At 38.7% G+C, this 72,089-nt stretch overlaps 1 protein-coding gene across 1 annotated transcript; it reads right to left on the bottom strand.

The window, feature by feature from the left end:
- Positions 1-23,526: 23,526 nt before the first annotated feature.
- Positions 23,527-56,762, bottom strand: LOC127639234 (protein kinase C theta type-like). Its single transcript, XM_052121145.1, has 19 exons — positions 56,680-56,762; positions 53,604-53,624; positions 45,881-46,394; positions 41,530-41,729; positions 40,888-40,948; positions 39,769-39,949; positions 37,103-37,134; positions 36,892-36,977; positions 36,062-36,191; positions 34,560-34,669; positions 33,892-34,027; positions 29,667-29,827; positions 28,893-29,066; positions 28,719-28,810; positions 28,535-28,597; positions 28,291-28,429; positions 26,000-26,188; positions 25,727-25,855; positions 23,527-25,605 (listed from the first exon to the last, which is right to left on the bottom strand). The coding sequence occupies exons 3-19, from the start codon at positions 45,996-45,998 to the stop codon at positions 25,447-25,449; spliced, it is 2,160 nt and encodes a 719-aa protein (XP_051977105.1). The 5' UTR covers positions 45,999-46,394; positions 53,604-53,624; positions 56,680-56,762; the 3' UTR covers positions 23,527-25,446.
- Positions 56,763-72,089: the final 15,327 nt, after the last annotated feature.

The following is a 72,089-nucleotide window of genomic DNA, read 5'->3' as shown; positions in this document are numbered from 1 at the left end:
AACACCTAGAAGACCTCTCATATTGACCAGTCTGATTTGTGAATTTTTACACAGCAGTTTGTTTTCATGTCAACTCTTTTAAGGCCATGTGTCAGGAAGGTGAAAAATAAGCGTTCTTGACTTTTAGCGGCTATTTCCAGTAAACACGCAGTCTGGGTTCATGCAAATTCACTTGGATTAGGTAGAGCCTGATTTGTGAAAACTTTCACAATCACATTTGGTTGCGTTTGATTGTGTCTTACTGCTCTACCCCCATTGCCCTTATGTAATAATAACAATATAGGCTGTGTCAATGGATAAAGCCATCAGAGAAATCAGAGTATAATACTAAAAACTGAGCCCATATTAGGCTCAAATAGACCTTCATGATTTGGGATTTTGGCTCTTAACCCTTTTTTGAGATCTGTAGTCAATGGTTTACCTGAAAAATCAGTATTATGTCACATTCTACAAACACATGATAATTAGAAAAACATTAGTTTCATACAAAACTGGATTTGTGAAAACATAGACTGAATTTACTCAGTTTGATGCTTACATATTGAAATTGTGAAGTACTTCATTTCTGAGCCATAAAACCAATAAACATCTTATAATACTAAAAACTGAGCACCTAGTTGTGTCATATTAGGCTCTAATTAAGACCTTCATGATTTGTGATATTTTTTCACAGATAATATTTTGTCATTTAACCCTTTTTTGAGTTTCTGAGTCAACAGTTTACCTGAGTGTAGAGCGGAGGAGGGCGGGGCCGGGCTGGAACAATGCACGCCTGGTCCCTCTATGAATGACATAGAGCTGCTCTGTGTTTATGTTTGTGTGTTTTTCATTCAGTTTATTATTAAAACTATTATTTATATTGCCAAGCCGGTTCTCGCCTCCTCCTTGCCCATTAACCGCTTTACACTGAGAAATCTGTGTAATAGGCTTAGTTTCATAATTGCTCTGTGTTTTAGTTTTTCCCATTCATTTCCTATGGTGGTTCAAAAATGACCCTGAACACCACGAGTGTTCTTTTTTTGTCACGGGGCTAAGCTCATCAAATCCAGTCCAATTTTGTTGTTGTTGTTGTTGAGTTCAGATGGCAAATAAAAGAAAATTAACCAACCCTTGGCCCACTGAGATGAATACATCCATTTTTATTAAAGAAAACAAACCAAAATGGGTTAAAGGGTTAAATAAAATGACAAGCTAGAATATAAATAAATACTAAGAGCAGATAAAAAAAAATAACAAGCATGAATCAAAAATATTTAAACACATTTAAAATATGCTGCAAAAAAAAAAAAAAAAAAAAGACAAATTAATGCAAAGACAATGCAAACTAAATCATGTTTTCCTTGGTTATATTACTGTTTTTTGTGCTCTCTGAAAATTATTTTTTTTGCTTTTGTTTCCAAGTTTTGTGCTTGGATTTCCAAAACTTGTGAGTAGAGTTTCATGTAAATCAGGGGGCATTTTCTGCATCCCTATTGGTCCACTAGCTCTTGATCGACAGATCCTCTAGCCTATCATTCGAAGAGGGGAAATGGTGTCACACCAATGCGACTCTGACGGCTGCTGCTCAATCACAGGATGGTAGATGAAGATGGATAACTGTCAGTAGACAAATCCTGGACAATCTCAGGCAATTGAAAATAACTATATTATTTGTGGTTGATAGATATGCTACTTGAGTATTTTCTGTCAGCTCTAGGAAATAATGTGTTGTCCGAGTAGGCCATTATCATGGTCCGTTAACACTTGTTTCAAGTCAGCTGAATTTAGTCAGCAGAGTCTTTAGTTTAGGCATTTAAGTATTTAAGACTTCCTTGTTTGTAGGTTACTGGTTGCATATCTAAAAAAAAAAACAAGGCTGGGTTGATGTGGATGTTTGATGCATGTTTTTACTAGCTGTACCAATGTAGTTGCGAGTTCAGAACCCAACTTGATCCGCTTTTTCCATGTTTGCTGAATGTGCCATTATGTACTGTTCCTACATTGGCATCGTTGGCTACAGTAGACTGTAAAATGGTGTTCATGACTGAATGTGTCAGTTCTGATGTGGTTAGCATGCTCCATTCAGGGCCCACACATGTAGGTTTCACAGCTTGGGCTGGGGATACCAGATTGTGACTTTCGCCTGAGGGAGGAGAGTTCCTTTCTCAGCGGTATTTCCCATGATGAGCTGTAAAGCATCTCTATCATTTCTGGAACTATGGCTGGTTGGGCCACTTTGGCTCAACCAATAGAATAATTTCCTTGTCCTCTCGGACTTTGCATATAACACAGTGAATCAGGCACACTGGGGGAAATGCATATTTGCGTTTTGTCAGCCATTTGTGGGTCATTGTGTCCGCTCCCAGTGGAGCTTGAGACTTCAAGTACCAGAGGGGGCAGTGGGGATTTCCCACTGAGGCAAATAGATCGATTTCTTCTTTGCTAAATATTTTCCAAATCCTCAATACAGTTTGAGGATTCAGTCTCCATTCGCCCAGTATCACCCCTTGGCGTGACAATAGGACACAAACATAAACACACACGGCAGCTGCGTGTGGCTCTCTCTCTCTGTCAAACTGCCGCATCCGGCTTGGCCTAATCCCTCTCCTCGGCTGATTATCCCGATCGTCACAATCTTGACTCAGGCCGGCATGACGCACACCCCAGACCTAGGAGGGAGACAAGTGGAGGGAAAAGAGGAGAGGGAAAGGGCAAGGTGGAGCGACAGTGAGAGAGACAGGAGAGAGAGAGAAAAGCAATTGGTCGCCGGTCCACCCTCGTGTGGACGACAGAAACTCCTCCCCAGGCAGACCAGAGCGAGTCCTCTGACCCTTGGTGGATGGAACGCCCCTATACATTCTGGCGGCCGGTAGTGAGCCCCTCTGCCACTGGCAGCGGCTCCACCACTCCAGGTGGTCAGCAGCGAGCCCCTCCTCCCCTCACAGACGGCATCCATTTCCCTGACTCCTCCGAGTTCTGATAACCGGTAACGAGCCCCTCCGCCCCTGGCAGCGGCTCTACCACTGCAGGCGGCCAGCAGCGAGCCCCTCCTCCCCTCGCAGATGTCGGCCATTCCTCCATGTCCAGTTGTCCATAAGCGAATCCTCTGTCCCTCGGTGGATGGCCTCGGCTGTTCCTTTGGGCAGATGGCAGTGGGGAGGACAGTGCATCCCTCCTCCTTCCCGGGTTTCAGAACCAATGTAACAGGGTTTAAAATGGGCAAGGAGGAGGCGGGAACCAGCTGACAGTCAAAGTAATATTTAATGAAACAAAATGACACAAATGGCAGCTGCATGTGCTCACTCTCTCTCGAACTGCCGCATATGGCTCGGCCTTATCTGATTAGTCCAATTGGGGGCCGGTCGTGCGCACTCACGGTCGCCGAGCGACACCTCGCTGGTAAAAAACAGGAGCTCTCCAAGGTGTTAAAGCAGCTATACAGCAGCGGGATATAGTGATGCGCATGTCGTGGGACACGTGCTTCAGCTAGCACTGAAGAGCTCTCATGCGTAAGAGACCTAATGGAATGACAGCAGATGATTTAATGCGTCGCTCACCATAAGGAAGCGGTTGTGCATAATGTGTGTCCCTTGAAGTGGAAAAGGGCACTTTATTGAGAATGTATAAGAATGTATTCTTTATAAAAAATGTATTGCATTTATTTGAGTGCAAGACACAGAAACAACATTTTGCATAATACAGTGAACAACAATATTCCTTTCCCGACAAACAGCAGTGGGGACATGGAGAACAGTGTTCTGTGTCTCCAATCAAGCCTTTTCAGAGCAGACCCAGAGGGAACCACAGGCTCTGATTTCTGATTCAAAAGATTGAGCCCGTCTGGAGTGCTTCCGCTGCACGGGAGTGCTCCTCCCATTGGCGTGGGTAGTGTGCTGATATGGCTGCTTCCATTTCCCATTGATGCTTTAATGGCCAGATGTCGCCAACTGAACGTGAACTTTCAGTTCAGTTTGCGGCACCTGGCTATTAAAGAACCACGTGACCACAGTCCATAACCATAGCAACAGCTCCAGTACCCACACAGGCACAAGCGTTTTCCCATTTAAGCTTACAAAACCTTATGAAAAAATATTTTATATTATATATTTATACATTATATCTAATATTTATACCACATGCAAATAAAGCATTTCACAGTTTTAACTGTGGATTCTAAATTCTTACAGTTAAATTAACCGTATAATCAAGCCATCTCTAATTCAATGCATACAATATTTATATGCTGTATCATATCCAACATTCAGAAATAACACTGAGGTTAATGTTTCATAAAAATTGTACCCTTTCAGAATGATCTGCTCAACTGAAATGCCTGTCTGCTTTACTCACCATGAAAAACAACTGATCATTTTATGGATGCCCTTAACATCTTCACTGACTCCACATATCACTCATGTGATGTATTTCTGTTATCTAAATGACGTTTTGTTTGGGTTACAGACCTACAGACAGATATTGCATGTTGTCAGCCACTGATTGTGTCTTGTGAGTTTTATTACTACAGGGGGCGCTTGATGCTTGAAAACTGGATCCTACGTTCATCCGCATTTAAATCGAAGAATGCTTTATATCCATTTGGAGACATTTTACACTGAAGTAATAAGTAACTTTTAATTTAATTTAGTTACTTTTTAAGGAGTAACGCAATATTCTAAACAAGTTACTTTTAAAAGTAAAGCTGCCCAACACTAAACAAGAAGAATGTGGAATTGAAAGTGAAAGTAGAGACTAACAGTAAAAAATTACGTAAACATTGATCTGCTTTTCACCTACACCTATCATATCTCTTCAGAATACATTGATTTAACGACTGGAATTGTATGGATAACTTTTATGATTTTTGACAATTCGAAGTTCTGGCCACCATTCACTTGCATTGCAAATATTCTTCTAAAAATCTTTGTGTTCAGCAAAAGAGAGAAAGTCATACACATCTGGAATGGTGGTGAGTAAATGAGACGAGAATTTTCTTTTTTGGGTAAACTATCCCTTTAAATGCTCCATTAGTCCTTTGCAAGGCTGTTACCACATATTAAGAAGCAGGGGTAATAGTTTAACAATATGCTACTGAAAAACCCATTTGCTGACCACAAATCTTAATATTGGTAGGAATGCATTCCCTTATGCTGGTAAATAATGTAAACAAGCCACACAATAATGGTGTAGTGTATGTGACAGTGATTCGGCATGCCATCATGAGCTTAAGTGGTTATTTATAACTCTATGTTGAGTCTGAGCTCTGGGCCAAAGAGATGCAGAACACACATTGGCACACTGCAATCAGATCAGTATAAAGCCAATCAGGTCATCAAGATGAACCCAATGCAATCAATTAATCAACCCAGGATGGAAATATTCTGCCAGCTGTTTCCTTTTGTTTTGGAAATGTCTACAACATCTGTAGGAGTGATTGTGGAACATGGCACACATTTAAAATGAAAGCGGTGTGTTATAATTGAGGATTAGACTGACTCAAGCTTACCAAACAGTATTTAATAGGACTCATATTTTCTTGTTTCCTCATAACTAGTAGCTGTGCAATGAGCGAAGGAAGTTGGCTCATGATCGTGACAATATAAATGAAACCACACACTGCCTCATGTGGGAAGAACTGACATAAATGTGCAATGGGCAAGAAACTCGACCTGTTGTCAGGAAACAAAGACTTCTTTGGCAACTTTAGCTTGTTAAATCTTCTCCTAATTTCTGCTAATGGCACCACATTTTTCCAAATCTGCTTAGAGAGATGCTATGAAGTTTGAGTTCCTGTGTGGTGGTTGTTTAGGATATTTTGGTCTACGTCTACATGGACTCTGGAAAACATTCATAAACTGTAATATTTAGTACGCCAGTGGTGGAATGTGAGAGAAAGGGAATAGATGGAAACAGCTCAAGTGAAAACATACTTCTTCTTTCTGGATCATTCAAAGAGCAATGGTGCTTTATAAAGGTTGTTGAAAGCGTGGGTCATCCATCTGTGAAAATGTGTGTATGTGGTCTTGTTTGTATTTCTTTGTGTCCAGCAGGAGAAAAGCAGCTTCATAAAGGCAATAAAAGCGGTGGGGGAACAATTAATGCAATAAGCCAAAGGAGGATGTGCATCTCTATATAAAATAAACATTAACAACAAATTTGGACATAGATCAGTTTTGGCATTAAGAGCGTTGCCATAAGAACAACTTATTTCAGAGTCAACAGATGTACCAACATGATCAGACGTGAAGTCGGCATGTTGTTTCCGAGTGTTCTGGTACCCTAGGCCACATAATGTCGACTCACCAACAAGCCCCATCACTTATCAGACATTTTAGCATTGGCTCTGTTATGTTTATATTCCCATGCAGCACAACTGGAGGTGTTTTGCTTCAGCAATGTGGAAGACTCGTGTTCAAATCCTCCATTGAATCCAAGAAGGAATTGTGTTTGCATAATCAGCGACATCTGCAAATTTAGAGGTTGTATTTTTCCCTCTAGAATAAAATTATTACTCCCCCGATGATGTTTAGGTTTTGGGTTTGAGTCTTAGGGTTCAGTTTATAAAATAATATGCAATCCTCTTCACTGTATTACAGCCTGAACAACTGAAAACAACTCGCTTCACAACTCGCTTTTGGCGCCCCTTTGTGGACACACAGAAAATGGAGCTCACTCAAGCCCATATATGCCCAACAACACATAGTGCTTTGGCCACTGGGGGCAGTGTTTCAAACTTCAGTAAACACAGACCGATTTTAGCTAAAGAAAAGTCGACCTTCTGTTTGATTTCTCTGTGAGATCAGTCTGTGGTCAAAGGTGGCTATATATTATTTATTTAACATTGCCTTTGAATGACTTATTCCATCAGAATTTGGAATTGGAACCACAGTAATTTTTCATAAATAGATCTAAACTGATTAGATAAGAGGTTCACACCATGATATAAAACATGCATTTGTGTGTTTGAGACATGAAATTGTGTCTCCTCTCATTGCATTTTGAATTTCTGAACTATATAAGAAGAAACTTTTCAGTCAGTCTCTTTTTGAATGTAACTTCCTTATAGTGTTGTATTTGATCACATTATGTTTGTAAAGCATGCACAGCTTCCTGTAAATGTGCAAAATGAGCTTAGAGAAAAGACACACCACTGGCTAACGGAGTGCATACAGTTATGACGGCTTCACACATGTGTCATTGTCAACATTAGTCTCTAAGCCCTTAAAAAACTCTTTCTGTCTGGTGCAGCTGAAATAAAAATGTAGTTGTTCCAATGGTTGATTTGATATGATCCAGCTAAGCTCTCTGTGTCTTTAAATAGAGCCATAATTATCTCACAGCAGATTAATTCACTTAGCAAGGCTGGCGAACAACACGCTTGCAAAATACCTGTGGAGCCGTTCCCACGGTATTCCATTCGGCACTGCAAAGCTTAATCCCATTAATTAGCAACAGTCATAAAATGGACAGTTCCGGTCCTAAATGCTGATTGGTCAATACAACGATCCAGAAGTACTAAAATACACATTATAGAAACAGCTAATCACCTGTTCATCTCGCTACTGTAAATCTTACAGCAAAGCATCCATACAGGCAAATATAACCCTTAGCTCAAAATAACCCAAAAGTATGGATGGGGCAAGGTATGAAAATCAAATCAAAACATAAAAAAAGTAAAATTGATGAAGGCAATGAAAAAAAAAAAAAAATGTTTCTAGACTGTTTAAATGTGACCTTACACTGTTCATTTAATTTTAATCCTAAAATAATTTTTTTTAACTAATTTAATTTTCAAAGGCTGCCTATTTAATGCAATTTCATTTTAATTTGATTTATTTTTCTTATTTAATTTTTTATTTTTTTATATATATTCAAAGGCTGGATACATTTTTTTTCCTGGATATTTTTTTGTAATATTCAAGAATATTTTTTTTATATGACTGACTACATTAGGTTATGTCAAGTCATTTGTAATAGTTAGATCAGGTAACAAATGGATAATTAAGGTTAAAAATGCATGTTAACACTTTTTACAGTGTGTAAATAAAAGTTCAAATACTGCAGTTTTAATAAAAATCAACCCCATGTAAAAACAAGTGACTGTAGTTGAATAAATACCAATTTAAAAACAAGTACGAATATGTTTTATACACTAAATGAAATGTAAAAAAATCATTGTTTTTCCCTCAGACTGTAAGGATGAATAGATAATTGGGTTCATGGATATTAAGATAGTCAGAGATGGCAAACGGCACAACTGTCCTCACGCGGCTCTCTTTCACGTTCCCCATTCTTTTTTTCTCTTTATCCCTCATTCACGGCTGAATAATTAATCCCAGTGTATGCTCTGTTCATACTCACTCTCTGTCTGTGCACCCCACTGCAAACCCACTTTAACACACGCACACTACCAATGAAAACACACAAATGAAACAGAAAGGTTTAGTCAGCATCCATTTTTATTCACAAGAAACTACATGGTCTTTTATATAGTCCTGGCACCTTTTAAAATAATCTGAATTCATCCATCTATCCATCTGTATATTTCAAACTTTCAAACAAAAGTTATTGTCAGGTCAACATAAAAGTCTTGACAAACTTTCCTTTTGTCGTTTTTTCTTTTTCTTTATTTCTTTATAATGCACAAGAAAAACAAAACAAGATGATGTCTTGGTCTCATGAGCTCCAAAACTTTACCAATTCTCTCTCAAAGATGATTTGCACAGTGGAGGAAGAAAAAGCCGCCTGGAGAGATAGTGAGGGATGGAGATGAGAGTGGAGAACAAACATTCAGGTGGACATGATACATCTCACATTCACTAGATGAGGCTTGGTTAAGTTCCTCCTTTTTTTAACCTCACATGTAGCCTCAAAGTAGTGACTGTGTGCATCAATAAATGTATACCAGTCTCTGAATGTCATCCTACAACTGTCCCTGGAGTCCTGAGCTGACTGAGTTACAAAACTTCACTGTCTTTCACAAACATTTGAGGATGCACAGATACAAGTACACACAAATACAGTGATCGGCATAAACTATTAAAAAAGGATGTTACAGTTACTTACACACTTTTGTAACAGTAAAATTGCAAATAGTGGCATTTCCAAAGAGTAACTGTGTGCAAGTAGTGCCATGGCCAAAAGTATTGGCAGTAACATAAATTTTGTTTCGCAAAGTTTTCTGCTTCAGATGTTGTGGTGTTGATTCACATTGTTTCTAGATTATTGTGCTGAGTGATCAGATGCATTTTAAATAATTGCAAAACCCAAATTTCACTGTTTCATATCAGCAGCACCTGGGAAAGTGTGAATGAGTACTAGTCAGGTGAAATCAATCTATCATTCTGATTGGATTATAAGAGCAGACTGATTGCTATAAAAGGAGGAAAGAAGTGGCTTCCAGTCATTGTGTTATTGTTAGCAATGGTTACCTCTAAAGAAAGACGTGCAGCCATCATGGCTTTGAATCTAAATGGCCTCACATGCAAGGAAATTGCTGCAAAGAATATTGCACCTGAAAGAACCATTTACCGGATCATCAAGAACTTCAAGGAGAGAGGTTCAACTGCAGTGAAGAATGCTTCAGGATATCCCAGAGTGTCCAGCAAGTCCAGGACCGTCTCCTCAGAGTCAGCTACGGAATCATGTCACCACCAGTGCAGAGCTTGCTCAATATTTCTGCAGGTTGGTGTGAGTGCATCTGCACGCACAGTGAGGCAAAGACTTCTGGACAATGGCCTGGTGTCAAGATGGGCAGCAAAGAAGCCACTTCTCTCCAAAAAAATAACCAACAACATGGATAGACTGAAATTCTGCAGGAAGTACAAGGATTAGACAGAAGAAGACTGGTGCAAAGTTATTTTCTCTGATGAAGTCTCCTTCCGACTGTTTAGGACATCTGGAAAATCAACAGTCTGGAGAATAAAAGGTGAACACTACCATGAGTCCTGTGTCGTGCCAACAATGAAGCATCCTGAGACCATCCATGTGTAGGGTTGCTTTTCATCCAAGCGAGTGGGCTCTCTCACAATTCTGCCCAAAAACACTGCCATGAATAAAGAATGATATCAAAACATCCTGCAAGAGCAACTTCTCCCAACGATCCAGGAGCAATTTGGTGATGATCCGTAAATTTTCCAGCTTGATGGAGCACCATGTCTCAAGGCAAGAGTGATAATGAAGTGGCTCAGAGATCAATTCATTGAAATTCTGGATCTGTGGCCAGGCAACTCCCCGGATATTAATCCCATAGAGAACCTGTGGTCAATCCTCAAAAGACGAGTGGACAAGCACAAACCCCCAAATTGTGATCAACTCTGAGCACAAATAAAGCAAGAATGGATCATCAGTCAGGATTTGGTCCAGAAGCTGATATCCAGAATGTCAGAGCGAGTTGCAGAGGTTATGAAGAACAAGGGTCAACACTGTGAATATTGACTCTTTGCATATAATGAATGTTTTTGCCAATAAAAGCCTTTAAAACTCATGAAATGCTTATCATTGTTTTTCAGTATACCACGGAAACATGTGAAAAAATTATCTACAAATACTGAAGCAGAAAACTTTGCAAAACACAAAATGTATGTCACTGCCAATATTTATGGCCACGGCTGTATAGCCTAGACATCTAACAATGACCACAAAAGCTTCATTGTGCTTCAAAAGTTATAGGAAGTATACGGTCAAGAGCCAGTTCAGCGTATGAGATTGTACTCATTTTATTTTACTTGATTTTAGGGGGGAAAAGGCTAGACAATGTCTTGAATTTATTTAATTTTTGTTGTTTTTATTTTATTTTCAAAGCCTGGATAATTTGTTGAATGGATTTTATTTTATGTTTAAAATCTTGATACTATCTTGAATCTTTTTATTTCAAAATCTGGATAATTTCCTGAATTTACTTTTATTTTATTTTTAAAGCCTGAATAATTTTTTTTAATTTATTTTAAAGATTCAATTCTTTATTTCATTTTCTAAGGTAATTCCTTCTGTATAACAGAGAACAGAAGCAACATTGATGTAAATAGAGTCTGTTGTGAACTCATTAGACGGCTCAGTAAATTTCCTTTGCCCTCTTTTGCGATGATGTCATTGGACTGGACAGATATCCAAAGGAGGAAAATAAACAAATGCTGCATTTGCTAGACTATTACATCACAGTCACAAGGTCACTGGCATTGTTATGCCAGATATGGTTTGGCAGTATTTCTGACTTACAAACTGGAGGTTGTGAGGAGGGAAAATTATGAGAATTAAAGTGATTTAAACTTTATTACAGCAAGTAGATATTCAGGTTTGGCAATATTATTGTTCAGAAACAAATTATGATTTTTTCATCATTTACTCACCCTCATGTTGAGTCAGAAATTATATTTTTGGGTGAACTATACCTTTTAAGATTTACTTAGTGTTAATGTCACTGTTTCAATGCTACTGTGACTGTGTTTCTGAGCAAATGTCGAGCATTAAGTAAACATATATTCTTAAGTATGAGCAATAAATCTGTGATTAAATAAATACGTCAAATCAAATATAAAGCAAGAGATGAAAGTTAGAGGTCACATCATGAGTTTGTGATCTCTTTCAATATTACCAAAGCATTTTTGGAAACTCCAATGTGTTAATCCAATGTTCCAGTATATTTATTTCTAAAGCTGCTGTGATTGATGTGTGTGTGTGTGTGTGTGTGTGTGTGTCCAGAGCTGCTAGATTGACAAACTTGAGGCAGATGTTTGACAGTTTCGTATAGGCCTACATCTCATCAACAGCCTGTTACAACAAGATGAAAGCACATTGTGTGTGGGAACAACCCTCTGAACTTCCTGTTGCTCACTTTTGTCTCACTTTCTCAAGGCATCACATTCTCACATTCCCTTTTGAACCATCAATGAACGTCGAGTTTCAACAGTGACCCTAAATGGCTTTCTGGCAATGTGAGTGTGTTAAGTAGGGCTGGGGGAAATATTGATTTTCTGATTAATTGCGATCTTCATTTGAATTATCCTGATTTTGATTCTTAAAGTCTCAAGATCAATCTTTTACTTTAAAGTTTATTTTAGTTTTGGTTGTCTTGATTATTATGCCTGTTAAATAAATAGCTATTTAACTGTTGGCCCCCCTTAATATTTCCATAATTTACCAAGTTAGAAGGTTCCTTGTATTTGTAACATTAGCTGAGAGAATTGATTTCATATGTAAGTAAAATGGACATTATACAGTAATCTAACCAAACGAATCTGAATCAAATTGAATTGAGAGCTTGTGAATCCACATGTAATCAAATTGTATTGCTGTAATGCACTGCTCCTTTTTGAGGAAAGAAAAAACTAAAAAAATAATAGCAAAACAGATATATAAAAAACCACAACACATTTTATGCACATTTTATTAACTATACTGTATGTCCTAATCCAAACCTAACCCTAAACCTAAATATCAGTGGAGTAAACATTTTAATTCAGAGGCTGTGAGTATTTAAAAACTAACAAAGTATAGTGGCATCACTGCAGCATTTTTATTGTGTTTATTTGGAGTCCCACAGACACCCTACATCAACCCCTACCCCTAAACCTACCTTACAAAAATTAACTATGGTTTTACTACAGTTACCATAGGATCACCATTGGTATTTTACTAGTAAAATCATAGTAACCGCAAAATTAAACATGGTTACTATATTAACAACATATGGTTAAATGCATCAAAACTAGTTTCCAATTAATACAGTTGTTATGCTGGGTGTGGAAGCAGGACAGGACAGACAGAGGTGCGGATCCAAATGCGGTATTTATTATGGCAACTAAAAATCACATAAAAACACAGGAACAAAAGAAAACATCCACAATGGGAAAACAGAGACTGAACCTTTGAAAGGACACGGGAACATCTACAAAGGGCACAGGAACCTCGAACGGGTGAGTAATCACGGGAAACACGGGCAGGAAACAAGGAGCTAACACATACAACGATCGACAAGGAGTGGAAAACACACAGGGTTTATATACACAGACACAGGAGGATCACAAACGACAAACAGGTGCAAACAATGACACATTGATGGCAGTGAGAAGATCTGGGAATTGTGGGAAGTGTAGTTTTTCACAAGGACAGTGAGACTCAAAGCAGACAACAGGGAAAACGTGACATGGAACAGGATCGGTGACGGGCGAAATGGAAAACACGGAGCGGACAACAAGGAAACGTGAAATCAACGTGATAGTGAAACAGAGAACAGAGGGCAGACAACACAGGAACGTAACATAACCCCGCCTAAAGCAAAAGAAAAACCCACAAAGAAGAACCAAAACAAAAGATCCAAGGAGTGAGGGGGTAGACCCGGGGGGACACAGACAAAGAAAAGGGAGCACAGAGACAGACCAAGAAGGCACAAGGGACACGGAGACAGACCACGGGGGCACAAGGGGCAATCAGGCAGTCCACGGGGGCACAAAGGGAAATGAGACAGGCCACGGGGGCACAAGGGGCAATTAGGCAGTCCATGGGGGCACAAAGGGACAGGTTTGGGTGGTCTGGGAGGTGGCCATCAGACAGGGACAGGTCCAGGAGGCCTAGGAGGCGGCCACAAGACAGGAACAGGTCTGGGGGGCCTGGGAGGTGGCCATCGGACAGGGACAGGTCCAGGAGGCCTGGGAGGCGGCCTCAGGACAGGGGCAGGTCTAGGAGGTCTGGGAGATGGTCGCAGAACAAGGGCCGGCACAGGGGTCCTGGGGAGTGGCTCCGGGACAGGGACAGGTTTAGGTGACCTAGGGGGTGGCCACAGGGCTAGGGCTGGTTCAGGGGGCCTGGGAGGAAGAGTGGCCCCTAGGGGAGCTGCAAGGGGCTCTGGAGATGAAGCTGAGGGAGGCTCTGGAGGCGGAACCGATGGAGGTGGCGCCGTAGGAGGCTCTGGAGGCGGAGGCCTGGAAGGCTCTGGAGGTGGAGCCGAGGGAGGCTCAGGAGGTGGAGCCGAGGAAGGTGGCGCCGTAGGAGGCTTTAGAGGCGGAGGCCTGGAAGACTCTGGAGGTGGAGCCGAGGAAGGCCTAGGAGGCAGAGGCCTGGAAGGCTCTGGAGGTGGAGCCAAGGGAGGTGGTGCCGTAGGAGGTTTCAGAGGCGTGGCCCTAGAAGGCTCTGGAGTCTCTGGGAGCAGAGCCATAGGAGGCTCGGGAGGCGGAGCCGTGAAAGGCTCGGGAGACGGAGCCGTAGGAGGCCCGGGAGTTTCTGGGAGAAGAGCCGTAGAAGGCTCGGGGAGAAGAGCCGCAGGACGCTCCGGAGGCGGAGCCGTAGGAGGCTTGGGGAGAAGGGCCGTGGAAGGCTCGAGAGGCTTGAGAGGCGGAGCCCTGGAAGGCCCGAGAGGCTTGAGTGGCGGAGCCCTGGAAGGCCGGAGAGGCTTGTGGGGCGGAGTCCTGGAAGGCTGGAGAGGCTCGAGAGGCGGAGCCCTAGAAGGCTCGAGTGACTTGAGGGGCGGAGCCCTGGGAGGCCCGAGAGGCTTGAGAGGCAGAGCCCTGGGAGGCTTGAGTGGCTCGAGAGGCGGAGCCCTGGAAGGCTCGAGTGACTTGAGGGGCGGAGCCCTGGGTGGCCCGAGAGGCTTGAGAGGAGGAGCTCTGGAAAGCTTGAGAGGAGGAGCTCTGGAAAGCTCGAGAGGAGGAGCTCTGGAAAGCTCGAGAGGAGGAGCTCTGGAAAGCTCGGGAAGCTTGAGAGGCAGAGCCCTGGAAGGCTCGAGAGGCTTGAGGGGCGGAGCCCTGGAAGGCTCGAGAGGCTTGAGGGTCGGAGCCCTGGAAGGCTCGAGAGGCTTGAGGGTCGGAGCCCTGGAAGGCTCGAGAGGCTGGAGAGGCGGAGCCCTGGAAGGCTCGGGAGGCGGAGCTCTGGAAAGCTCTGGAAAGCGGAGCTCTTGAAAGCTCGAGAGGCGGACCTCTGGAAAGCTCGGGAGGCGGAGCTCTGGAAAGCTCGGGAGGCGGAGCTCTGGAAAGCTCGGGAGGCGGAGCTCTGGAAAGCTCGGGAGGCGGAGCTCTGGAAAGCTCGGGAGGCGGAGCTCTGGAAAGCTCGGGTAACTCGGAAGGCGGAGCTCTGGAAAGCTCGGGTAACTCGGAAGGCGGAGCTCTGGAAAGCTCGGGTAACTCGGAAGGCGGAGCTCTGGAAAGCTCGGGTAACTCGGAAGGCGGAGCTCTGGAAAGCTCGGGTAACTCGGAAGGCGGAGCTCTGGAAAGCTCGGGTAACTCGGAAGGCGGAGCTCTGGAAAGCTCAGGTAACTCGGAAGGCGGAGCTCTGGAGGAGGGGCCCTAGAAGACTCGAGAGACTTGAGAGACTTGGGAGGCGCTGGCCCTTGGACGGTCAGGCTACAGGTGCTGGCTCATGGACGGTCGAGGCTACAGGCGCTGGCTCAGGGACGGTCGAGGCTACAGGCGCTGGCTCAGGGACGGTCGAGGCTACAGGCGCTGGCTCAGGGACGGTCGAGGCTACAGGCGCTGGCTCAGGGACGGTCGAGGCTACAGGCGCTGGCTCAGGGACGGTCGAGGCTACAGGCGCTGGCTCAGGGACGGTCGAGGCTACAGGCGCTGGCTCACTGACCTCTGAGGCGACAGGTACTGGCTGGGTGACCGTAGCTGATGAGGGCTCTGGCTCGCAGACCGGGGCAGGCGAGGGCTCTGGCTCGCTGACCGTAGCTGGGCTCGCTGGCCGGGGCAGGCGTGGGCTCTGGCTTGCTGGCCGTGGCAGGCATGGGCTCTGGCTCGCAGACCGGGGCAGGCGAGGGGTCTGGCTCGCTGGCCGTGGCTGGCGTGGGCTCTGGCTCGCTGGCCGTGGCTGGCGTGGGCTCTGGCTCGCTGGCCGTGGCTGGCGTGGAGTAGCGAGCAGAAGCTTCTGCCCTCCTCCTCCTCCTCCTTCGGGCTGACGAGGTTGAGCGCGCTGGCGCAGGAGCAGAGGAAGCTGAGCACACCGGCTCTGGAGCGGACCAAACTGGCGACGCTGGTTTGTGGATTAAGGCAGGCGTGGAGGTTGGCTTGCTGGCAGGTGGGGCAGGCGCGAAAGGATGAGCCATGGAAGACTGGAGGGTCACCACTGCGGGAGGAGAGGCAGGGTCTTCCTCAACAACGCCCACAGTGAGTGACGAGCCGCAGACCAGCAAAGTCTCCTCCACGAATTCCAGGAGAGTCCAGCCGCGCGTCGCCGGTGGCAACCGCTCCTTAAGCGAACTGTTCAGATTGCCCCTGAAGAAAGCCACCAGGGAGGAGTCTGGGAAGTCCGCGACACTCACCAGCTCGAGGAAGTCGCGGATGTGGTCCTCCACAGGACGGTCCTCTTGTTTCAGGCAGAGGAGTCTGAAGTTCGCCTGTTGCACCGCTGGATCCATTGTGGGTCGATCGTTCTGTTATGCTGGGTGTGGAAGCAGGACAGGACAGACAGAGGTGCGGATCCAAATGCGGTATTTATTATGGCAACTAAAAATCACATAAAAACACAGGAACAAAAGAAAACATCCACAATGGGAAAACAGAGACTGAACCTTTGAAAGGACACGGGAACATCTACAAAGGGCACAGGAACCTCGAACGGGTGAGTAATCACGGGAAACATGGGCAGGAAACAAGGAGCTAACACATACAACGATCGACAAGGAGTGGAAAACACACAGGGTTTATATACACAGACACAGGAGGATCACAAACGACAAACAGGTGCAAACAATGACACAGTGATGGCAGTGAGAAGATCTGGGAATTGTGGGAAGTGTAGTTTTTCACAAGGACAGTGAGACTCAGGGCAGACAACAGGGAAAACGTGACATGGAACGGGATCGGTGACGGGTGAAACGGAAAACATGGAGCGGACAACAAGGAAACGTGAAATCAACGTGATAGTGAAACAGAGAACAGAGGGCAGACAACACAGGAACGTAACAACAGTAAAACCATTGTTAATTTAATCCAGATCAAATCCTTCTCTCAACTCCTCAAACTTCACAGTGACCAAATCACTGTGAGGAATCATTTTTATTTGTTATCATAGTAAGTATTATAGGAAATATAGATACATGAGAAAAAGTTTGACAAAAGTCAGGATTCTAACTCATATCACCAGCACGACATATCACTCTGAGCAACATGTTAGGGCACAAGTCTATCCACAATATTTTCAGTGAGTCCACTGTGTTTCACTAGGTTGGCGGAATGTCCGGTTGGCTAGTGGAAGTACGATTTGTGTGTAGCCGGTCACTGCTTGCTTGCATGTCATGTGGTTAGATTTTTGATTTGTAAATGTTGTAAGATGTCTTCAAAATTTCCCAGACAGTGTGTGCAGTTAATGGTTGTCCTAATAATCAAGAGAAAATAAAGTTTTGTCTAAAACAGCAATGTTATTATCAGAAACCACTCGCAAAGCACAGCGCTCCATTTCCAGATGCTGCTTCCATCGGTTTCCCACAGGAGGATTGACTCCAAAAGCTTTGTAATAATTTACTATATACTGTATATAATATAATCGGTCTTTGGCTGATATATATTATAACTTTGGCAACTAAGACATTGTTATTTCTTACACAAGAACAATAAATTCAATCTATCAACAGGATCAGTTGTTCAGTCAACACTAAAACATTTCATGTAGGTTATAGCATTTAGATACAGATATGATGTATATAAACTAACAATTATAAAGCTAGATTGAGTTTACTACACAGTCATATCACACTAAATAATTGTATTTTATCAGAACAACAGTAGCATGACACATTCGCCTGAGTCCTGTAATACACGAGCATCCTGCTGTCTGGACCACCCCTGTATCTGCAGTAACTACATATTCTTGCTACAGCAAACTCTTCAGGATCTGAATAGACTCAATATATGCTTTAAAATAACCCTAATTATCTAGAGTTCTCATGTCCAACTTTACAACTGTGAAGGCTCTAACAGGCTACATTGCTTTTAAGATCGGTCTGCTCAGGTTCTTCCATCGATGGATAAAGACTCAACAAAATAACTTTGCGATATTTGGCCATCATCCTGAAACCCATAATCATTAACAGATAGGTAGGGAAGAACAATATCGACTCACCTATCTGTGATCATTTGTTGGAAGTTCCGGCCACATTGCCCGCAAAGCATGAAAGGACATGCAAATAGTCACTCCGTTCTCCATTATCTTGACCCACTAAACATCTAACCTGTTAACCTCTAAGCATTTCTGCTCCATCGCAAAAAATTCAGATATGACCACCTTCATTTAACGAGCAGCTGACCCCTGAGAAATTTGTTGTGGCTGTCTTCAGCTTGGTCTAAGCATTGGTGGGCGGAGTTAGTGCAAAAAGCCTTTGCCAACCAGATGGGCTATTTGCACTTAGTGTGAACAGATGCTCCGAACTTTTATTTTAGAGCGAAAATGTAACTTCTGAATGGTGCCAAACATTGTTTATGTGGATGCAATTACGGTTTTCCATGGGATTATAATGGCTTTACCAACAGTGTAGAGGGTCATTTGAGACCCTAGCTATTAATAGTGTTGTTCTTTTCTTTTCTTATTTTTTTGCAGTTCCATAAATTATATTTTTATGATTATTTAATCTCAATTATTAGTATGCCATATGCATGTACACATACATATTAAACATGCTATTTGTTACTCAAGGTGGTGCTATTGTTTCAGTGATTAACTTGATTTACATATGACATTGCTATTTGATAGAGAAACAATGTGGAAGTAAACTTAAGCAAGTGTAACATGAACAGTATGATATGAATATTGTCATTCGGGTGTACTACTTAAATTATGTAAATTGAGCATCTATTTAGACTGAATTATGTGTATATGTGTACATGCATTTAAGGGTTAAATTGATGCAAAAAATATCTGATGGAAGTTAGTGCTAGTCAGTGATTGCACAAAATGTGGCCAATGTTTGGTAATAGATTTTTCGGTAGCAACATGTTGAGTTCCCTTATGATCGTGTTGCATGGTTCACAGCTGCTCCAGTGGAGAAACATTGTTCTATGGGATGCTGATGCTTTAGGCCAGCCCATTTCCTCTAGTTCAGCTGACATGCAAAATACAAAAACCTTGTATCATGCGAATTTAACCTTAACCCTAATCCCATCACCACACCAAAAGAGTAATGTTTCATTTCCTACTCATGTCACATTGTGCTGTTGGCCAGTGTTTCAGCCTAACAACAAAATCTAATAATCTACTTGCAATTTCTAACTGTGCCATTTCTAAATGTATTATCTCAAATAATGTACTGACTGCAGTATGACTACTTTTTGAAATGGTCAAATATATTGCCTTGTGGACGATAAAATGGGCCAATAGGTTTACATTGAAGGAGGGTCACAAGCCATATCTAGAAATCAGAATATCATAGAGACGTTTGTGTGGGCTCTTAGAAGGCAACACCCAGAACACCCTAGCAACCACACAGAACCACTAAGAACACCCTAGCATTGTGGAGGTGAGATTTAGAGGTGATAATTTACGCTCAACACTGTCAGCCAAGCACGTTGAGCACATTCAAGAAGAGAAACACAAGCCTATGTTCAGGTACACACAAACATTAATAGATGCCAACCTACGTGCACTGAATCATGCAACATCCCAAATTAATGCTGCCCGTATATCTTTGCCTATCGATAGATAGATGTATGGCTGTATGGATGGATGGATGTGGGAAACCGGATCAACCGGAGGAAACCCTCGCTAACATGGGAAGAACATGGAAACTCCACACAGAAAGGCCCAGTTGAGCCAATACAATACATCCTTGAAAATGGGTAGTAGCGCCAATACCTACAAGTAACATCTCCCATCAGACATTTTGCATCGGCTCCAGTATGTTTATTTTCCTCTGTGGCACAGCCGGAAGCAGGTTGCATCAGCGGCACAGGAGACACGGGTTGTATTCCACATTAAAACCAGAAAGTAACCACGTTCATATATTCACAGACAAGGGTGAACATTACATTGTTACTCCACTGATGGTTAGGTATAGGGTGGGGTATAGTTTATAAAACAGGCATTCCTCTATACTGTATTAATGCCTGTACAGCTGGAAACAACACACTTCACAATTAACTTTTGGCATCCTTCCGTGGACCTTACACCAGGACAATTGAGTTCTCGTGAGACCATACGGCCAACAACATTTACCGCTTCAGCCACTGGGGCAGTGTTTTTCGAATTTCAGTAAACACAGACCGATTTTTGCTTAAGAAAATTCAACCTACTGTTTCCGATTTCACTGTGAGATCAGTCTGTTGACCCAGAAACACATTTTGAGTTTTATACACTAAAGTAAAAAGAAAAGTCTTCGCCAACATATAAATAATTATATCTCATCCAAACATTTGGAGTAGAAACATGACATTAATATAATTTGAAAGTTGAGACTTTGATTGGAATTTAAAGTACACAATAAACACGGTTATCTAAAATAATCTTGATCAGGCAATAATATAATAATCTAGGCAGCATTAATTGCCACAATGATCAAAGTACTGTGGTGACACTGTAAATGTCTTTATCCTTGATCAAAGTAACTCCTGTGTGCAAGTTTACATGTCTATGGAGTCCTTGAATATCTGTAGGCTGAATATATACGTTACAGATACATTTTTACAGCATGTATTCTGTAATCTGTAGTGGAATACATTTATAAAGGAAGCCTCCCAACCCTGGACATAATGTTGACTCCTTCCACAGAGAAAATTACTTCCACAAATTTGCTTATTTGTTTAGAGACCCAGGCATAGTGCAGATGCAAAATATGTTTTTTTTTCCTCCACGGTAACGCTTCAACATTGTCACAATCTAAACATTTTTTTTGTATTATTATTTCCTGTTTTAAATTAGGGTTTGAATCACTGATTTGTAATGTAGACTATTAAATATACTAAACCACTAAACTATTACTAGATAGAGGTTAACAGTTGGCAATTGAGTGCATGCAGACAGTTAAATGGAGAGAAAACTGAAATGTATTTTGAGATACATGGGCTAACAAATGTTAGCCTCTTGCATTTACAAGCATGTAATCATGGCAAGACTGCAGTCAGAGAGCATGTGAGAGACAATTACAGTGGATAACCACCATTTAAGGTCTTACACCTGCATAACATCATCATTCTCATAAAAATGACTGTTTGTGCAGAAGGTGTGGTGTAGGGAAAGTGTCATAGGGAATTGACCTGAAGCACAAGGTGATGAAATATGTCGTCTGAAGGTGAAAGATAATAGTCTGAATATTCAGGGCATTTGTCGAGACATTTCAGACATTAATCTCTCACTGGGTCTGCCTGTCTCTTTAGGCTGTAACAATGCAAGACCACACAAATACAACAAACAAGTTCTAATTTAGCAGTCAGATCATGAAGGGATCAAAGAATGCTTTGTTCTTGTCTAGGATGGACAGAAAATCACACGGGCTAGTGTAGTTAACTTATATCACATTGATGTGGGACAATGACTCATTTTCCTGGTTTTGATGACTCAGTCAGTCATGTGCGCTAAAGCTTTGTCCTTGTGTTTCCTGTCACCCTGAGAGGATTCGAAATATATTATCGACCTCTAGCGGACAAATACTGCAATTGCCCATTTTCACGTCAGGATTAAAAGACATTGATCTACTGAAAACTGAAATGATTTCGTTAGTAGCTGAAGAAAGCCAAATTTAATTTCAGGTTTAAAAAATCAATACATTTGTTTCCTTTATAATGAATTCTCCATTTCACTTCCATTCTCCATGTAAAGAGACAAGTTGACATAAATTCCATTTGGAACTCTATGTATTTGGTTCTTTGTACAAAACATTATTACAGCATATTTTCTTTCGTCAGGACACTTGAGCAACTTTGTGATCAGCTTCAGCAATCCGAAATGATCATGAAAGGCCTTATTTTGCAGTTTGTCCCAAAGTTGGTTCATGTTTCAGCAGAACAAATATTTACAGCCCATATTAACTTGGGCTTACTCGATGCTCTTAAATAGGTCTGTCTGTCACTGTTTTTTGTATTAGTAAGGTTTATGCGGCTAGTGTAAATTTGTGTCATGAAATGGTAGTTCGTGAAAATGGGCGGGGCCATGTGTAATCACATGGTACATGCTACTTTTCTCAACGCTGCACAGGATGGTCAAGCACGTGATTTTTAGGTAAACTTATGGAATGATATTCCGGACATTATTCAAAAGGAATTGCAAATTGTATTTGCAATTGCGTTTTCAATTTGTGGACGCATAAAATGTGACATAATCCAAACGCAATTGCAAATCGCGCATTACCGTTTGCATTTTCGTTTAAGCGAACGCACAGTGACTGCCAGATTTCAAATGGAAAAGCAAAGTCCGTTTGCAACTGTGTTTCCCATATCTTACGAGTTTTGGCCCTGTCATATTTAAATAGCAATTTCAATAACCACGTCTGCTTTTTCACTTTCTCAGTGTCGCGTATGTAGCCAGCCAAAACTCAAATGGAATACTAATTCCCTTATTATTTCCATTGATGCCTTACACGGAAACCTGTCAATCAGGGTCAAGGGTGGGATTATGCTATGGGGCGTGTTTGTCTTGGGAAGTGATGTCACTCACAGTCTATCAGGATCAATAATTAGCACTGCACTTTATTCATCTATAATCTCACACTGGACTGTCAACATATTCTCCTCAATATACTACTTCATATATATATATATATTTCATATACTCCTACTTATTGTATTGTATATTGTGTGTATTGTTTACTGTACATTGTATATAATTATTGTGTTGTGTAAGTATGTGTACATTTGATTTGTAAATTGTTTTGTGTAAGTATGTTGTTTATTGTAATTGGTATATGTCTCGTCACTGTCATGACTGCTATGTTGCTCGGAACTGCACACAAGAATTTCACCTACTGTTGCACTTGTGTACATGGTAGTGTGACAATAAAGTGATTTGATTTGATTTGATTTGATAAACTGGCGTCTGTTCAGGGCATCACCTCTTGACCGTCGACTGTGAGTGACGTCACTTCCCAAGACAAACACGCCCCATAGCATAATCCCACCCTTGACCCTGATTGACAGGTTTCCGTGTAAGGCATCAATGGAAATACTAAGGGAATTAGTATTCCATTTGAGTTTTGGCTGGCTACATACGTGACGCTGAGAAAGTGAAAAAGCAGACGTGGTAATTGAAATTGCTATTTAAATATGACAGGGCCAAAACTCGTAAGATATGGGAAACACAGTTGCAAACGGACTTTGCTTTTCCATTTGAAATCTGGCAGTCACTGTGCGTTCGCTTAAACGAAAATGCAAACGGTAATGCGCGATTTGCAATTGCGTTTGGATTATGTCACATTTTATGCATCCACAAATTGAAAACGCAATTGCAAATACAATTTGCAATTCCTTTTGAATAATGTCCGGAATATCATTCCATATAAACTCACTCGATACCATTACACATTTAAGTGCTAAAAACACATGGTGAAGTGCTGAGTTATTCCAAAGCAACGATTAAACAGCCAATGGAGCCAAGTGCATCCAAGTTTAGCATAATTTATTTAGTAATACTGTGACTGTCCATAGATACATTGATTGACTGTAACTGTGATAAAGGCCTATTATGGTTATTACTACAGTAATTTTCATCATCCAGTTTCATGTTAAATCACAGAAAAGCTCATTGACTAAAGAAGACTTTCACAAACTTTCTGTTAATCCTAATAATACTTAAGCAAACTCACACAGACATCAACACATTTATTTTGATACAATAAAATAGAAATGGATCCTGTTTTTTCTGTTTATTATAAATGGACGTACATCTGGGCACACGTATTTAGATATAAAAGTAAAATGCTTTTTACAGAAATACAAACAATGATTTAAACAAATTGGGAAAGTTTGCCACAGTTAAATCTATTTCTATTACATTTTTTTAATGCAAAATTCACTTTTACATGGTGTTTGTACATAAATGTGAGTTAGCAGTGTGTGACCACAACCAATCTCAATGTTAAAAGTCCACCCACTCCTCTTTCTTATATTTCTATTAATCAAAAATAGTGTGTCAAAATGAATGGTTTTCATTTCTGATCTAAAGTGATGTCACTTTAGAGCAGGCCTCACCCACGACTGGTGACAGACTCCACCCTATGATCATAGATCATCCCCTGAGTGATCTACACACAGTCCGCCATTGTTTTTCCATGCTGGTGCAAATACCGTGAGAAGAATAATGTCTCAATAAGTGTCATAAGTGTTGTGTTGTTGTTGAACATAAGAGTCTTCATGTACTCCCGGCATCAGAGCCACTGAAGACGCAGTGGACAAGTTTTGTAAATGTGCCCCAAAACATAAAACAATTTGTGTATGTTTGTGCAAATCATTTTACACTGGACTGCTTTGTGAATGAGTGTCAATATAAAGCTGGATTTTCAAAAAATTTGATTCTCAAGCAAGCATGGATGAGTACCAACAGTTCGTGTTCCAACTTTATATCCTGAAGATGTAAGTTTCGCACTTTATATTTTCCAAATGTGTTTGTTAGCTGATTCCACGGCTGGAGTTGCAGCTAAAGTTACCATTGTCTCTGATTGTATTCACCGAGACCAGATATACATATATACATATATCAGGGCTGGACTGGTAATCTGGCATACCGGGCATTTTCCTGATGGGCCGACGCACTTTTGGGCCGATCGGGGCAGAATGGACATCGGAAAAACCGAGCGGGCCGGTGGTTCCTCCGCGAAACGTGCTGAATGGGCCGCGTTATGCAGAACGGACCACAAAAATATATATTTGTTCATACATATATGGCTGAACTCCGGTATTTACACTGTCAGACATATTGGTTCTGATTTGTTGTTGTTGTAGTATCCGAAGTTCGAGCTGTAAAGGCACAGCACTCTTCCGGAAAGGGGGTGGGGAGCAGAAGCTCATTTGCATTTAAAGAGACACACACAAAATCAGCATGTTTTTGATTCCACCCAAAAAGTCGCATTTACAACATGGTATAATAAAATGATCCGTGGGGCATTTTTAGCTGAAACTTATATTGCATCTTGTAAAAAGGGGCATAATAGGTCTCCTTTAAGTTCTGCCACTTTCCACGAATAGGGTATGAAATATCACAAAATCATCTAAATTTAAAATACATCTGTATACTAAACACAGATCAAAGAATAATAATTGCTTGACCATATTCATCTTAATCATGTTGTCTTAGCTCTCGACTGAATTCAATTTGATGGGAATAAGTCTTGTTAAGAGTGATGCTGAAAGTATGGAAATGTTTACTCTCTGTAGAAGAATTTCCACTGCTAGCTGGTGTGCTTGGTGCTTAGCCTGTCCTTCAACTCTTTTGAATGTTATTCACTGTCCATGCCAAGAAATGTGGTTGACTTGAGACTGTAACAATATTCAGGTAGGTGTTTGCATTTTGGTTTTGAGCTGTTCACAGTATGTGTATGAATGTCTTTAATATATGCAGGGTTCTAGGTCAAGGGTTCTTGAGGCGGGCCATAACAGGGTTAAAGAAGGAGAAGTCATTAAACATGCTCTGGTCCATGCTGTTGATAAGGGTGCGATCTGTGATTGAAAGTCGAGGCTTCTCATTTATAAACTCCTTGTCGAAGTTACTACAGTCACTGGCTGATTTCTGTGAATAGAGAAATACTCAACAAGTCAATCCTTCTTGTGTAATGTATGTCTGACACATAGACTTATATTACTATATTCTAGCTGTAAATGCCATTGACATACAGGTGTAATGATCTTACCACAGTTGGTTTGAAGGGCGGTTCCACCTGCCGTTTCTCTAGTGCATTCCAGTCTATATCTCTGAAGAACGCATGTTGCCGTATATTTCCTTTTAAACCAAGCCTCCGCTCTGGTTCCCTCACAAATAACTGTAACCAGCCACGAAAACCAGTTACAGTTTTTAATAGAATCATAGAGCAAACGAGTCTTCTATTAAAGTTGGCTTATAATGGAATATATAGAGACATACTGACAATGTCTATACAGACAAATACTGTAGATTGAGGTTGTACCTTAACAAGAATATCCCGTGCATCACTTGTTAGCCAGCGTGGGTAGCATGGGTCATCTGTACGAATTGACTGAAACAGCTCTTCCTCGTCATTCCCATGGAACGGCGACTGGCCGATCAACATCTCATAAAGTAGGACACCAAACGACCACCAATCTACAGAGGTCCCATATTTCTGCCCAAGTAAAATCTGTGGGAAAAACATCCTAGTTTCTAAGATGTAATTTTTCCAGGTCATTTTTACAATTTTCCACAATGACTTTGTTTACTTGCACAAGAAAATTTATTATTTACAGTAAGCACACATTAACCTGATTTACATAACCGGATTAAGTCAATAATCTAGTTTCTAGAAATCTGAATAAAACATCTTATACCTGTAGAGCTGTGCGATGTGGCTTCAGAATTTATATCTCGATATCTTTCAGCAAATTGACAATATTCAATATATATCTTGATAATTATGTTTTTGCTAAAGAATTTTTTAAATCAGAGGAATCATAATTTCAACAGCCATTGCAGCCATGTAGAATGAATATTTCAAAGGCATTAAATCAAAATCTATTTAAAAATGTTGAAGGCATGTTTCCCAAAGTTTTACACTAAATTAACACAAGAGAGAGTAAAATGTAATAATTTTCATTATCTTATTTACTTCATATATTTTACTAAAACATTTTTCTTTGTGAATGAACGAGATGTGCAGAAACTACTTCACTTATTTTGGGAAAACAGATGAATATAGTACAAAATTATTACTGTGGAACCCAGTCAAGTTTATTATTATAATATAATAATGAATTATTATTGTTTTCAGGATAAGATTTGTTTAAGATAAATTCATATATTTCTGTCCTATTTAAGTTAATTCACCCTAAACTGGGGTTTGCAGTCGTGTTTATTTCACCTTCACCAGGAGCTTTTATTATGAAATGAGAAGTGTGATGTTTGTTTGACAGTTTCAGCATCTTGTGAACCGCTGTCAAACTCTCCTTTACTGTTCCACATTTGTAGATTTGTACAATAACTTTATAGCGGTTGCTAATGTTTGGAATTGCGCAAATGCTTGAACCAGAAGTACTTCACAATGCAAGTGACCTGCGCTGCCCCCGCGTGTGCACAGATCAGCACATCACCGGGTCATTCTGAAATGCACACAGACCATGTTGTTTATCTGTCTTTAATTACATCCTTTGGCAGTTAAATAATCACATATGATCATATTGACATTTTGATGTTATTTTGATTAATTATACAGTCCTGAAGGATCGGGAAAGTAGTCTACTGATGCAGTCTATGAAACTTACGGCACCTGTGCTATGCATGATTAGAATGAATGTTTCTTTTGTCTTGTGGCAGTAGAGAACAGAAATGGTATTAAAAGAGACATTATTCAGTGACAAATGGATTGAGTGGATTTTGACTTTGGACACACACTACACGGAACAAGTCAAACTAAACGTTTACTCTCAACACATAGTGGAACGATCTTGGTACTGTTTTTCTTAGCCACTATAATACTCTATAATATAATACTCCAATTGGCCAGTGGCCAATAACAGACATTTTTAGTCACATAGCGCAAAATTTGGCAGCATATGCAAGTGATTTGCACACATTTTAGAGGGCATGGATTAAGCCCCAAAGTATACTTTGGTTTTGATGCAAATGCGTACAATCAAAAGCTCAGCATTTCAGGCTCAATTGTGAGTGTTGCTACCTTGTGGACACACTAATTATTGCAAATATTCCTGGTGCAAGCGGGTACAGTGTGTTCAGAGTACATGCGTTTAGAAAAATCAGGTCGCACACATTCAGTGCTTGAGCACTCTGTTGATGACAAAATGTATGTCCTGCATGAAGACGATTAGCATGCATGTCTAACCGAAGTATAATTTGGGCTTTAAAGAATGATATTGGGATTTTAAGAAACTATATCAGGATCACACAAATAAAGATCATGGATCGTGATTAATCGGAAAATCAATATTTTCACCCAGCCCTACATATTTTTAACTAAATATTCATGTTGGTTACTCTGTCTCCTAACCAGGCGCAACACAACAGGATTCCAGCGACTAATAATTTGACTGTTAACACTGAAATTGAAAGTGCTACATGATGTCACACAATTACAGCCAACTAGTACATAATTGATGTTTAATATGCAGCTATGTGGAGCAGATTTTATTTAAAAAAAAGAGATTTCCCAATGGCTGGGTGGAAACCAATGGCCCTGTTTACACCTGTTGGCCAAAGGTGGCCGTACATTTAATGTGTAAAAATGATCACCTCAGGGGCGATGTAGTCTGGAGTTCCACAGAAGGTGCATGTTCTAGCTTCCCCAAACATGTTCTCTTTACACATGCCAAAATCTGCTATTTTGATGTGGCCATCAATGTCCAGCAAAATGTTATCCAGCTTAAGATCTCTGCATAGGGCAACATACACGTAGGGGTTACAAAAACTGAACTTATAAACAAAGTCATAGCTCATATTTTGTGGTGCATACTGTTGTTTGCATGGTAATACGTACCTGTACACAATGCCTTTAGAATGTAGAAACTGCAGCCCACAGATGATCTCAGCAGCGTAGAACCTTTTTACAGAGAGTAGGAGAGAAGAAAGGAGGTGGAAGACATTGAAAACCATAGAAAAAGAAGAGTGGGCAGAGCGTCAGCTTTAAGAATATATTTGTGGGGGCTACGTGTTTGTCTCACGTGGATTGTGGGATGTCAAAACGGTGGCAGGTCTGGATGTGGAACATTAGGTCACCTCCGTTTAAGTACTCCATCACAAAGAATAGATTTTCCTACAGAGACCAACACAAACAGATCAGTTCAGACCAGCCAAACGAAACTACATGATGTATGGAGTGCGTCAATATGTGTTACCTTGGTCTGGAAGGTGCAGTAGAGATGTGTTAGGAAGGGGTGTTCCCAAGCCAAAGATAGCACTCTCCTCTCCACCATAGTGCATTCAACATCATCATCCATCAGAACTACATCTTTCTTCAGCGCCTTTACTGCAAAGTATTGCCCAGTACCCTTCAACTCAGCTAGGAACACCTACAAACCCACACATATGCACTCCAAGATTAGTAAATAATTACCTGGGTATGCATCCACGTGGATGTCTTTTTCAGTCCAGATGTAATTTATGTTGTGTTCTGTCCTAGCTCTGATCAATTCGAATTAATCTGTGCACAAAGTGGTCTGACTGATACAGTAATATGCCAGAAACATTTGGCCAAAACATTTTACAGTGAATAAAGCAGGTTAGAATTAAATAAATGTTAAATAAAATGACATTATAGCAATCGATTTGAAAGGGAACACATGGACTCTTACTATGATAAGGGTGTGAGTTGACACGCTTGATGAATAGATCATAACAGTCTGGTTCCGGAAGAAAAATCCATGTTTTAGGTGTGACTGTGTGTATTTTATGTTGTAGAACACAAATGGAAAAGTCTCTTCAAAAATTGTTATCCACAGACCCTATTTACTAACAAAAGGAAACCCCACCAATTTAGAATTTCCAGAGGGAACCCATGGTTGGCCTACAAATTGATGTCCTGACTGAACTGGCCCCTAATAACGGAACATGTAATATGCAATAATCACTTTTGCACACAGTTTATAATGTGTCAAGAGTATTTCTCTTACCTTTCCAAAGCTTCCCTTTCCCAGCATCTTGTGCAGAATGAAGTTCTCAAGGACGAATTTGTGGTGCTCTTTGCGTGGGGTAGCGTACAATGGCTCAGGTTCTTCAATGACGCTTGGTCTGCCACACTCAGTTGGGGCATCCCATGCTATAAGCTGCTGCTCTGTAGGGAGGAGTAGAAAATCATTGAACAGTGGATAACAGGACTGCATTAATGTATCAGTAACTCTTCCTCTTCCATATGTGGGTATTTACAGTGGCGGAGCTAGGGGGTGGCCAAGGGTGGCCATGGCCACCATGGACTGAAGCCTGGCCACCCCATTGGCCACCCCACACACAATTGATGTTTTTGAGCACAAGACTTAACATGTACTGTACTAAAATTTCTGTGCCACCACAGACTGATCGCTGGCCCCTGCCCGGCCACCCCTGTGAAATACTCCTGGCTCCGCCCCTGGGTCTTTAGCAGAAAAAGAATGAGTAGTAAGGTAGTGTGCCATTCCAAACTCAGCCAATGTTTCTGGAGTACCTGAGGTCATTTGAAAGTGCCATCATTTTTAGTTAGTTGAATGTTCACTGGAATATGTTTAGCCTGATCTCATGAAATATACGTGACTGTCATGTTCACTGTTGTCTTTTGTTTTTGTGCTTTTATGTTGAAGTTTAGTTTAGTTCCTGTTTCCTGTTTGGTTTTTGTAGTCCTTTGTAGTTTCTTTTTATGATTGGTTTTCTCCTGATTGTTCCTCCTTCCCTGATTGTTTCCCCAGGTGTCCCTCATTCCCTTGTTTGTTCCTTTCTGTATTTAAACCCTGGTTGTTTGTTCAGTCTCTGTCGGTCGTTGTTTGTGAATGTTGTTGAATGTTTATGTTATGGTTGCTCTTCATGTTTCGCCGTTGTTATCCCACCTTGCTCATCAAGTTCCGTGTACCCTCGATGTTTTCTTGTTTTAGTTTCAGTTTTGTCCCCCCGTGGATGATTTATTTTGTTCCTGTGTATTTTGTCTTCACTTTGATTTAAATAAAGAACCGCACGTGGATCCCACCTCCTCGTCTGCCTCTGTCTTCATCCACATCGTAACAGAACGACCGACCGCAATGGATCCAGCGGTTCTTCAGGCAAGCTGCCGCCTCCTGAACCTGAGGCAAGGAAGCCACCCGGTGAAGGACCACATTAGAGACTTCCTGGACCTAGCGTGGGCTACCGACTTCCCAGACTCCTCCCTGGTGGTGTTCTTCCGGGCTAATCTGACCGATTCTGGAGCTGCATCATTTTTGCAGAATGATATTACATGCTTCCTTGCACTTATCATGGCAGTTATGAAGTGAAATGTCCATTGTGTGGGGCTAAAAGAGAGTTACATTTGATCACATACAGATGAGGTTTTTAAAGTTACACTATGTAATTTTTGGCCCACTAGAAGTTTAAGCATAAAACTGCAAGTTACTTGCGGAGTAATATTATTATGTAAATTACGTGAGTTGGGCTTCAGCTCTGCTTATCTGCACAGATTAATCTAATGGTTTGAGGAGTACTTGTGTGACCATGATTACAGGTGATCAACTTATCAGAGCGAGTGTCACTAACAACAACAAAACTAGCCCCCTCCCTTCAATGAATAAATATATAAATAACGAAAGGAAGAAAAAGACGGATTTCTGAAAAATATGTGTTATGAGCAGGTAAGCAGAACCTCTTCCACTGTTTTGACTTATCGAAAATATATTTTAAAATAAATAGCATTACAAAAGTTAGGCAACAATGGCATTAGACATAACGATTGCTAGTCATATCAGATAAAGTCAAAAGGTGGAAATTATAACTTGGCTAGCAGGCAAATAGACCAAAGTAGTAACTGGTTTAGAAATTGGCATTGTTACCAGCATACAGTTATTATTTTATTCCATTGTCCTTCCTCAAAAATGAAACAGAAAGCACTACAGTACCACAGTCCATAATAAAAATGCCCCATTAGAGTGGCTAACACTATCTAATGAAGTACAGCACTAAGACAGCTACCTGACTAACTAACGGTCCAATAAAATATCTTACCCTTTGAGCAAAAATAAAAATTCCAACTCTGGATAGGTTTTAAATCCTTAACGATCATCACCACCTCTGAAAAGCCAATCCGATGTTGTTTTGTGTTCTATTACAGGCTCTGTTGCTTTCCTGTTTTGCTTGCAGACTCTTTTCGATTTAAGATTTCTTTATTTTGAAAACGGGTGATTCCCCAGAGGGTTGCCTTTTTTAATGATCCATGGTCAATGCCACTTATTTTTTGTGGCTACAAGCTATCAGCTTTATGCTACTACAGTGCTGTGAAAAAGTATTTGCCCCATCCTATTTTTTTGTGTATATCTCATTCTAAATTGTTTAAAAAATTCAAACAAAGTCTAATGTAAAACAATTGCAATCTGAGTAAACACAAAATTGAGTTTTTAACTGATAATGTTATTTATTGAAGCAAAAATCTGGGCCTTTGTGAAAAATGATTTGCCCCCTTAGTTACTAAATCCCAAAATCTATGAAACTGCATTCATGATGGGGTTCAGCTGGACTAGACATAGCCAGACCTGATTACTGCCAGCCCTGTTCAAACAAATGAACACTAAACAGAACCTGTTCAGCAGCATGAAGTTGGCTAATGAGAGCCATTATCTCCAAATGGAGAACTTGGCACAGTAGTGAACCATCCCAGAAGTGGCCGACCTTCCAAAATTCCTCCAAGAGCACAGCGACGACTCGTCCAGGAAGTCACAAAAATTCCACCGACAACATCCAAGGAACTCCAGGCCTCTCTCGCATCAATAAAGGTCACTGTTCATGACTCAACTACTAGATAGACACTAGTCAAAAATGCCATACATGTAAGGTGAGGGCTAAAACTACTGCTAACCCAGAAGATCAGTAAGGCTTGTCTGAATTTTGCCAAAACACACCTTGACGATGCTCAAACCTTTTGGGAGAATGTTCTGTGGACTGTTAAGTTGAAAGTGGAACTGTTTCTAAGACAGGGGTCCTGGGTACATCTGGCCTAAATCAAACACAGAATTACACAAAAAGTACAACACACCTACTGTCAAGCATGGAGGTAGTGTGATGGTGTGGGGATGCTTTGCTGATTCAGGGCCAGGGCTACTTGCAATAATTGAGGGAAACATGAATTCTGTTCTCTACCAGAAAATCCTAAAGGAGAACGTCCAGTCAGCATTCCATGAGTTGAAGTTCAAGTGCAACTGGATTATGCAGCAAGACAATGATCCAAATCATAGGAGTAAGTCCACCTCTGAATGGCTTAAAAGAAGCGAAAAGTTTTGGAGTGGCCTAGTCAAAGTTCTGACTTGAACCCTGCCACAACATTGAGAAGCTGTGGCAGGACCTTAAACGGGCAGTTCATGCTTGAAAACCCTCCAATGTGGCTGAATTAAAGCAGTTCTACAAATAAGAGTGAGCCAAAATTCCACCACAGTGTTGTAAAAGACTGATCTCCAGTTATCGGAAGTTTTTGGTTGCAGTTGTTGCTGCTAAAGGTGACAGAACCAGCTATTAAGTTTAAGGTGGCAGTTTGTTTTTCACATGGGTGATAATCAGGCTAATCAAGTCTCTGAGAGGGATAAAGGCAGATGGCAGTGCGACAGAGAGAGATATTTATGGGCAGCTGCCCGACACCTGTGTGTTTGTGTCTTTTTGGTTCAGTTTATTATTAAACTATTATTTATATTGTCAAGCCGGTTATCGCCTCCTTTCCTTTTTTTTGGAAAACTGTATTTTGTGGCATTGTTTTATGTTATATCTTGTTTGAAGATATAAAACAAATTAGAATGAAACATACACAAAAATAGAAGAAATCAGGAAGAGGCTAATACGTTTTCACAGCACTGCACACCTATCACCGCACATATACATGCGCTGTAGTAGCTCCAGACCTTCTTTTCTTTATTTACGGAGATTATGTAAACATGCACTGACGATTGAAGAATACAATTTCCCGCCAAATCCATCCTGAAGGCTCTAAAAATAAATAATTATTATATGGTTTGGAAGATGGATTGTTGGTATGCTTGCTCATTAATTACATTTTGTTCATTTCTAACAAAAAAAACGTACATAGTGTAGCATATACAACAAGCCACGTAAAAATAATTCTGCAAATATGTAGGTATGCACTAAGATCAGGTTGAATATGTTCATAAGTGTGTGTGTTTGTCATTTAGGCATATGGCATACCTTTGCATGGTACTGCTGGCGCAGGCGTGAGTGGAGAAATCGGTATGTGTGCAGAGGGCTCTCGGGTGACCTCTGCCTGGCCTATGCCAACCGGCCCCTCATGACCAATGATCTCACTATCCCTGGAGCTCCGAGCCTGTGATGGACAGAAACACAATCACATTTTGAATCGGCATCCTATTACACAATCTGTAACATATAATGTATGCTACATACATTTAGGCTGCTTTGTTGTATTGTGCAGTTAAGCTACGAAATACGTTCAGTTAGGCCGTAAACATATTTTATGCAAGTGCGCAAATTTAGGTGCGAATGTATGGCCAACGCATTGCAAACCCCCATCCCATTCTACTGTACATACTTAATGTGTGTTCTTGCACTACTGTGGTGCTAACAACCCTCAGAACTCAAGGACAACCTGCTGCAAGTTTGCAGCTAATTTTGGAACACAATGATGAAGCATTTTCATTCACATACTTTGTGGATGTTTTGGGCCTAATGCAGCACTCATTTGTACTGTCTTACTGATAAGCACAGGCTACATTTAGTACGCTAGTAAGCTAGTTGTAAATAAACACAAATCTGTGGAATGCTGGTATGGAATTTGTTATATAACTGTGTCTAGCTGTGTAGCATTTGTGATTCAGCAGGTGTGTGTGCCCTCTGACCTGTTGAGTGCTCTCAATCATAGCCAGAGCCTCTGCCATTAGCTTCTGGTTGACGCCACACAGGTTAGCTACTTTCTTCTGACATTTATGGTGAACGTTCATGCCACACTCTGCAAACAGAACACATTAAAAACAAAGCCCAACAGAGAAGTCAAACACTACTGAATTAAAATGTTTTAAATATTTCTAAATTTAAATAATTGAATACAGGTTAACCTATATTAACAGCAACTTTGTTGATTACCACAGAAAACGTTTGACCTCAGTTTGTAAAAACAGTAGGTAATGCAACCCGTTTCAGTTAATGCACAAGTAGTTTCATATCTGATAAACGACTGAATAAATAAAAAATGTTCTTAACAACTTTTGGTCAGGAGGATCTGTAGATGATGTACACCACATTTAATTCTAATGGGAAAAACAGCCTTGGATGATTTTGAAGTAGGTGATTCAAAAAAATCGGCTCAGAAAATGTATTTCAAAAATTGAAATTCACATGACCAAATGTTTTGAGGGCACTGATGGATTTAGAATCAACTTTTTTTTAGCCCTTTATTGGCAATAAATGAAAATGAGTGTATTATAGCGCCACCTTGTGGCCGATTCTCACCAAATTTGGGGAAAATCCTAACTTTGGATGTAATTTGTTGCTAAGGGCAAATATAAAGCTTGATCCTATTCTCATTCATACTTCCATTCATAAATGTGTGTTAATAGTGGCCACACTCCAGAGTGGCAGAGCCCCTTTTTTATCTGTTTTTTACACGAAGCTGGCAACAAATGGAATTGAATAGTCATTTACATAGACATTAATGATGTCTTAAATATTCATAATCTCCAAGCAGAATATGCAAGCTTAGCATGCTAATCGGTTAGCATGCTAACTGTAGCGTATGCTATCTTAACAGGAAGCTAGCTCCCAATGTGGGATGTATCTTTAACTAGGTTCATATTTGTGAACCCCACCCAGCTTAGTCTTAAAGTAAAAGTCTTACTCTTACTAAAAAAATCAACTTATCCACTCATAATTTTCACATGCAAATGAGCTTGCGATTGCCAGAAGTTTGCAGCTAACCTTTGGCGACAATGAAGAGTTTGGCGCAAAGCTCATTTGCATATAAAAATACAGAGGGGTGAATTTGCAGTAAGTTTGCCAGACTTGCTTGTTTTGTAAGGGTTGTTGGCTTGTCATGGCCCCATCATTGCGGCTTGCAGCTATGTTTTGAGCTGTAATATTGTATAAGATGCCCTTTAGAGGTGTGACTACATTTATTGGTGGATGAACAATATTACTAAGTGAATTTATCACACTAAATATATGCATGAAAAAGTGTATTTTAACATTTATCCCGGGTGCAATGCCTTGCCCCATCGACTTCACATAGTCGAGCATTTTTTAGATTTGTTTTTAACAGAATCAGGGATGTCAAAATCATTTTCGGTGGTAATCAATAGCATGTCATAGATGTTCATAGTTGGCATTAATAGTTTATGTAGATCACCTTCACATTTAAGGCCCTGCCGAGCGATACCCCACAACAAAGTCCCACAGTGCTCACAGAACGTCGGACTCTTGTAGTTATACACCTTAAATCGGTGAGGCATGTCAATCTTAAAGCGCTCTTTGTGGATCTGAAATACATACTTGTACATATTTAGTGCTGACGACATTTTAAAACACACAAACACTGGTGCAGTGTCATATATAAAACGTCATTAAACATTGTCACTGTGAATTAGTTATACATCACAAAAGTGCCATCTGACACCTACAAGAAGAAGAAGGAAGCTGAGACAGACAGATGATTCATTTTCTTTAGTCTTTGTTAATATACTTTCCTCTGAATCTTACTAAAGCTTTGCTGGAGCCATATTAGATTACAGTTGCCCAAGCAGTCCAAAGGGTCCTAAGTATTAACAAGGGCACCCAAGGCACATCATATTTACTGAGGAGTGTAGATTATACTTAAAGTGTAAAATTAGCATTCCTGTTATTCTCAATGGTGAGTCTTAATATATTTGTATTACTGCAATACAATTAGGCCCATTGAGTATACAATTACAGTAAAACAATAATTCAACTTTAAATCATCATAAATTTAAAAAATGGCAGTAAAAAATATAATACTATAATATAACATATAATAATATATATTTTTTTCAAATTGTAATGAGAATAATGCCAAAAAAAATAAACAAATGCCAAAAATTGTTTTGTCTAAAAATATTCTTTCTTTCTTTTAGAAATGTTTGACAGATTTCATGAAATTTTCCCCCATAAATAAACAAAATACACAGACACAGTTGAAGGTATTACAGTAAATGTAGTTACCATGGTTTCTTTACTTTTTATCGCCGAACCTGTGCATTTGGCGATTACTTTGTCAGTACACTTTTTATGGATCGCAGCGTTGCATTCTGGGGAAAACAATACAAAAAAACTGAGAAGTGAGTGGGCAGAATTCTCACTCTGGTTCAATGGAAACACTTGTAGGAACTTTTAAGGAACCGCAACAACAATGAGGATGTGAAGAAGCACTTACGTTGACACTGATATCCCTGTTTATTCAGGCCCCTGGAGCAGGAGAAGAGACCATGAGAAAATATTCAGTTTTGTGTATGTGTTAAATAGATCAAATATTCACTAATATGTTTCATGATGTTACTGTGTGTCAGTACATATATTCATATTGATTCCAGTTTAACTCAGTGAACATTTGTTTTATTGATTTAATAAAAAAAAAATATATAATATATAATATCATAATTTAATATATTATTATAATATAAATATTTGTATATATACACACTGGCGACCAAGTGTTTGGAATAATGTCCAGATTTTGCTCTTATGGAAATAAATTGATACTTTTATTCACCAAAGTGGCACTCAACTGATCACAATGTATAGTCAGGACATTAATAATGTGAAAAATTACTATTGTAATTTGAAAAACTACTTCAAAGATTTCTCATCAAAAAATCCTTCATATGCAGCAATGACAGCTTTGCAGATTCTTGGCATTCTAGCTGTCAGTTTGTTCAGATACTCACGTGACATTTCACCCAACACTTCCTGTAGCACGTGCCATAGATGTGACTGTCTTGTCGGGCACTTCTCACACACCTTACAGTCTAGATGATCCCACAAAAGCTCAATGGAGTTAAGATCCATAACACTCTTTTCCAATTATCTGTTGTCTAATGTCTGTTTCTTTGCCAATCTAACCATTTATTTTAGTTTTTCTGTTTCAAAAGTGGCTTTTTCTTTGCAATTCTTCCCATAATACCTGCACCCCTGAGTCTTCTCTTTACTGTTGTACATGAAACTGGTGTTTAGCGGGTAGAATTCAATGAAGCTGTCAGCGGAGGACATGTGAGGCATCTATTTCTCAAACTAGAGACTCTGATGTACTTATCCTCTTGTTTAGTTGTACATCTGGCCTTCCACATCTCTTTCTGTCCTTGTTAGAGTCAGTTGTCCTTTGTCTTTGAAGACTGTAGTGTACACCTTTGTATGAAATCTTCAGTTTTTTTGCAATTTCAAGCATAGTATAGCCTTCATTCCTCAAAACAATGATTGACTGATGAGTTACTAGAGAAGCTGTTTCATTTTTGCCAAATTTGACCTAATATTGACCTTAAGACATGCCAGTCTGTTGCATACTGTGGCAACTCAAAACAAACACAAAGACAATGTTAAGCTTCATTTAACGAACCAAATTGATTTAAACTGTTTGATATAATGACAAGTGTTGGAGTGATGGCTGCTGGAAATGGGGTCTGTCTAGATTTGATCAAAAATTACTTTTTTCAAATAGTGATGGTGCTGTTTTTTTACATCAGTGATCAGTTGAATGCTGCGTTGGTGAATTAAAGTACCAATTTCCTTCTGAAACAGCTAAATCTGTACATTATTACAAACAAGAATGGATGATAAAGCACCATACAGTACAAAGGGTTAAGATAATCAAATCACAAAATAAGATGTGCCCCATGTGCAAACAGTCTTTATACACTGACATGCAGTTTCTTTCCCCTAAAAACAAGAACACTGAGTGTTTGAACTTGAGCTCTTTATCACTCTTTAGTGACGTTCACACCAGCTGAAGACGTGAATGTAAATTATATTTCTATATTATATTTAGCCTAAAATGTATGAAGAATCAATCCTCTTGTTTGTGATTTTCCTGATTTTATTTTAAGTTAATTTATCTATTTTTATTTTAGACTATTTTAACAGAAGGGGGAAAAGAAACAGAACATTGAAATAAGATGTCAAATATGAACTGCTCGTCTTTGTTATGAGGGAAAGAGGCAACGTTCATTTCAGAGCTAAAAGGGAATTGCTGTCAAAAGGCCGCCCAAAATACGATTTAAAAGACCTTTTCATGCAGAAAGGAAAAATCATGATATTATCAGTGGATCTGATGTGTGGCTGTTACAACGAATTTGTGCAGATTCTAAAGGCGGGACGCTGGGAATTCGTGTTCAAGTAACAATAGGAATACATCAGAAAATCTGTGTTAAGGACTATAGGTCATATCAGTTGCATAGCATTATTTCTGGTTAGTCTGATGTGTGGGTATGATTTGGTGAACTGAATTGACTGCTGTGAAGGATTAAATAAGCTAGTTATATGGTGCATTTTGAATTTTGACTCCCAAATTGTATTGCAAATGGAGCGCAAAATAAGGAGATGCGTGGAAGCTGTGCTTTAGGGACATTGACCAATGTAAGGGAGGACAGCTCTTTACTTGCAAAAGTGATAACAGTAACAGCAACTCAACTGGTGCGGTACTACACAATGCGTGGTGCAGGTGAGAGCGCCCTTGTGTGTCAGAGATGAAGAAGATTAGGAGGATGAGGAGCCAATATACAGACAATTTTCGTGCACGGCAGCAAGTTATTGACATTTTTCCTTCTCTCTCTGACGAATGTATAATGATATTAAATGATCGTACAGTTTAGCTATCACAGAGTCTGCTTTAAATAGATCATTTTAAGGGTGCGGAATGTCAGATACTGTATATCTATATACATTGATATGCACTTTGTTCGCCAAGTGAAAATTGGGCATTGAGCATTGTGCGTTGTAGGTTGCCTTAGGTAGGGGGAGTTCATTCTTAAAATGTGGCGCCCTCTGATGTTCCACATGCCCCCCCCCCCCATATTTCATCCTGACACCGACTCTGGAGTGTGGACATACCAGACAAACTCCTTGCAGACGGAACAGAACGTAGGCTGAGGGAAAAAGGTGGCAGTGAACTCGTGACATTTGACCACGTGAACTTTGGCCTGTTTGATGGCTCCACGTCTGTGATGCAGAGCGAACACCCCATCTTTTTCCCGTTCACTCTCTTCATCACCTTCACCATGACCCACAGCGTCTAAAAAGTGTGTGTGTAAGTGCAAAAATAATTTTTGAACTTGGCATGTATGCAGTCTGTACAGAAATAATGCATATGTAAATTTACTTTTTAAATAAATGATTTCTGCATGGACTGCATTTCACCATTTTACCAGCTTCACTGAGCAGAAAGACAAATGCAAAGTTAAGAAAAATTAATTGAAGAATTTATATGAACTATTAATACTGTTAAAGTGCAAATGGATGAATCGCATGAAAAAGTCCGTCATTTTTCACCCCAAAAATGTTATTATGCAAAAAGAAATTGATGTCTACTTTTTAGACCATAAAAATTCAGTTTTAATTTAATTTTAATATTTTGATAATTGATATTACAGTGTGACATTATTTTCATAAAAACAATGATTATTATGAATTCTATTTGTATTTTTTTTAATAATTGCATATACATTTTATTTATAATTTTTTGTTTTAGGATTTTGATTATTAATATTTCATTGTGACACTATTTTCATGACAATATATTGTTATTTACTCTATTTATATTTATTTTATTATTATATTAATTAAATGTTTTATTTTTTAGATGTTTGTATTAATTTTATTTGTAATTTTATAAGGAATTATTCATGATTAATTTTTATTTAAATTTGATAAGTTCTAATTTTTCATTATTTTTATTATTTTACTTTTCAATTCATTCATCAATCTTCTTTAGCCACTTTCTTATTTTTTTTTATTTAATTGTATTTTTGCTTTAAGATTTTGAGCATTCATTATGCATTCTGACAGTACTGTATATTCATGACAAATAATCTATTATTATGACTACTATTTGTATTTGTAATTTTTTGTGTATTACATATAGTAATTTAACTTGTTATTTATTTTATTTTTGAGGTGAAAAATGACCAGAGATTTTCTTGTTGATTTTTGTGAGATTTAGGAGACACTTACCAGTTCTTTCCAAAAAATAGCTTGCTTCCATCAGTAACCGACCCTGTGGTTTCAGTTCAACCTGTAATACAAAAAATATGTTAAATTGCAGGGGGCTTGTGTAGCTCAGCGAGTAAAGATGCTGACTAACAACCCTGGAGTCAGAGTTCGAACCCAGGGCGTGCTGAGTGAATCCAGCCAGGTCTCCTAAGCAACCAAATTGTCCCGGTTGCTAGGGAGGGTAGAGTCACATGGGGTAACCTCTTCGTGGTCGCTATAATGTGGTTCCCACTCTCTGTGGGACGTGTGGAGAGTTGTGCGTGGATGCCACAGAGAATAGCGTGAAGTCTCCACACACGCTACGTCTCTGCAGTAACGCACTCAATAAGCCAAGTGATAAGATGTGTGGACTGACGGTCTCAGGCAACTGAGATTCGTCCTCCACCACCCGGATTGAGGCGAGTCACTATGCCACCGCGAAATAAGGAAAAAATCTTAAATTATCAAATTATATCCTACAATAATATACAATCAATAGTTACAATTTTGGATACAAATTTAACCAAACACACAAAGTAGGTTATCCAGAATGTACAGTATTCTCATGCACACAATTAAATACAATCAAGTTTCACGCAAACATACACACACACACTTTCTCACCCAGATCTCCAGTTTGCCATTCTCTTTCTTGCAGCGTGAAGCGAGGGTGTCGAGCTGGACTGTGGCCTCTGTCTTCAGCTCTGCCGTCTTGGCCTTGACCACCACATGCATCACTCGTCCCCTGTGGACGTGAGCATCAAACGTGCTGTTCCAGGGGGGATACATGGTGGGCCGTTTCTGCTTGTACACCTGACCCTTTTCTGTAGACGCACACACACAAACACAAACACAGATATGCCACCAAATTAGCTACACGGCACGAGAACCTGATTGATTTTCACCTCCTAAAGTACCAATGTGAGTAAAACAATTCTCAATGTGTTTCACAACATTCTAACTGGATTTACAACCCCTGAAACTAATGCTGCTTTAATGACACAATGCAGGTACTGTTTGATTTTAATCTGATCGATTTTTCATGCAAGGAAACAAATACAGAACCTTGAAAGTGGAGCATTTTGATAAAATGTCAACACTTGGGGCCTGGATAGCTCAGTGAGTATTGACACTGACTACCACCCCTGGAGTCGCGAGTTTGAATCCAGGGCGTGATGAGTGACTCCAGCCAAGTCTCCTAAGCAACAAAATTGTTCCGGATGCTAGGGAGGGTAGAGTCACATGGGGTAACCTCCTCGTGGTCACAATTAGGGGTTCTCGCTCTCAATGGGTTGTGTGGTAAGTTGTGCGTGTCTTGCAGAGAGTAGCATGAGCCTCCACATGCTGTGAGTCTCCACGGTGTCATTCACAACAATTCACGTGATAAAATGCGTAGATTGACGGTCTCAGAAGCGGAGGCAACTGAGACTTGTCCTCCACCACCTGGATTAAGGCAAGTGGCCACACCACCACATGGACCTACTAAGTAGTGGGAATTGGGCATTCCAAATTGGGAGAAAAGGGGATTAATTTTTTTTATAAATTTTTTTATTTTTTTTTATAATAAATACCCCTAGATAAAGGTTTCAATGTGAAAATACTATCTTGTATCCTAGTGTAAAGAAGTCAATGGAAAGGAGGAGGCGAGAACCGGCTTTTCAATATAAATAAAACTTAAACAGACACAAACACACATGACGGACATGTCCGTAAACTATCTCTCTTTCCCACACAATCCTCCAGTCGGCCTTTATCCCTCTCTGAGGCTTGATTAGCCTGATAAGGGACCGGGTGTGTATGATCACGACCCGGCCCCACCCTACGCCCTGCCACACATAGCTTAGTATACAAAGACAATTTGAAATAAGCCATTTGCTGGCTGATTTCCCTGAAGAATGTAAACATTGTGGCTTTGTGGCGCTTTCAAATATTGCTCTGTTTGTGAGCAATCCTAACCATCCTGACACACCAACATTGGCTCAACCACTGGCATGAGTTTGGGGACAACATGAACACACAAGAAGTTGATTCCTAGAGTTCCAGTACCATAATAGACCTTATTCACGCTTGTGCCATCGTTCATTTTGAATGGGAATGACAGCAAGGTTGTGAGTCATCAATTTATTAGACAAGGCTTCATGAAGCCAACATCAAAGTTTGTCAAGACAAACTAGATAGAATAGAGAATTCATTGGTCAGAAATTGTGCAGAAATGATGCACTTCACCTTTAAAGTCAACAGGGATGCGACTTTCGTAGTACAGATTCCAAATGTTATTGTGCACGATTTCCAGCTTTGGGGAAGCTTCTTTAAAACTGTAGTTTGACAAGCTACTCATAATTTTAAGTATTTAAGATTAAATACTTTTGAAGATACACTTTTGAATAAGTAGTTAGCTACACTACAAGTTACTATCAAAAACTAGCTAGCTACATTGAAGCTACTTAATGAGGCAATATCTATTTTAATGTTACTATCAAACCAACAATATTAATAAAAACAATTACACTAATGACATTTATTAATGAATGTTTGAATTAAATATATGAAATGAATTGAACATATTTCATGAATCGTAACATTAATACAGTTAATAGTGGCCATAAAATAAAATACAACAGTATAAAATACAAACAAAAATGATCAGACACCATTAAAAAATCATTTTTATACTATACTTCACACTTTTCAGTCCTGCTGTGACCAGGTGTAGCCTACTCCCTAAAGATCACATTTTCATGACAAACTCTCTTTAGGCTGGAATCTTTTGTTCATGTCACATAATATTTAATATGATTAATCTGTGAATAAAGACTCAGGGCTTGTTTCTCCCCTCACCTGGGTTCATGCTCATTGTATTTTCGGACTTTTTTGCCATTGACATGCAAGTGCAGCTCTACAGGTCACATGCAGAGGTTGCTCTACAAATATTTGTTCGCTTTGATCAGCTCCAAAAAAAGTGGACGGATGGTCATTATTGTTGCATAATAATTCATGCTATAAATTTATTTTACCCATCATTTAATTTATTTAACATGAAAATAATAGTTCATGCTAAGAAATGCAGAATTCTGCATGAAAGTAAGTATTAGAATAATATTGACTGTATATTTATAAATATTACAATAATAATTCACTCTCTGCTCTCAATAATGCACAGATGATGAGAAGCAAACTTGCTACTTGCTGGAAAAGTTACTTTTGTTTTAAAAGCAGCTGAGCTTCTGTCAAGCTAAGTCATGTAGTTCAGTTAGTCGTGTCGCTACATGCAGTTAGTTACTCCCCAACACTGAGGATTTCTCAGTGCACATTATTCTAAAGGAATGAATGTTCATCTAGGTAATCTTTTATCCTAATGTAATTACAAGCCCTTTTATTTTTCACCCCCTCTCTTCTCTCCTTCTCTCCTTTCTGGTATACAATGCCCACTTTTCAATGGATTCATTCAAGTCCCATCCTACTTTTTTGTCTCATCAATTATGCAAAATGAATTGTGAATGCTTGTTGACTTTAATGTTTGATTTTACATCCAACATAGATACAAACTAAATGGTGTGGTGTACTTGACAGGGAAGAAGTTATAAGCATGCAAGAGATTTGAGACGGGCTTGGCTCTTTAGAGTTTGACAGGTCTGTGTGGTTGTGGTTAGTTACAAATAATGAAACCAAGTGCTTGCTGGGAACTCCTCGTGTCAGAAAAATTAAGCTGTCATGTCTATGAGTGCACAAGTGTGTTCAATTAAATCTAAAGTGTGTTCAAATGCTTATCACTGAATCTATGTAATCCTTATCAGCTCTTTCCGATTTACCCCCAAAACTTTATAAATACTCATGTTAGTGCAAGCAAATAAAATGTGTAAAAGGATTGTTTAGAATTATAGTGGCCCTTAAAAGCATTTGGACTACTAAGCCATACTAAATAATGTATGAATGTTAAACTAAGTGTTAAACTAAGTGGCATTTATTTTAACAGTTAAAAGTATACCTCATTTCACCCGCTCTACCTCATCTATTTTTTAGGAGTTACCCCCCCACCTCCTCTTTAGTATTCCTCAACCATTCTCTTATGAATGTTGAAATATAAAATGCCAAAATTGCACGCTAACACACACGCACATGCACACACACACACACACACACACGCACAAAAGATTTATTTTGTAATTGCTAAATTATGCTCTTAAAAAGTGCACAAGATTTGTAAAAGTGTAATATTCATTATTAAGTGTATATTGCATTTTCATAAATCATATTTGTATTATTATTTTATATCTATATAAGTTTACAATTACAGGATTTCAAACAAAAATAGCAAAAATAAGTTTTGAATTATATAATGTAGAAGATATCCTGTCATAGTAAACTTGTATAGATATATAAAATAATAATACAAATATGATTTATGGAAGCACATTATAAGTGTGTTAAGCATCTAATACCGATAGCTCTATATTAATAATCTAATATATTTTTGGCCACTGTATCTAATGAGTCCCGTTTAAAAAACTAAAAATCGAAATAGATGAAATCCAGCATATTTTGGCTGTCAAATACAATCAGACAGGATGCAAATGATATGAAAATAGTAAGATTCTTTAGTAATATCTCCATATTTTGATAACTAATCACACTTGTCCTTCTGCTGTCATATATTCACATACACACTACTGCTGAATGGTTGAGATAATGACTAATAAGTGACAAATCAGTTCTTCTATGAAATGGTGCGATGTGCATGTGATAAACGAGAGAAATGTGCTGCATGAATCACAATGTGAAAGGAGATAGGAAAGAAACAGATACCTGCTCTTTACTGACAATGACACTTATGACACACATTTCCCTTAAGACACACACACAGGCATGCAAAACATTGGTAGATTGTCATTAACTGTTCAGACAGATGTTCACGCACACTTGCTAAAAGCCTCTGAATTTATTTATTTATTTGCTAAATGTAGCTAAACTGTCTTACCCGTCTCCACTGCCTCTTTCATGTGTACAGCGCAGTATGGATTGAGCACTTCCTCATGGTAGGCAAGCCCAGGGTCCATCTCAAAATTGGAAAAGCCAATCCTCAGGAATGGAGACATGACTCCAAACTCTAAGATCCAACTGTAATCGACCTCTGATATATGATGTTAAATTCCACTGTGGGTCTCTTCTGTTCAATGATGTACTCTTATTCACTGCTTGATTTTACATTTATGATGTCATTATATCTGTCCTTGAACTCAGATGGCTTTCAGTAGTGGACAGGGAGAGGTCCCCTGGAATTGTGTGTCCTTAGCTCTGTGACATCCAAAATGTATTTTGTGTGAGTGTTCAGTGTTGAAACGTTGTTCTTTGTCCAACAGATCCCCCACAAGTATCTCCTCAGATGATCTGACTGTGTTTATCTCACCAATCCTGTCCTTCAAAGTTGTTTTAGGAGGAATGTTGCTGGGATTAAAATTTGATGGTGATCAATCCTTCAAACTTGGAAAAGACTACAAAAACAGAATAAAGTATAATGTAATGAATCATATATAATAGTAACTGAATCATAAAAAATGTGTAATACATGATAAATTAATAGTTAAAAGTTAACTATTACAATGAATATTATAACAATAGTATTATAAATAGTAATAATAGTAAATGGTATAACAATACATTTATAGTAAATTAATAATCATTAGTATATCATAAATATTAAATTAATTATAAATAAATGCATAGTAGTAAATACATAATAAAAAGGTAATACATAGTAATTTAATAATAAATGGTAGTTATAATAATGATAGTAAAAGGAGTAATTATAGAAAACAGTACAATAATAAATTAATAATCAATCATATATAATAAATAGTAACTTAGTTTTACATATCAGTATAAGAAATAATAATAGTAATAATCATATATTATTATAGTATAATAATTCATATAATAGTATGTAATAGTAAATGAATAATAGAAAGTTAAGAATACATAGTAAATTAATAAAAGTAAAGTAAAAAGCATAATAATAGTACTTAGAAGTAGTAAATTAATAAAAGTATAGTAAATAAAATAATAATAAGTGAATAGTAAATTAATAAATAGTAGTATATCATAAAGAGTCAATTAATTATAATTTTAAGTGTAAGAAATAAAAGTATAACAATAAATTGGCCAGTTCACATTTTAGCAGATTTAATGTGCAACAACTTGAATTAATTTTATTTGATTTTATCTGTAGTAAATGTTTTTTTTAATGATTTTTCTAAAAAGAAATTAATAAAACATTTATTAACATTTTCAAATTTTTTATCAAGTTATTAAGATGACCGTCCTTTGATTAACTTAATTGCAGAATAGCAATCAGAATAAAACAAATCACCTGTAACTATTTATATAACAATATAATAACAATAATATATCAGTCCAAACACTTAGACAAAAGTAGTTAAGTATAAGTTGGACATTAGTATTACTTAGCAATCACTTTGTAATTACATCAAAACATGAACACTGTAAAACAAAGTGTGACCAATAACATTTACCAATATTATTATATTATCAAATGCTTAACAAATTTTGTGAAGCAAATTAAAATACTTAGAAATGTCATAAAACTTCATCAAATGTTATCAGAGCTTTCATAAAATGTTATATATTTGTAAACATTTTCACATATTTGAATGTTTATATACTACTGATCTGTTCAGCATTATTTAATGTGTTAATAAAGTTAGGATGAGGGAAGTCATGGAGCTGGAAGGGATTATTGAAAGTGCAGAGGCAGAGCTGAACTGCCGAATGTTGTCTGCATCCTCAGAGAATTGACCCAATTGAAATACAGATATAATACTATTTTGTCGCGGAAGGTGGAATTTTTTCTATTCAGGGCAAGACAGTCATACTTTGAGTCAGGGGACAAAGCATGGAAGCTTTTGGCTAGATATAAATCAGAGAGAATCTTTTTCTACCATTCCCTCAGTGAAATCTGCTGGTGGTGAAATATTTAACATTGATATTAATAATGCTTTTAAAGAATTGATCTCTGTAGTTCCACGTCTTCATCTACTGAAGAGGATGTTAGAAACTTTATGGAACTATTAGAACTCCCTAAACTGACGACTGAGAAAAACTTGGAGGAGATTGGCGAGGTAATTAAGACCTTTCCTGCAGGCAAGGCTCTGGGGCCAGGCTGCCTTGCCGTAGAATTTTTTATATCTTCTTCTTTTAGATCAGGCTGAGCCGGTTGTATCATGGTTGATACTTTCCATTCTTTAATGATTCTGTATCCGCCAACCATGACACAAGCCCGGATCAGTCTGATTCTTAAAAAGGACAAAGATCCAAGCAAGTGTAAGAGTCCAGCTAGATGCAAAAATATTATCAACATTTTGGCTAACCGATTAAGTAAAGTTATGACATTTCTTATACATATAGATCAAGTGGGGTTTATTTGGCTTATTTTTACTTTGTAGACACCCTGTAGTGGCGGTACAAACAAATGGATTAATTTCTGATTATTTTCCTCTGGATTGGGACACCTGGCAGGGTTGCCCTCTTTCCCATTATTGTTCTGTCTTTCCCTGGAACCATTAGCAGCAGCGACAAGAAAGGAGGATAGTTTTCCAGGGTGGAGGTGTGGCGCATAAGCTTTTGCTTTGCACAGATGATGTTTTATTATTAATCTATGACCCCACTTGATCTATGCCTTTCCTCCACAGATTTATAAGTTCCTTTTCTAAATTATTTGGATACAGAGTTAATTAGTCTAAATCCAATGCTTTGACTCTGACAGCGTACTGCCTGGTAACGGCTTTTCAGCCGGGTGCCTTCCAGTGGCCCAAACAGGGCACTAAGTATTTGGGAATTTTATTCCCAGAAAATTTGTCTGATTTAGTTGGAGTTCATTTTGTCCTTTTAATAAAAATGTTTTCGAGTGATGTGGGCAAGTGGGCTTCATTACATTTATCTATGATTGGGAAGGTTAATGTTCTTCAAATGAATTGTATTCAAAATTCAACTATTGGTCGCTTCCACCTGAGAGAGCCCCTCCCTGGTTTAGTATTGAACAGGAAGTTTTGCCATTGCAAAGCCTTTCTATCAAACTAATCGGAGAAATTAAGTTACACCCCGTTATCTCCTATTTGCACTCTGTATGGACAAAAGTGTCCAGAGTGTTTAATTCAGACATGTATTTAAATGTTACCTCGATCATATGGCTGAACCCAAAATGATGTATTAATAAGTCAACTTTCTGCTGGTCAGAGTGGATTGTGAGGGAGATTAATAGGCTCAGTGACCTATATGAGAATGGAGTGTTGAGATCCTTTGAAAATTTGGTTTAAAATTTTGGGATTACCAGATCTCAGTTCTTTAGGTATTTACAGCTGCACCGCCTGCTCTGTACTTTGGGAGTAGCATACTCCCCCCTAAAGTGGCAGAGGTCATGAGACATCAGTGTATTACTCCCTGCTAATTCAGAGTCTGGGGGATGGAGCTTTAACTTATGTCAAGAGATTATGGGAGAAAGATTTAAACTTGAAATTGGAAGAGGGAGTGTGGGCTGGGATTCTAAAGAATGTCAAGTCTGCATCTAGAGATGTAAGGGTTCGCCTTATGCAATTCAAGTTTTTACATCGATTCTATTGAACCCTCTCTAGATTGTATAGACTTGGTATCAAAGACACACCCACCTGCTGGCAATGCCAATCAGAAGATGGAGACACAACCCATATTTTTTTGGTGGTGTGTTTAGATCCAAGAATTTTGACTGAGGGTTCAGAGTTTTATGTGTGACATATTGTAAACTCAAATTCCATTGTGCCCAAGACGCTGTATGTTAGACGATGAGGCGGTCATCAATATAAGGAATAAACACTTAACAATTGGAGTCCTAACCAGTGTTACGATCGCCAGTGATCTTAAGGGGTTGGAAGTCGGCTGGAGCGACCCCATTTCAAGAGTGGTGCTCAGAAATGGGGAGGGTGGCGGCTTTCGAAGAAGGGGCATAGAGAAGAGTGGGGAAATATTAATTGGAATTATACAATCATCTGTCATAGCACCCCAGAAAACAATGTCGAATAATTTCCCTCATGTGCAACTTCAATCCTTCGCTATCATAGGTCATGAAGAGCTAACAAAACTTATCGAAACATCAAAAGCCACAACTTGTTTGTTAGATCCTATACCAACTAAGCTCTTAAAAGAGGTATCTCCTGTAATATCAGAACCTCTTCTTAATATCATTAACTCATCGCTATGCTTAGGACATGTCCCAAGAAACTTTAAAATAGCAATTATCAAACCGCTAATTAAGAAGCCACAACTTAATCCTGGAGAACTTGCTAATTATAGACCGATTTCAAATCTCCTGTTTATGTCAAAAATACTAGAAAAGGTAGTATCCTCCCAAATATGTTCATTTCTACAGAGAAATAGTATATATGAAGAATTTCAATCAGGATTTAGGCCTCATCACAGTACAGAGACTGCACTTATCAGAGTTACAAATGACTTGCTCTTATCATCTGATCGCGGCTGCATTTCTCTTCTAGTGCTTTTAGATCTTAGTTCTGCATTCGACACGATAGATCACGACATTCTCTTGAATAGGCTAGAGAATTATGTTGAGTGGCATTAGCATGGTTTAGGTCATATTTAGCAGACCGCTACCACATTGTCTATGTAAATGAGGAATTGTCAAACCAAACAAAAGTAAAATATGGAGTGCCACAGGGATCAGTTTTAGGGCCTCTGCCTTTCTCCATGTATATGCTTCCCCTGGGAGATATTATCAGGAATCGTGGAATAAGTTTCAAACTGCTATGCTGACGATACACAACTTTATATTTCTTCAAAACCTGATGAGATTTCACAATTCTCAAAATTAGCAGAGTGTATTAATGAAATAAAAGATTGGATGGCCAGAAATTTCCTTCTACTCAATTCTGACAAAACAGAGGTTCTAATTATTGGACCAAAAAACTCTAAAAATAAGCCACTAAAATATAATTTGTCTCTAGATGGATGTACTGTTACATCATCTTCAACAGCGAAGAACTTAGGTGTTATATTTGATACCAATCTGTCCTTTGAAAATCAAATTACAAATGTTTGTAGAACAGCATTCTTCCACCTAAGAAATATTGCTAAATTAAGGCATATGCTCTCGGTTGCTGATGCCGAAAAACTAATTCATGCGTTCATGACCTCAAGACTAGATTATTGTAATGCATTACTGGGAGGATGTCCAGCAAGATCAATAAATAAACTTCAATTGGTTCAAAATGCAGCAGCCAGAGTGCTGATGAGAACCAAGAAATATGATCATATTAGCCCCATTTTATCATCATTACATTGGCTACCTGTTAAATTCCGTATTGATTTTAAAATTCTGTTAACTATGTACAAAGCTTTGAATGGTCTAGCTCCGCAGTACTTAAGTGATCTTCTACCACGCTATATTCCAACACATTCATTAAGATCGCAAAATTCTGGCCTATTAATAGTTCCTAGAATATCAAAATCCACTAAAGGAGGAAGATCCTTTTCATATTTGGCTCCTAAACTATGGAATAGTCTCCCAAACACTGTTCGAGATGCAGACACACTCTCTCAGTTTAAGTCTAGACTAAAGACTCATCTATTTAGCCAGGCATACACCTAATTTATCCTCCAACCCACAATTAGGCTGCTTTAGTTGGGTCTGCCGGAACCAGAAACCAGAAACATTGAGCATGATCTCTTACTCTGCAATAAATTAAATGGCATCTACGCTTACATCTTTTTATTTGTTTCCCTGTCTCAACCTCGGGACTCCTATCCTGAGGTCACCAGAACCGGCTGGATCCAGCACCATTCCTGCTTCATGTTGGACTCCACTGCTACATGTCGCAGAATGATGATGACTAAATGCAGCCGGTGCCAGCCAAACATCACTTCAATCTATTATGACGGACTTCAGAGGATGAAATGATGCCAACTCCAACCTGCATCACCTCGGTCTATAGATGGACTACGATCTTGAAATGGAATGCATAGACTAACTATTGCCAACAAAAGCCTTCATCAGCCAGTTAACAAGGACAATTGCATCTGTGAACTTCTGCAATTAATCAAGATGGACTTCAAAGACTTTGGTCATTAATCTTACAGTTCAAACACAATCGATGTTTAATCACTGACCCTTAACACTTAGTTTAATAATTTTAAACCATGATTTTAACTATACATAATTAATATTTACATTACATTCAAAATGTTAGCCAGAGGGGAACTGGCCCCCACAGTGAGTCTGGTTTCTCCCAAGGTTATTTTTCTCCATTAATCTACATCTTATGGAGTTTTGTGTTCCTTGCCACAGTCGCCTACAGCTTGCTCACTGGGGTTATTAATACAATTATCATTTAATTATTTTTAAACACTATTAAAAATCATATTTTATCGAAATTACACAATGATGATTAATCGACTTTATAGACATTACAGTTTTATCGTCTGTTAATGCTGATATTCTGTAAAGCTGCTTTGAAAGGATGTGTGTTGTGAAAGGCGCTATACAAATAAAATTGACTTGACTTGACTTGAATTAGGATTTGTTTGTTGGGAAAAGGGGCAGATACTTGGCGTTCTTGGAGGGTTCTCAGAGTGGAGCATTGGAGAGAGGGGTAGTTGTTAATGTGTGTGATTATTACATTTTGTTTTTTGTGTGTGTTGTCTATGTTTTTCTTTTGTGTGTATGTGCTCATGTGTGACCACAGGGGTGTTTATTGAGGGTCGTGGTGGGTTTGGGGACTTGTGGTAGTGGTAGTAAATTTTGATTCTGTGTATACATGTTTGGCTTTTCTATGTTCAATGTATGAATCAATAAAAATGTTAATCATCAAAAATATAACGTTTAACGATTGACAGCATATAAAATATCATGATATGTTTTGTAACCAGATCGAAACAGCTGAAGGCTTGTGTTAACTAATTTCCATACACATGCCCTTTAAATTTCCATGACACCAATTAATAACCACCTCCTAATGTCTCAACCAATAATACACAGTTGAAAACATGTAACACACACAACTAGGCAAAAATGACTGTAAAATAAACTGCTAGGGTCAGGACAGTTAACTTATATTGGAAATACTTGTTAGAGAGAGAGAGAGAGAGAGAGAGCTGGTTTCAGTACTTACCAGTTGTTTTTCTTTTGTGTGTATGTGCTCATGTGTGACCACAGGGGTGTTTGTTGAGGGTCAGGTGGGGTTGGTGATGGGGAGGGGGATGGGTGTTAGTGGTAGTAAATGTTGATTCTGTGTATACATGTTTTTCTTTTATTCGTTCAATGTATGAATCAATACAAATATTAGTCATCCAAAAAAAAATTAAGTTATGATGATTAAAACATTAGCCCGTAAAATGAGTCTTCAAGAGTAAATGTGAGTTTAACGATTGACAGCATATAAAATACCACTATGATGTGCTTTGTAACTAGATCGAAACAGCTGAAGGCTTGTGTTAACTTCTTTCCATACACATGTCCTTTAAATTTCCATGACACCAATTAATAACCACCTCCTAATGTCTCAACCAATAATACACAGTTGAAAACATGTAACACACACAACTAGGCGAAAACGACTGTAAAATAAACTGCTAGGTTCAGGACAGTTATCTTATATTGGAAATACTTATTAGAGAGAGAGAGAGCTGGTTTAAGTACTTACCAGTTAAAAACTGTGAAGTAACTATGATGAGAGAGAGAGAGAGAGAGAGAGAGAGAGAGAGAGAGAGAGAGAGAGAGAGAGAGAGAGAACTATTATTAGATGTGAAATACAAAACTGCCATCCTGAACCACCTACAAGGAGGTTTGCCAATCACACAAACGTCATGGCAACATATTAATTTAGCTCAACCTCTATTGTGGAGACCAGGGCTAGTTGTCATTTTTCAGTTCATTTACTTGCCAAATTACTGCCAATCACGACACCATCAGACATTTTTCATCTATTTCTACATATTCACTAGGGGTGTAAATATTTGCTCTAACAATGATTTGATTCGATTACGATTCTTTACCTAATGATTATGAGGCATCATAAAATCTGTAATATGGCCACAATTCAATTGGATTATTTTAGAACGATTCATAATTATTTTCAAAAATGTTCAGACAAAGATCTTTTATTCTTAATTTAGACATCACAGCCATGCACCACACTTGAGCATTAGAGTCACAGATGTTTTAGAAACATGGAGGTTTGACTTATGTGTGGATGCATATATAAACAGAACAATAATACTAATGTTACATAGATCTGATATGCATAAAGATAACATATTACAACATAATGACTTGATTCAAACACACAATAACAAAAACCAATGTATGCAAACTGTGGAATATGTCTTATAGACTTGCATATCATGAACCAATAATTACAAATGAACTATGTGTGGACAGATAAGGCTCACGTTTGAATCAAGCTGGCAAAATAATTTAAAAAGTATTTATTGAAAGCTTATAAAGACGGGTTTACACCATATTGTACCTGCAAGTTGCCTATACATTTTCAATGGGCAGCTCCACTTGTTAAGCACATTCATGAGAATGTTGCAATGGGTCATCGATCAATCAGAGGTACAGTAACTTTTAAGCAGCTGGAGTTTAGCTTTTAACTGGTTAGTTCCCTTTAGAACAGTCTGAAATCGCTGCCTATTCCCTAAATATAAAAGTTTATGGATATATATAAAAAAAATATTGGAGATATCTAGCAATATATATATACATCATTTGATAGTAATTGGAGAAGAAATGGATGTAAACAGTTATGTATAATGATACAGACAGCAGAATTTGGCAGCATTTATCCATCCATTTACCCACGTATTGTATAGTGTCGCAGGGAGTGAACTTGGCAGCATGAACTTTCTTAAGTGCTCTTTTTCCCCTATTCTCACATGCTATGCGTGTCTGTTGCAAAAAGGCTTGTGTAATATGAGACGGCATCTTTATCACATTTGGCTTTAATTTAGTAATGATAATTTATTCTAAAAATCCGTAATCAATGCATCAGAATTTCTTTTTCAGATAATATTCATTATTCCATCTGGCACTACAGAGACTTGGGTTTCGAAACCATGGGAACCAGGAAGTAATCACATTCACATAAACAATGGGGTAAGCATGATTCGGAGGTTGCATTTTCGCTGTCAAATAAAACATGTTCTCCACTGATGGTTAGGTTTAGGGTTGGGGTTTAAATACATTTGAACTAAAAATAATTTGCTTTTGCAACACTTTGTAGACCTTTCACTCTGAAACTGGAGCTCACATTAGCCCATATATTCAACAACACTTCCAGCTTTGGCCACTGGGGGCAGTGGTTTGAATTTTATTAAGCACAGACCAATTTCAGAAGCAGAACTTTCGTTATCCTGTTGACGAATTTACAGTTTGACCAGTCTAAACTCGCACAGCTATGTAGGAAATCAGCGATCAGTCTGACACCCTATCTACACCAGAAATGTCGCGTTGCGCTGAAACAGATTGAGGCCATCTACACTGGATGTGTTGAAATGAAAATGGTAAAATGTTGTTGGCGAGAGAGGCGCAAAATGTCCATTTACTGTTGGCATGATGCGACTTACGCATCAGTTGAAGACGGCATCACTGATTATAATGGGAGCTATTTACTTTTGTCACGTTACGCCGCACCTCTTGTGTCTGGTGTACGCGGGGTGTGAATCCTCCTCGGCCAAATCAGTGCTTAAAAATGGGAAAGTAGGTGACCCATACTGTACATCATAATTTCCACCAAAATAGGATGTCCCGGCTAACATGGGACAGTTAAAAAACATGTATAACAGTAAAAGGTTTAGTAAAATAATAATAATCATCGGCAATTAATATATGTAGCTCAAAATAATTAATATTTGGCCACAAAGCAAATTTAGGCATTTAAGTTTGAGCCTTTAGATCACAAGATCTAAAGAAACATATTGTAAACTGGTAGTGTACTAACATGTTAATTTATACTCACTGCACTCAAACATATTGTTTTAGTGAAAATTGGAAAAGGTACAATATATAATACTAAAACATGCCTCTCTCTTTCAAGTAATGCTGTTTTTATTTTAAGATAAAATGTCTTGTTACTCTTTTTAGTTGTTTGCATGCATAAAACTCTCTTTTTTTTGCTGTTTAAGTGTGTCTACATATCTGTCAAGCACTTCCTGTCATTTGAGTAACAGCTCAAACCACACTTCCTGTACCATGGAAGCACTGAAGCACAGAATTTACTGCTCTTACCTGCTTCTGCTATAAGTATAGACATAAGAAAGACAAACAGTGGCAAACAGATGGAAAGGCCACAGCAGGACACAACAGACACTTTAATGTCATAACTTTTATTATGATTTTTTATGTTTAATCAAAAAGAGCATGAGGTCATTACTGACTCTATGGTTGAACTGTCCCAGCATGTGAGAGCTGCATGGGTCGCAAGCGTGTGGGATCAAACGGCAAACACTTCCATTGAACTTCCACTGGACTTCAGCTACAAATACATTTGACCTTTCACAAGCCTTTTTAGGGGTTCGATTCTTAAAGCTTGTGTGGTTTCACATGTGCACATAACAGGGCCCTGATGCCCTACGTAGAGTTCTGCGATCACCAGTGTGGGTGGGGGGTTTATGGGATTGAGGCAATCGTCTATGTTCAGTGACTGACGACATACATCAGTCACTATGTCAGAGTGCTACTGCATGACAATAAAATCATGTGCGGTTTTGTTAACTCACAGAGATGGAGATATTAGCTGCTTGTTGATCCAAAGACATCTGAAGATGCGAGGCACTTGACACAAATGCTGCGTGCGCTCTGTACTCTGTTAAAAAGCAGTCAAAGTCACTGTCAGTTAATTATGATCTGATGGATGAACTTGCGCCTCAATTTGACTTGTTTATTTAATAACATGGTGTCAACTGTGATAAGACATATGTTATGGACATTGCCGTTGTCACTGTCACTATGGTTACAGCTGTTATAGAATACAGTTGTGACTTTGGTTGTTTGTTTATACTGAGAGTATTCAAGCCACTACTGTAAGCTGTCGTATGAACAGGACATTTCAAGCCTCACAAGACTGTGTGGACGTAGCCCTAGTGTGCTGTTTCTCCCATATGTAGTTGAAATTCAATCAAAGAACAAATGCGACATTTCGTTCAGAATTCTCCGTTGTTTTATTGGAGTACTGTACCTGTATTAACTGAGTTTCAGATGTCTGTGTTTGCCATCTGTGTCCCTGCATGTTGATACCAGACACACTGAAGAAGATCCATGAAGTTCTCGTGCTTGTGTATACGTTTTCCAATATAATGGTTATTTCCTTTTAAATAGAGGGGTGACGCGTCACTCCTGTCCTGAAACCATTCTGGCCAAATTAGCGTTTACACCTCAAATACAATGTGGTCATGTGCGATTTTGGGGTTATTTATGCTTGGCCACTTCATGCACTTTTACTGATATGACTGCTATCCGATTGAATATGCACATTCAATTTACACTTGGACACATCAGTGTGTTTTCACCAAACGGATATAACGCTGTGTATTTTTCCCCTCAGGGCTTCTGCGATCTGCGTCAAATCCATGAAGAAATAAGTTCTGTCTCTCCTACAACATGCATCCGTTTCTTAATTTGTTATTATGTATTGCACAACGTGAGCCCTTTGCAAATACTCAATAACAGCTGTCGCAATTCTCCAATGCTGTCGTAGCACTGATTGGCTGGAGTAAAACGTACATATGTTGCTTCAACAGCCAGATGAATTTAGACTTGACCATGTTTTGCCTGGAATGCATCTCACACCACATCCGGAGGTTTATACTCAAATTGAATCCACTTGGAGGGCATTTACACTTGGTCTTTTAATGAATGGGTAGTAATTTGATGAGCAAAAACTCTTTGTCTACCTCCGTAGGCCTATGTGGTTTTTGTGATTCGATCACAAAATATTTGATACCCATTTTAAACCTGTAATTGGCACTGACCATTTGTAAATGGATCACTTGAAACATCTTAATACCAGCTGGTAATGGGGTTGTAGAAGCACCACAAAATGAAGTGGTTGCTTCAGCATTTGTGTTTTTAATCTCACATGTGATATTTATAACACTATCGGTTAGGTTTAAAGTTTAGGGTGTCGGATTTGTTGTTTAAAAATCGATTGAGCGTTAACCTTAAAAACCTGATCTGAGAACCGGGTTCGGGTTTATAATGAATCACAGACATGTGCGAACGGAGGAGTTTGGGGTCGTTCACAGTGAATGTGTTTTTGCACACGTCTGTTCTGTTTTCCCATTGTTTTCCTCACTTTTTCTTCAGTGTCTTGCACAGGACCAAATTATTTTAAAGAATTTTAAACACCATGTCAAGTTAAAAAGATCTTAAAATATTCAAAAATGCATGGTGAGACACCTGCGCTCTGTTTCATTCTTAGGGCTGCATCCAGATTGTTTTTAGCACAGTAGTCACAAAGATTCAACATTCTAAACAAGTTCAGGCTGCATAGAGGGGACTGTTGCATTGTTTCATATTATTCCAGATTGTTCTGCACCAAGTTCAGCAAATAAACAGTAAGTCAATGCTTTTTTTCCCTTCTGCTCGGGTGTACTAAGGTGCTGCTGTGCCTTGTTAAAACTGTTTCAATACTGTTACGAATGTTTCCTATGTGCTTACATAAAATACAGCCTATTGCAACAGTACTTGCTAGGAGATGAAATTAGATAGTAATCCGGTTCGGGTCGGGTTCAGGCTTAAAATCTGACAGTATAGTTTGGGCGGGGTAGGGTCAGGCTACCCGGTCTCAGGTATGGGTCGGGTTCAGGTTTCACTTTAACACTAGCGCAGACCTCTAAAACTTAGTTCCTGCATTTGCTGTTTGGAGATTCCACCGGCAGGTGGTAATAAAGTTCATGTCCTCTGAAAATATAGTGGGACATCACATTATGTCTCTGACAATCAGATCATAGCTGTCTTATGAAACAAACATTTATGAGATGCGTTCTTTTTAGAGGTCATGGTTTATTTTACAATTATTATAATTTGTTTTATATTCACAATTGTATTCATGATCTAATATGTATTAGTATTTTTCCACCTGTTGTCATAGTGATTTTTAAGTCACTGCAAAAGGTGCACTGCAATTTCTTTTAACTATTTCATTATTTTTATTATATTTTCCTATCGTTTAAATTGTAATTTTTAATTAAAATATACCTTTGGTTTAATTTTGTCATGTTTCGATAAATTAATAAAATTGTTATTGTAAATGATTTGTGTGTAAATAGATGAAAATGATTAATAATACTTACATTACCTATCATTTAACATAGCATACATCCAAATCCTGATGAGAATCATATTTTATTTATCTTGCAACCTAGACTTAGTGCATGCTTGCACGAAATTACCAAAATTTCATGGCTATGCCCACTGACTTTGCACTTATGACTTATGGTATAGCACTGCACTTATTTGATGATATTCTAACTTTTATACTGAAATGCTGTAAATTTGACAGTCACATTAGCAGCAATCCGTATGCATAAATCTTGTCAAATTTAATAAATTATTAAAGAGAACTTACATATAAACTTAGCATGACTAGGCGCATGAATATAGAGGTTATCAAAACAGCACTTACCCAAAGCAGTTCACGTTAGATTTGAAAAGTCTGTCTGTGCGCAGATCTTCTTTAGAGGATCAGGGTGCATTCACGTCATGTGTGGGTGTGTGTATGTGAGTGTGTATCACAGTCACACTTCTGACCACTGCCGCCCCTTCTCCTCTCATCACACACTAAAGGAAGCAGAAACAAGTGCTCTGCGGTTTGCAAAATTGCAAGATTTCAGGCAACTTGCTACCTGCACAAGTATAGTTCATGCTCTACTTTTATTGGAATGTAGTGTTGTATGCAGGCATGTTTAATATAATGACATTAAATGTGCACTCTGTAAAATACATTGTGCCCAGAAAGAATAGTAATTTAAGAATAGAATCAGAATCAGAATCAGAATCAGCTTTATTGCCAAGTAACCTTACACATACAAGGAATTTGTCTTGGTGACAGGAGCTTCCAGTCTACAACAATACAAACAATACCAAAAACAGCAGCAGCACACAAAAAATAATACAAAATAAATAATTATACATATACGTACATACACTCACCTTCATACATATACACACGTAGTGCAAATCTATTACAATCTGTTATATAAAGAACAAAATGGATATGTTGGATAATATAAATAGACTTAAACTGTGTGTTGCACATAATTATTGCTCAATGGGGAAAATGTAATTGTTCATTAGATGAATAGCCTGAGGGAAAAACTGTTCCTGTGTCTGACGGTTCTGGTGTTCAGAGCTCTGAAGCTCCGGCCAGAAGGCAACAGTTCAAAAAGGTAGTGGGCTGGGTGAGTGGGGTCCAGAGTGATTTTACCAGCCTTTTTCCTCACTCTGGAAGTGTATAGTTCTTGAAGAGGGGGCAGGGGGCAACCAATAATCCTCTCAGCAGACCGAACTGTCCTTTGTAGTCTTCTGATGTCTGATTTTGTAGCTGCACCAAACCAGACAGTTATTGAAGCAGAGGACAGACTCAATGACTGCTGAGTAGAACTGTTTCAGCAGCACCTGTGGCAGGTTGAACTTCCTCAGCTGGCGAAGGAAGTACAACCTCTGCTGTGCCTTTTTCACAATGGAGTCGATGTGTATCTCCCACTTCAGGTCCTGTGAGATGGTAGTGCCCAGGAACCTGAATAACTCCACTGCTGCCACAGTGCTGTTCAGAATGGTGAGGGGGGACAATGATGGGGTGTTCCTCCTAAAGTCCACAATCATCTCCACTGTTTTTAGCGTGTTCAGCTCCAGGTTGTTTTGACTGCACCAGACAGCCAGCCGTTCAACCTCCTTTCTATATGCAGACTCATCATCATCTCGGATGAGGCCAATGACAGTGGTGTCATCTGCAAACTTCAGGAGCTTGACAGAGGGGTCCTTGGTGGTGCAGTCATTTGTGTAGAGCGAGAAGAGTAGTGGGGAGTGCACACATCCCTGGGGGGCACCAGTGCTGATGGTACAGGTGGTGGAAGTGAATTTTTCCTGCCTCACAAACTGCTGCCTGTCCGATTAGTGGATTACCGAAAGCTGGTAATCCACTGACAGGTAGAGGTGGGAACAAGGGAGTTGGTTTAACTTAGTCCGGAGTATATCTGGTATGATTGTGTTGAAAGCCGAGCTGAAGTCCACAAAAAGGATCCTTACGTATGTCCCTGGTCTGTCCAGATGTTGCAGGACGTGACGCAAACCCATGTTGACTGCATCGATAAGCAAATTGAAGGGGGTCCAGAAAGGGTCCAGTGATGTCCTTCAGGTGGGCCAACACCAGTCTCTCAAATGACTGTAGTCATTAAGTCTTGTGATTTCAGGTTTCTTAGGGACAGGGATAATAACGGAGCGTTTGAAGCAGCATGGGACTTCACACTGCTCCAGTGATCTATTGAAGATCTGAGTGAAGGTGGGGGCCAGCTGGTTAGCACAGGAACGAAGGCACGCTGGTGAGATGCCAACTGGGCCTGGAGCCTTCCTTGACCTTTGCTTCCGAAAGACACGGCACACATCGTCTTCACAGATCTTGAGTGCAGGTAGTGTAGCAGGAGGGGGTAGGAAGGGGGTTGCAGGAGGTGTTAATGGTTGTGTGAAATGAAGGTCAGAGTGCATGTGGGGTGTGAAATTGGGCCTTTCAAATCTGCAATAGAACACATTCAGTTCGTCAGCCAGTCGTTGGTCCGCCACCGAATAGTATTGTTATAATGCAGTGGCGATTTCTCAGGGCCAGCAAAGCCTTCTCTGCTGGCCTAACATGCCAAATAAATAAATATTTTTCATTTTTTCATTCTCAATCACCTTTTTGACTATGCGTTTTTAATCGCTTTCCACTCTTAATTAATCTACAAACAAACAGAGAAAAATTTTAAATGTATCCAGCCAGAATTTATTCCTTGATGTTTACAAGCAAAGTGTGACAACTGTTTCACAAATCTTGAAGCAGCGCGTGAGTCTGAGCTCCACCCCCCAGGCCTTCAGAATCGCTCAAAAGTGCAAATGAATGAGCAACTAAAGTCATATTGTCAGATTCATCATCCAATCAGATTGATTTATTTGTTCTTGGTGGGTGTGATCTTTAGGATATGTGCTGGTCTTTTTTTTTTTTTCTTTTTTCTTTCTCGTAGCTTCCCCTTTTATTTTGTATTTATTTAAAAAAATACATTATTTAAACTGCATATTAACATATATAACATAATGAGAAAATTCCACATAATCAACATTGTATAATTTCCATCTCAGGTACAAAGGATTCAGTTATTCAAATATTAAGATATAAAAAAATTAAACAAATAAAAATAATAATGCCAGAGGATTATAAAAAAAATAAAATAAAGGGATAAGATGCCATTTATCTATCAATTTTGAATTTGCAAACAATATTACAAGCCCTGGAAGAGGATATGTGCCGGTTGAGGCCTTCTAGCTGGCCTTGAGTGACGCAATCACGCTTTAAGTGATGTAATTTGAAAGTGAAGAGCGCGAGATCGTCATCATCACTGCAGCTAACGCCATTGAGAAAGAGATTCTTATGGATTTAAAAACTCGAGATGTTCTGCATGAGCGTGTGATTGCTTAATTTATTAAACAGGAAAGGAAGACTGATTTTCACTTCAAGTAAATTGGTAAGTGCTTTTTGCATTGTTATAGCAACATCAGGAGTTTTCTAAGCGTAAATTAGGTTGCTTGAGCATTCAGATGTTGGAATATATTTATGGTCGGAGATATCAAGTAGGAATATTCCACATCCAACTTGAACGGAATGCAGCATAACCGTGTACCCTGACGAAACAACATTTATTTCAAGCAACATTAAATCGCAAATATTATTAGATCGGGAGACGTTCATTTCACAAAACTGTCGTGCTGCAGTTAAAATGAGTCTTGCTTGAGTGTTGTTTCAAGTTCTGGCTTTCATGCGTGGATGTGTTTTTATTGGTTTTATTAATTATCTGCGACATAATGTATGATTGACAAAGGCATAGGGTGTCTTATTCATTGTGAAACGGTGTTTTCTTAATGTCCACATTCATGAGCACCACCATGTTAAGATCATAATATGACTAGCCGAATATTATGTGCTTTATCTCATAAATCCCATGTAATTGGCCACTTTCTCTCTATATATTAATGATGGCTTAATGCTAAAAGTGCATTTTTGCAATGGCGTTAACTGAGAATGTTTTAGCTTGATGTAGCGCATAGGCTATGCTATGTGGCAGCGAACATAAACACACATTTTACTGAATGCTTCTTTAAACTTCAATTGAATTTCTCTACATGTTTGAATGCATGCAAAGCCATTTATTTATTTATTTTTTGCTGTAAAAAATTGTCGTTTTTAAAGCAGACCAGTTTTAAAGGGGTAGTTCACCCCAAAAAACGAAAATTACCTCATCATTTACTCTCCCTCATGCCATCCCAGATGTATATGACTTTCTGTCTTCACCAGAACACAAAGATTTATAAAAAAATATCTTAGCATTGTAGGTCCATACAATGCAAGTGAATGGTGATCAAACACATAAAGATAATCAGGGGTGTAAAGTAACGAATTACAAATACTCACGTTACTGTAATTAAGTCGTTTTTCCTAGGAATTGTACTTTAAGTAGTTTTAAAGTTGTATACTTTTACTTGAGTTTATTTTAAGTGCTGTAACTGTACTTTTACTGAGCTATTTTCCACCATCTGTGTTCACTACTTCCCTGTCCTGATTTTATTTTTATCTATCAACCTGATTGGCTAGAGAGAGTCTTGTGTCTCCCGTCAAATCAAATCACATACTGGAACTGCAGCTGCAGATTTGGTGCCATCTGTTCAAGCACTGTTCACCTGAACATCACAGCTGCACCTGAAAGGGCTTTTCTCAGTAAAAAAAGACCAATTGCTTGACAGTGTCATGTGAGTTTAACTTGCTCAAGCCAGATATCAGCATTAATCCTGCCTCTAATTTGAAGAAACATATCAAGGTAAATTTCATATTTCTGCTCACTAGATTCTGTGTGTCTATCACTGAGATTATTGGGTTGATGTGAGAGATTAAGGCAATGTTATCAATAGGGCTGGGCAATAAAACAATCTTGATGTTTATCAGGAAAAAAAGAGAGATGTCCGTAATCTGCTATATTTAGCCTACAATCTACATCTAGATCAGGGGTGTTCATTACATCAATCGCGATAGCAAGAGCACCACTGGTTGGTTGATCTAGATGAAATATAAAAGATTGACTTTTTTTTTTCCTGACATGTTGATGCGTGTTGTTTGATTGACAGGCGCTAATGTTTGAATGCTAATGCCTAAATGATCAAATACACTTTAGAATTCTGCAAATGCCCATCTTGATGAGGATTTAATGTATACGCAGTCGGTTTGGTCTGATATAAAGTGTTTTTGCATCAAATGTCAGACTTGAAGTGTACATTTAACAGAATTGAGCTAAATCAATGTGGAACATTGTATCTCAAAAGGAGGACAATGTGCCCCCCCCCCCCCATGTGCTACTTGCAGAAATAATTCACACAAAAATGAAAATGATCTTATTTACTCATGCTCATGCCATCCCAGATGTATCTGACTTTCTTTCTTCTGCTGAACACAAATTTACCATTTCAGGGTGAAATTCAGCAGACAAACAAGGTGTGGGCGGAAGTTGAGAGTGTGTAAAACCAGCAAAATCTAGTTGCCAAGAAGCCTCTATTTAATGCTACAGTTGGAGTGAAGTTATAAAGAAACTCCATGCTAAGTCTGTAGGGGGAAATTCTTCACCACGATCACGAGATATCCATCCATCATTAAATAATTCTCTCTCTCAATTTTTTTTTTTTTGGTCTGGCTTTCTTATCTAAGCTTTCTGACTTAATAAAAGCAATTTTATTTGCTCATACAAAAATATGTTAATTTTAAGTAGACAAATCAGTTATTACAACAAGAAAACAAAGTTTCAAATCGCAAAATTATTTTTTAACTATGAAAATGTTAGATGAAACAGACAAAATTCAGACTTCCAAACTCTTGCAGGTGTTCTCCCAGCAGTCGGCGCCAAATCACAACAGGCCAAAGATTCACTGTTTTCCTCAAGCAGACAGGGAAATGTAAATCATTATTCTAATATATTCTAAAGATATATCAGATCATTTTTAACAATTAATTTTAACCAGTTCAAAATGACTTTACCAACATCTGATGCTTTACCAGCAGGTGATTAACCCCTGTGACGCTGTGGTGTGATTCAGTGGTGCAGTAGTGTCTGAATTTACAGTATTCTTTGTGTTTTGTTAAGCTGGGCAGATTGAGTGACCATCCAGCCAATCACAGGCGAGTTTCATGAGCCGGAACAACACTTATGTAATAGACTGTCAATCAGACATGGCTCCAATCATTTCTAAAAAGTGGTTTTCAACAATGCTCATTTATCCATGCTTTTTATCTGCATGGATATTGATCTAAATGAATAGTCAAGAGATGAGGAACACACAAATGAGAGTTACTGCATTTATCGGCATATCATTCTTGATTTACAGTATAATGTGAAATAAAGGACCATTCTTCTTTTAAGCACACATTGTAAGTTGAGTATATCATACTTGTATATTAATGTATACTTTAATATGTTAATACAGCACTGTAAGTGTTGGGTGTGTGCAAGCACACGTTCTTTTTGTATCTGATGATGTTCATACATATTGAGTGAAACATTCTTTATTTTAATTTTGTTTTATTTTTTTGTGAGAAAATAGAATAAATTGCACCAAAATGGTGTGTGAGTTACTTGATAATTCCTTCGTACATAAACTTGTATTTGTACACTTCTGTAGTATGTTTTGTCCCAGTACTAAAGTGAGCAGTTTTAGAAGAGTATATATATATTTCACTCTTTGTTTTTGGGCAGGAAAAATATGAAAGATGAATGGGATGGGGAGGTGAAAATATGGGGGGATGGGACAAGAGTAAGAGAATTGTAAAAGTTGCATTGCGTCAGGGACGTGCCTTCACTCTATATTTCTGTTGCCATGGAAACCCGTGAGGGAGCTGGCGGATGTCTGGGAGACTCCCAGCAAAAGTCCTCCACCCTCTTTCACACAAACACACACACAAATCCTGTGTCGTGGTGTGGGTATGTCTGAATACATTGAATTTAAATGATTTGAATTGAATCCAGAGCTTTTGCAATGAAGCGACAGTTGTGTCTCTAATTTAGATTTATTATGATAAAATCCCACTTAATCTCAGTGTAGCTAATTAATGAAAGCTCCAGGGAGAATAACTCATCTCTTCATTTTATGTAATGAGATTGTAATAATGATTTACACACATCACAACAGAATGAAATACTGAATGCTTATTATGTCTTTAGGTAATGATTTCGATGACTGATAGTTTGATTGCTAAGATCGTGTATCTCACACACTCTCAGATTGTATATATAAGAATCAGATCAAAATGTAAATATATTCTATGTATGTATATATATATATATATTCATTTCAGTTTTTGTTGCTAAATCACCTGCACAATAAAACTCACAACAGATGTGATTATAGGCAAATGTTTGTGTCAAAAAACCTGATTGATTTCAGTCAGTTATGAGTGTATTATTTTAAATGACTCTCTCTCATGCCTGATGGGTATTCAGTTTTGTATGGGCATGTTGGCTTGTGTGTGTCAAAGTGTGAATTACTTTGAGTTGGTCATATAGGCATAAGTTTGAGGAGAAAATGCAACTACATTTCAGGGAAAGTGTCTTTGCTGTTGAAAATGCAAATATCAGAAGCCATCTGCATAAAGACAAAAAGTTGTGAACTTGTCAGCTTGTCTCATGTTATTGTCTGCAATGAGTTAAATAATTGAATCCCATTAGAGTTTACTGTTAAAAGCATGATTTCAACTGTCAGGTATAAAAGAATACATTTCGTGATTACTGTATTACTATCTGAGAAAACAATATCTTTCAGCTTTTTTATGTTGAATAGATACTGCCAAAACACATGTAACATGTTCAGGCCTGTGCACTTAATAGAAATGATAAGATGGCAATCTTTATATTTTCTAATCTTCTGCTAGCGTTGATCCATTGAAAATGTTTTTGAATATTTAATTTTTAAAGTAAATGTGAAAGAACATGGAACCATTTCCTCAAAACCATCTCTGTTTAGCCAGCGAGTGTACTGAGATTATACTGAGTCATTCACTGTGAATGCAAATGATAGAACAACACACACACACACACACACACACACACACACACACACACACACACACACACACACACACACACACACACACACACACACACACACACACAGATCGCTGGAATGCCCCATACACTGATATATCCAGCAGTGTGTGACTAAATTGCCTGTTGACGGAAACTGTGGAAAAGTTTAGTGGTTAAGTAAATCATCTTTTCATGGTCAATGACACAAACAGCTTCCAGGAAAACATAAAATACTAAGTACTACCATGACATCTTTTTTATGTTTTATTTATATATATATATATATATATATATATATATATATATATATAAATAAATAAAACATAAAAAGATATATATATATATATATATATATATATATATATATATATATATATATATATATATATATATATATATATATATATATATATATATATTTGTCACTACATAATTCCCATACTTCAATTTGTTTGATGGTAATGTTTTACAAGAATGTTTCCTTTTGTTAATGGTTTATTTGTAAAGAAGTTAATTAATGACTAATAGTTCCTTTACTAATGCATTATACATCTTTGATATGTGGTTATAACAACATGCATAAAAAAGAGTGACATTCATGCAACACCTGCCAAAAATTAAGCCATTTTACCCCACATGTTATAAATGCTTAATAACACTTATTCAACATTAGTAACCTGTGAAGTTATACTTTCATGTAAGTGGACACCTGTAAAGCATTTATTAAGGAGATGCAAACATTAGAAACCAGTGACATCAGGCTTCATTGTAAAAGCTGCTAATGAGCAAGAAGACTTTAGTTGACTAGGACGAGCTAAAATCATTTTGACCTCAACGTGACAAGGAAACTGATACAAGTGGCATTTTATGTTTTTGATTTAAATAAGTATGAATAAGTGTATTTACTAAACATTTATAAAATGTAAGTCAAAAACTGAAAAGTAACAGTCAGTATCTGGTGTGGCCACCAGCTGCATTAAGTACTGCAGTGCATCTCCTCCTCATGGACTGCACCAGATTTGTCAGTTCTTGCTGTGAGAAGTTATCCCACTCTTCCACCAAGGCACTTGCAAGTTTACAGACATTTCGGGGGGGAAAAGACCTAGCCCTCACCCTCTGATCCAACAGGTCCCAGACATGCTCAATGGGATTGAGATCCGGGCTCTTCACTGTCCATGGCAGAACACTGACTTTCCTGTCTTGCAGGAAATCACGCACAGAATGAGCAGTATGGCTGGTGGCATTGTCATGCTGGAGGGTCATGTCTGGATGAGCCTGCAGGAAGGGTACCACATGAGGGAGGAGGATGTCTTCCCTGTAAGGCACAGCTTTGAGATTGCCTGCAGTGACAACAAGCTCAGTCCAATGATGCACACCACCCCAGACCATGACGGACCCTCCCCCTCCAAATCGATCCCGCTCCAGAGTACAGGCATTGGTGTAATGCTCATTCCTTTCTTGATAATCGCGAGTCCGAACATCACCCCTGGTGAGACAAAACCACTACTTATCAGAGAAGAGCACTTTTTGCCAGTCCTGTCTGGGCCAGCGAAGGTGGGTTTGTCCCCATAGGCGACATTGTTGATATCTGGTAAGGACCTGCCTTACAACAGGCCTACAAGCCCTCAGTCCAGCCTCTCTCAGCCTATTGCAGACAGTCTGAGCACTGATGGAGGGATTGTGCATTCCTGGTGTAACTTCAGCAGTTGTTGTTGCCATCCTGTACCTGTCCCGCAGGTGTGATATTTGGATGTACCGATCCGGTGCAGGGGATGTTACACGTGGTCTGCCACTGCGAGGACGATCAGCTGTCCTTCCTGTCTCCCTGTAGCGCTGTCTTAGGTGTGTCACAGTACGGACATTGCAATTTATTGCCCTGGCCACATCTGCAGTCCTCATGCCTCCATGCAGTATTCCTAAGGCATGTTCACGCAGATGAGCAGGAACCCTGGGGATCTTTCTTTTGGTGTTTTTCAGAGTCAGTAGAAAGGTCTCTTTAGTGTCCTAAGTTTCTATAACTGTGACCTAAATTGTCTACCGTCTGTAAGCAGTTAGTGTCTTCATGACCGTTCCACAGGTGCATGTTCATTAATTGTTTATGGTTCATTGAACAAGCATGAAAAACATTGTTTAAACCCTTTATAGTAAAGATCTGAAAAGTTATTTGGATTTTTACAAAATTATCTTTAATGTACATTGTCCTGAAAAAGGGATGTTTTGTTTTTTTGCTGAGTTTATTTATATATATATATATATCATTGACCTAAGAACTTCTGATTTAAGATCATTAAAAACAACTTTAAAGGTTTGACTTTGTGAAATTACAAAGTAAAGATAGGAAAAGGTATTTTCCTACATTTCTTATTTGCAGATTCATGATGATTACAGACACAAAAGATAATAAAGCAGGTTATTCTTCAACACAGAATAAGAGGTTTATTCTATAAATCTTTGTTCATGATAGTCTTCATATATATGTATATATCATGCACTGTTTGCACAGTTCACACAAAAAGCACAGAAAATGCAATGAGTCATAACTGATTTTCTTATCAACTTGATTTATCAGTGCACAGCTTTCTCTCTCTTTAAGTCTCAATCGTTCTTTCCTTCTCTTCCTCTCAATCTGAAATAAGCCCATTGCAGTTGCCCTCTGAACTCTGGCTCTCTGCTATTGTAAATGTCGTGCTTGACTTTATGCTCTACGAATTTCAAGTGTATCTTGTGCTAAAGGTTTTTCAATACAAAAGTTGGGTTCTGAAACAAAACAAATATATATATATTGCTTTGACCTCATATGTAAAATTAAGATCAGTTTTAGGACTGAAAGACTGTACTGTATATTTGTTTTTTGTTTTTTTTAGATTGAATCTGTTCTTGTGATGTAAAAATGCTAGGTGCAGCACAGTGGATGGAACAGAATGCAGGAGTCTCAAAGCACGTTTTTAAAAGTTGAAGTTCTTTTAAACCGAGCGCAACAGTCTGGAAGTAAAACTCCTTTTATATCTGTATACATATGTATGTATATATAGGGGAATTGATTAATGACATCTCATAAACCTTTAAAAATAGACCTACCATGAGCTCCTGTTGTTTGACGGTATATGACTTCTGTTGAAGACACCAGCCCTCATTATTTCAACTGAGTTTTTTAAAAGTCATGTTTTATAGTGGATAACTGGTGAATAACTACACATCCCATAATCCTGAGGGATAAACTCCACCAATCAGAGATTCAAGGCAAATAAAGTGCACTAAAAGAGCTCTGCAGTGCCGCCCACTCCCAAGTCATGTCCCTACACTCTTAAAATACTTATATATTTGTATATATTTAAATATTTGGCCATTTTCTTTAAATATACTGTTTGTTTTCATAATTTTTTATATGATTAATTACTCATTGCTTTATATGATGGTAGTTCATTCCCTTTAAAAACGTAACTTTTTGTCCAATTCTCAAATACTTTTTGCTTAACATCAACATTTGTAATATTGTAATTCACCCCAGAGCTGATGGGCTTGGTTCATGGCTTAGAACTCTTTAATGATATGAAATCCCTATGGAAAAACTGAATAGGTCAAATACTTCCGGAACAAAGATGGCTGAAAAAGTGGGCAGACACTGTTGCACTCTATTGACACGGCATTTTAAATTTGACGCTCATGTGCAAGACTCAGCAAGATGATGAGCAACAGTTAAAGACGTCCGGCTTGCTCATGTTTACATAAAACAACAATTGAAATTTGAAATCATCCCTGAAGCCCGTTCTCACCCTCTCATCTTTTATAACATGTAAGCTTTCCTCTATATGTTTTGTCTCTCTATTTCAGAATAAATAAAAAATTATATCTTGAAGACCATTAGCATGGGCAATCTGCAAATTCTGAACATTGGGTTAAAATGATATAGTCAGTATTGAATAGTTCACCCAATAATGGTCTATTCACATTCATTCAGTATTAATAAAAAAAACTATTCTCCAGAATGCAAACCCTTTTTGATTTAAGTTTGTGCATGCTAAAAGAATGCACATAAAGATGGGTATTCATGGGTGATTGAAACATAAACACATATATTAATGCATGCGCACACACAGGCAAAAAATGCAGTTACATGGTAGTGCCAGAGCTCCGAAGTCAAGCTTTGCTTAAGATTTCCATGATGAGACATTTCACAGAATGTGTCAAAGATATCAATATGACTAATAGTAATGATGCCTTTGCATTGGGCTGCCGTACAGCCTGAAAGCTTTTCATACAAAGAGCCTGTGCTTATTTGAATACATGAGTGTTTTTCCAGGACGTTCACATCTGAGAAGGGTTATTATTGCAGAACAAAGCCGAGGGTCACATTTAAACGTCATCATGTTGCAAGAAATGCAATGCAAGTCCAACCTAGAACCTGCTACAAAACCTACACACAAACTAAAAAAAGGATTATATCTAGAGTTTAATGTTCTTTAGAAATGACTGAACTTTGACGAAATCATCATTAGTTGCTTTACTCAGTTCAACAAGAAAACCGAAATATTCAAAACAGACAAGGACAATAGGCAACATATTGAAGAAGTGATACTGTAGAAGTGTGCATCATTTCATCAAGCAGGTGTGTAGATCTGTGTGTGATTGTGTTTTGTTGCACCTTTCAGCTGCGGTAAGACAAGTGCAGAGAGAAAGATACATTATCCTTGGAAATGTATCTTAAATTCCGATTGCTTGCAAAATGTGCAAATCTAAAAGGCACCTTATTTGAAAGGAGAGGCAGTGCCTATCACTCAAAACTGGCCCCTTTTACCCCCGCAGGTCCTTTGTGACCCAGTTTC

Source organism: Xyrauchen texanus, chromosome 47 (assembly GCF_025860055.1).
Source record: "Xyrauchen texanus isolate HMW12.3.18 chromosome 47, RBS_HiC_50CHRs, whole genome shotgun sequence".
Classification (NCBI taxonomy): domain Eukaryota; kingdom Metazoa; phylum Chordata; class Actinopteri; order Cypriniformes; family Catostomidae; genus Xyrauchen; species Xyrauchen texanus.
Note: the sequence above shows the minus strand (reverse complement) of the source record. Positions and strands in the feature narration are given on the sequence as shown.

What these genes read in the sequence shown, in the direction of transcription:
- LOC127639234 (XM_052121145.1), bottom strand. Translation starts at nt 45,998, where the DNA reads ATGTCTCCATTCCTGAGGATTGGCTTTTCCAATTTTGAGATGGACCCT. An exon ending in GAAAGAGGCAGTGGAGACGG is followed by an intron (nt 41,730 to 45,880) that starts GTAAGACAGTTT and finishes GTGCGTCTACAG; the next exon opens with AAAAGGGTCAGGTGTACAAG. An exon ending in ACAGGGATATCAGTGTCAAC is followed by an intron (nt 36,978 to 37,102) that starts GTAAGTGCTTCT and finishes TGTTTTCCCCAG; the next exon opens with AATGCAACGCTGCGATCCAT.